Raw genomic sequence first — 65988 nt, 5'->3', positions numbered from 1 at the left:
CTAAACTACCCACTTCTGAATTTAATGCAGCCAAACTGGACAAATAGCAGACTGGAGAAAATGGGGATCTGTGTCTGATTTCTTTTCAGCAGTTATGTGACTTCCACGAGCCTGACACTTGTAAGCAGCTGCAGTTACTTTACAAGATGCTTTGTATATCTGACAAGTTTTAAAGATGCAGATTTTAACCTCACCTCTAGAAAAGGCACGGGTTAGAACACAGAATAGAAGAACCTCTGCTGCATCTGGTCTTTCCAGGGTTGCACTGATCAAGTGAGACCTGCTGTGAAATAACAGATCTTCTCCATGCTCTGACAGTGACCCAGCAGTTGCTGACTTACCTGCAGAGCTTTCCTCTGCTGCCTTCAGCAGAAATACAGTGATGACTGAAGAGGACCCTTTTTGTCTCTGTCTTAGGACAGGACTGTCCAGGACAACCCCCACTGTCTTTCTGCTCAAACTGCAGTCATTTCCCCATGGGATATCGTGGTTGCTCATGTAATGACAGCATTCCACCATGTCTGATTGTCATGTTATCTGGGTTTTTTGCACTGACACGAGATGAGGTAAAGCGGGGACATTGCCTTTTCATGCTGTGTGGGTTGTGCTGCATTTCCCCCTTGGTTTGGGCCAGGCTGAGCTTGATTTCCCAAGATCCTGAAGTGAACACATCTTGCCTGATTGCAGCCCCACCTTTCCAGAAATCATCCTATGGAGTAAACCCTGAACAAAGTATTTCCTATCTCCCCTTTAACCCTTTTCCTTCCACTCAAGTGCTCTATGACCCAAGGCCTGCTCCAGAAGGCACAAATTTGCTGTGATTCCCTCATCCTGCCCACTCAGAGGCTATCAAAAGCCAAAAATGACAGCACTGGAGTGCCAGAAGCCAGGAAGTCACCTGCAATTTCACACCTGCCATCGCTGCTTTCATGGCAGCTGGCGAGGCGAGAAGTTGATGAAGGTCCCACTTGGCCCAGGCTGAAAGTCAAAGCAACTGTTGGGTTTTTCAGGGAATGTCCTTCCCTGAAGTAGGAATGCAGGTAGAAAACCTGCTGGCAGCTGCTTGGGGGCATCTGCTGCTGCCTTGCTTGGGAGGCATTTGTGCTTTTTGCACCCTGTCCTGTTCTTGGCAGCAGCTTTCCTGAGCTGGAAAAAGCACTGGCCATCATCAGCTGTGGAAACAGTTTCTGGGCTGCAGATTTCTTTCTGTGGAGCCACGGCTGAACTGTACTGGCCAAGTCTGCATCCCTTGTAAGTGAGGTATAACAGTGCCAGGTGAGTAGCAAAAACCATCCGGCAGGTTTTGAGTCCACAGGTCCAATCTAACCTGCAATTTTGATAGTTTCTTCCTACAGGTGTGCAGGAGAGAGGCCATAAACCAGGCTAGGGAGCTCCGTGGGACAACAGTGCAAATGCTGTGACAGGCTGGGCTCTGCTACCTGCTTTCCTGCCTTCTACCAAGTTCCTCTTGGCCAGCACCAAACAGGAGCTTGTCCTGCCTGTGGCTGGGCAAGCCCAGGCTGTATTTTCCATTTGATGTGAGTTACGGCTCCCAGGGAGCAGCAAACTTGTGGACTTCTCTGTCCCTGTCACAACAATTTGCTCCTCCAGGTCTGTGGGCTGCAGACCCCTCACCAAACACCCACCACCAGCCACATGCTCAAGCCAAGGGAAAGGAGCCAGCCCCTGAAAGAACCAGAGGAATCCGTACAGCAGCAAGACTCAGGACAGAAACCAGACCCACAGAGGCCTAAGAATGTTGCATTGCACAGACATTGTGTTTTGCAGTCTGGCCTCCTGGCTCTAATATCCTCTGACAGCTCCCAGAGCAGGTTACAGAGATTGGATCACGACACCAAGTCCTGCGGGAGCTGCTGCTCCAGAGTCCCCTCTGCCAGGCATCAGCACAGCACGCAAGGAGCTGCAGGGATGGGCAGCCTCCAGAGGTTGGAGCAGTGACTTATCTTCACAAGAGAAATGCTGGCCAAATGCTGGGTCCAGCCCAGTCCTTAAAAACTGGAGTCTTGGAAGGCAGCTTCAGCCAGGCCCTGGTAAATGGCTGCTTGTTTGGTGACTAATTGCCAATGAAAACAGAAGGCACAAACCCAATCTGTGTCTTACACTGCCCGTATCACCAAAGTCCACGGAAACACCCACCCCAAATCAAACACTGCCAATCTGAGACTTCTAGTGAAATTTCGTTTCTGACTCCCTGTCAGACTGCAGAAGTGAAAAAGCTGAAGCCACCCAGGGTAGCTGGGTTCATCAGGAACATGTTAAGTTATGCCACAAACTCCATCCCCTTGCCAAGAAGCAGACACACGGAGCTGTGAAAGGACGTGCGTGCCTCCCAGTTAATGTCACCTTCACAGCTTCCATAGGTCACAGCACAAGCAGACACTCACACCAAAACAAGATGCCAGGCAGAGCACAGAGCCCATTCTGAACAATGCCCCGGCCCCGGGGAGAGATGAGGGATTTAAGAGAAGTGGAACAACAGGAAATAAGGAAAGTCCCTCCAGCAAAGATCCTGTGGCCCATCAGTGGCTGCTCAGCACTGCGCAGGGGAGGAATGACACAATGGAGTGACTAAAGAACTGCCTGGCAGCCAGCATTCCCATGGCCATTGTTGCCAGCACGGGAACTACACAGATAGCAAACAAGAGCTGTGTTCCCAGGCACTGGCAGAGACACAACCACTACAAATAAAATGACTTCCTGAAGCTCCTCAAGGTCTGGGTGCACCATGCCATCATAACTGGTAAATCATATCCTGAGGCAGGAAAAACTGTGCCAGGAGGGATAAAGAATCAAACAACCTGGATGGGTTTTTGCCTGTGTACTGGACTAACATTAATTATGAGGAGAGATGTATCTTGAGAGTCACTGCAAGGAAGGAGAGTCTTTGTCTGACCTAGGGGATGTATGGGAGTAGAGGATGAATCCCACCCTAATGGGATCTCATTAGAAGAGCGCTGCCTCTAGAAGTCACAAGGCTTGGAGGAAGAGGAAGGATCATTTTATAGTCTCTTTTCTGGCAATGGAGCCCTTGTAAGATCCCAGGGAAAACTGCTAGAAGCACCAGCTCTGGTCGGGAAAGGAGAACTGGACTGCCCTGGGCAACAGGTGGGAAGCATGGCTTTTTAATGTTTTGTAGCTTAGTGTTGTTCATTTCTGTGCTGGGAAGTGCTTTGCCTGTTAAATAAACAGGGGTTTTTTTCTTACTTCTCTCAGAAAAAATATTTCCCTGAACCAGTTAAAAAAAAAACCTACTTGAATCTGTTTCTTAAAAAGACCCCATTCAAACGTTTTCTCCCTAAATTTGCCCTAAACGAAGACACCATGCTGGATAAGCAGCTCTCTCCAGAGGATGCTACACCCAGGCCGTGCATGTAGAGGACAACAGCAAGGGCAGGCCAGGGGATCCATGTGGTGCTTTAGCTCTCAAAACAGCTCCTGCAGGGATTCAGAGCAGGGGCGTTCAGGGCTAATCTCTGCATCCCCTCAGGGAACCTGAGGATTACTGCTCTACATCTGCTCACAGGGTTGGGCCCCACCTTGTCAAGGCAGTGGAAGTGCTGACAGCCACTCTCAGCTCTTTAATCGGTTTGGGACAAGCAGCAGTGGGCTCTGTCCCCTGTGGTGCAGCACCTCTTGAATGACCCTCACTCACTCACAGGCATGACAGCTTCTCGTCAATGAGCCTTGGCTGGGGCAGGAATGCAGAGTTTGTCAGCAAGGGCAGGCTCCTGGCAGCAGCTTCAGAGCTATAGTACAGCTCCTGCTTATCTCTCAGGATATCTCAGGATATCAGGGCTGGCAAAAGGTCCGAGTCTGGCCACCACTGGTACCTCCCCAGCTGCAGCCCAGGCCAGGGTGGGATGGAGGTGCCTAGGCTGCAGCCAGAGCTGTGCTTTCAACTCCAGACCTGTGCTAACTCAGCTTCCCAGCAGAAGGGGCTGCAAAAACCCGGACGGGCTCAGGGGTTGATGCTGTTACTTATGCACCAAGATTACCTGTTTGCTTCTCTTCCTGCTCTTCACTCCCTCCTGCACATGCCTGCCAGAGCCCAAGCAGCTGGGACACACCACTGATCCTTCCTCCTCCCTTTCAGACCTGGGGATGCTGGTTTGGGATCGGCTCTGGCTGTGCCAGTCCCAGGCAGTCAGCCCCATCTGCTGGCTGCTCTGGCCTTGGCTGCTATGGAAATACGGACAGCTCCAAGGGAGATTTAGGATGGAAGTTAGGAAGAAGTTTTTTTATTGAAGGAGTGATAAAGTAGTGGAATCGTCTGCCCTGGGAGGTGGTGGAGTCAGCATCCCTGGATGTGTTTAAAAAAGGGTTGGTTGTGGCACTCAGTGCCATGGTTTAATTGAGGTGGTGTTAGGGCATGGGTTGGACTCAATGATCTTAAAGATCTCTATCAACACGGTGATTCTGTGATTCTCCAGTAAAGGACAGCCTTGCTTTTAGCCAGCCTTCTCCAAACCCTCACATTCTTCTGTTGAAGCCCAAGTCACAGGGCTGACCCAAATAATTTAAATTATTCCCATTTACGACTAGGGGGCATTAACCGAACATATTTTATTAAAAACGTTACAAATAGGACAATACGTATCAGGTTAAATGAGAGATTTTAAATTTATAACTTAAACATAAATTAAGAGAGTCTCTCATATGAAGACTTTTAACAGTTCAAAAAATATCATATTTTTAATACATAAAACACACAAATCTCAGTCTTCCATTTCATTCGTAAACATGCAGGCATGCAATCCTGACAAACACCTCCAATTTATGTTAAAATAAATTCTGATCAATTGCTCAACAGCCACAGACCCACTCAAGAACAAGTATTTTACAATACACGTACAGTTAAGAGCACAGAAATATCCACAGTAAAAGCTGCACAAATAAATATATATGTATATACACATATTACAGTACACAATCCCACAGGGATGAGATAATTTCAGATCTACCTGCTGCATTCAGAATACCTTGTGTAAGCACTATGGTTCCTAGTGCTGCTATAGTTTAATAAAAAGTATCTATGTTTTCTTGTATATGCAGCAGAAACCCAAATAATTGCCCATATCACTGCAGGCATATCTATTGGCTGGGGTATCTCAAAATAAACTGACTTCCACAAACCAGATCAATAGTTTCAAAGCTGTTCAGCGAATATTTTTTTCATCCTGATACTTCTGTTTCTGCAAGCATAACCCCTGTGACTCCACAGGAGACACGTCCAGGAGTGTAGTAAGTGATGTGAAATAATGCATGTCTTCACCTCACCTCGGTACCTTTGAGTGGAGCAGAGGAGGAACCAGCCTCCTCATTAGGCAGCAGAGCACTATTTGCTCAGCATCTGAACAGGAGATGGCAAGCTCCCAGTTTAGGATAACTTCATGGCTGAATGTAGGAAGGATTTGGCCAGAAGGCCAGAGTTTTTTGCTTGTCTTCAATGGAAAGACCAGACAGCTTGAGTTCAAGATTTCTGAATCATACACAAGGTCAATCATCTTGTCAGCAAGAGGTAAAAACATCTGGACAGCTGCTGATTTGCAAGCAGTTTCGTTCTCCAGAAATCTGAGACGTAAGTGAAGGTGGCTGCAATTCCTGCAGAAAGAACAAAATTCCTCCATAAATCAGAAAACTGGCAGAGATCTGTGTTTGCTCTTATCCCAGAGGAATTTTGTATGCAGCAGGTAGCAGAACTGCACGAAAGTGTTCCTAATACCATATGCAGCTGAACAGAATGCTAAGCACAATCATCCTTAAGGAGCTGAACAACCATTTCTATAGCAAGAAATCCATCAGTCTTGTTAGGAGCTTCCGTGCAATGCCAAGATGCATATTAAATATCCCAAAGCACACATTGCTGTGTCACCAATTGTACAGAAATTAGCAGCTCTGACTGATTGCTTGTGTGATTAAAAGGAAGAGAGTTTGTGAGTGAAGCCATCACATGTACTTACCTGAAACACCTGACTTAGACATTCTCGCCAGCGCTTTGGAAGCTACCCTCACTGGCTGTTTCCTGCCAGTTCCTATAAAACAAAAAGTGAAAAGTACTTTAATGACAGCAGGCTTTTATCAAATGGATTTTAGCAAAGTGGTAGCAGTGGTTTTTTTATGTTGCTTTTTGAGACACGACTTACCTGAAAGGAATAAACTTCTTCGCTGCAAGAAGAATAAGAAAGGGCATTAGCATTTCAAGACAAAAGCCTTAATTCTTGTTGTCTAAATATATGGGGTTTACTAATTTTTTCCTTTTTGTTAGATGTTCATCCAAAAGCCAAACCTGGCATACATGGAGGGTTCTTGAAAATAATTTTGGAATTTATCTAAGTATGGGAATTACCACTTTTTCCAACAAGCAAGGTATAGGGCTTTGGAGGTTTTGGGTTTTTTTTTTCCTCCACTGAAAATTTTTCAGGAAGATAAATAAAGCAGTGGAGTCAGACCAAGTGCTCACCTTTTCTCCGGAAGCGCCTTGCAAGCCAAAGGAGGAAGGATGCTGTGGACAGCAGAGAGGCAGAAGTGGCTGCTATGCCCACAGAGATGTAGCTGGCTTGGTCAGAGGCTGAAAGGATGAAAAGGTTTCAGTGAGATCAAGGGGCACGGGTGGTCTTTGGAGCCCTCTCTCCTTCTTCCCTTTCCTCGTGCTCTTCAAGAGGAACCAGAACTAGAGCTTGTAAAACTAAAGTTTTCTCTTGATGAAACAGGACAGTTCCTGTACACAAGGTAAAAAGCTGAATACCAAAAATTACCCCATCCATTGCCAAAGTAATGGCAAGAAGCTCCCTACACCAGGGTCTGTCTCTAACCTTGAGCCTTGCATAGCAATTTGTGCTCCTCTTATTTTTCATGTTGCAGTTCATAGTTTAACTCCCTGTCTATCTTCCTGTTTAAGTAATCCTGATGAGATCAATGAAATTATTCCAGGATCTGAATTCTGTTCAAGCAAATGAAAGCTTAAATGAGCTTTAAGGACCTCAAGCAAAAGCATTCCAGGCAAGTCAGGGGTGTTCCAGCTGAGGGCAGTGACAGAGCTCTTACTGCCTTGAATGAGAAAGAAAGGCTGAGCTTTCTGTCCTTTGAAATTACAGCCTCTGAGAAAAAAGCTCTATGAGGTCTTTTGGCTGAAGAGTTCATCCAAGAAACTATCACACCGAATTAAAAAAACCTGTAAAATTTTCCACTGAGATACAGACTTATGAATGCAGATTTCCCCACAAGGTTCTGTTTCTCTAGAAAAGCTTTTGTCTCTATTCACATGATAAAAAGCTCATAGTGATAAATATTTTGTTTAAAAACCAAACAGAAAGAAATTAAATCCGGTTGCAGGTTTGTTGTTTTGTTTTTTTTTTATAGATAAGAAATCAACATTTTCCCACAAGATCTTTTAGGACTTTTTTTCCCCTCTTCTATTTTCATGCATAATGAGTGATTTTGAATTCATGGATTTCACTACACGTTCTAGCTCACTGGTTGCTATTACCAACACTACCACCCTTCCATACCTCATCTGACTAAAAATCCAGTGCCACAGGCAAAATACCTTCACAAGTGGGCAGGCTGGCACTCCAGTTTCCTGAATGGCTGCACTCAAGAACACGAGAGCCATTGAGATTCCATCCTTCAGGGCAGCTGAAGTGGCAGGAAGTGTTGTAGGTGAAGATCCCAGCCCCGTGGGAGCAATCCATGGAGCCTTTCTCAGGAGAGCTCAGTGGTTCACACTGTATGACTGAAACACAAAAAGATATTGTTAAGAGTCACTAAGGACTTTCCTGTCTTTGGCCCAAATCTTTGCACAGATGTACAATTTATTTTCAAATTAATTTGACTTTGGGATGGGAGCTGCTCAGAGCCATAAGCAGGCATTCCAAGGCACAGCTGAAAACAGGGGAGCACAGAATTTAGTTGGGAGCCGGGACCCCATAGGAATATGGATTTCTGTGTGTTCCCCAGTGGTCAGAAAACTGCAATTTCCAACAGTCTTACCTTTGCATTTGGGCACTGGTTGTGACCACTGTCCCTGTGGCAGGCACTCAGTGCTGGACGAGCCCTCCAGGACATATCCCTCACTGCACTGGAAATGACAACGTGAGCCAGAGGTGAGGCCTGCAGAAGAGTGGTCACAGCTCACAGAGCCTTCTGCTGGCCACGGGACAGCCTCACACTTCACAGCTGCAGCACAAGGAGCACAACAGCAATCAGCACAGGTGCTTCAGGAGAACAGCAGGGCAATGCTGACAGCCCTGAGGGCTCAGGTGAGCAGGGAAAAGGAAATTACCTGCACAGCTTGGCTGCTGCCTGTCCCAGGCCCCAGAAGAGCCACACTGCAGTGTAGCTGGTCCTGTCAAGGTGAATCCTTCCTCACAGGTGAACTCACAGGTGGTTCCCCAGGTGAGCTGCACAGAGGCATGGGAGCAGTTCACAGCCCCATGGACAGGCATTTCCAAGGCAGGACAGGTCACAGCTGAAAGGCACAAGTGACAGCACAGAGCTTAGCTTGGAGCAGATCAGGATAAACACTCTTCTAGGAGCTGGGAAGAAGACATGCCCTGCCTGGAGCTGTGCCCTACAGAGCCAGCATATCTCCCTTCAGACCTAGCAGTGTCTCAGAAACAGAGATTTCATCAGATTGCACAGTGCAGCCAGAACCCTTAACAAGCACCCAAAGCATACAAGTAATCCTGGGAATGGCTCCAGATGATTTTCCACCCTGCACTGCGTAAACTGCACTTGCTCCTGTTTGTGGTTTAATGAATAAAGAATCTCTGCCAGAACACTCCACTCTAAAAGTTGTTATTGTGGATGTTGGGGACGCAGCCCCAGAGTGTTGTTTGTCACCCTGCACTGCTGTTTCCTCACTAGTACACGAGGCCAAATGACCCCACCTTGAGACCTGCTTATGAAAAGTGCTACAGATGTGGTGGGGATAAATGTTACTCTTTGATTATACTTGATTGAGAAAGTCTCTTCAGATTCTTCAAACTTTAATCGATGGTTTCCAACCCAGCAAGTCTTACCTTTGCATTTGGGCACTGGTTGTGACCACTGTCCCTGTGGCAGGCACTCAGTGCTGGACGAGCCCTCCAGGACATATCCCTCACTGCACTGGAAATGACAACGTGAGCCAGAGGTGAGGTCTGCAGAAGAGTGGTCACAGCTCACAGAGCCTTCTGCTGGCCACGGGACAGCCTCACACTTCACAGCTGCAGCACAAGGAGCACAACAGCAATCAGCACAGGTGCTTCAGGAGAACAGCAGGGCAATGCTGACAGCCCTGAGGGCTCAGGTGAGCAGGGAAAAGGAAATTACCTGCACAGCTTGGCTGCTGCCTGTCCCAGGCCCCAGAAGAGCCACACTGCAGTGTAGCTGGTCCTGTCAAGGTGAATCCTTCCTCACAGGTGAACTCACAGGTGGTTCCCCAGGTGAGCTGCACAGAGGCATGGGAGCAGTTCACAGCCCCATGGACAGGCATTTCCAAGGCAGGACAGGTCACAGCTGAAAGGCACAAGAGACAGCACAGAGCTTAGCTTGCACCAAGCCATACTTTAGACAGGGGTCTACTATGCCAGGATCTCAGAAAGCAGACAGAAGGGGAAATATTTTAAAATGGGAAACAGGCTCTTAAGGCAAGACTGTTAATTCATATGTAGGTCATGACAGCAACTATTTACAATCCAAAATTTCTCTATTTTGACTGCTGCTGGGTGATCTTTGATGCTTTTATTTGCTTAGAAAAGTATATCGTTCTAAGCCAAACACCTCAGAAAATTACTCCTACAGCCAGGATAACTGGCCTGTTGAGAACAGTCTCCCAGCTAGGTCATCTCAGTTCCCTGTTCCCACCTAAGAGTTGGAAAAGGAACAAGGCCAGAACATTCATTTCACCTTCTCAGGAACAGAACCTGCGTGCTGAAATAAAACAGCACCCACACCACAGGATGTGTAACAAAGGAATTGGCCAAACTTCCATGTTTACCTACTGCCAGAGCAGCACTGAGGTTTACAGGGCCACATACAATGCAGAAATCTCACCTCTGCATGCTGCAAGGGGGGCAGACCAGACCCCAGAAGAGGTACAGTGAACAGATTCCAGTGCAGTCAGCTCATAGCCCTCCTCACACTGAACTGTGCAGGACGAGTTGTAGCTGAAGTCCCCCAGTGGATGGTGGCACTCAAGGCTCCCATGATCAGGTTTCTTTAGTGGACCACAGCTCTTAACTTCAAAGAAGCACAAGAAGGAACACAGTCAGTCTCTTTGGCTGAGCAGGTAAACCAAGAAGCCAAACTGAACACTAGCTAGCATGAGTTGGTCAAAAAACAGGATGAAATAATCTTACCAAACTCGCATTCAGGCCCATAGAACCCAGGGTTGCAATGACAGGTGTGGTTGTTGATAGTCTCTATGCATTCTCCATGGCCACTGCAGAGAGATGGGTTGCAAGAAGCTGGGGGAAAAAAAATCAAAGCAAATTATGAAAGAACCAACAACAGCCACTAACAAAATCTTGCTAGCTACTTGATTTATCTTTCTGACACTAAACAAGCCCTTTGTACAGCAAAAGAAGATCAGAGGGTTTGGTATTTAGGATTATCCTGTCATTTCACAGAAGAATTTCTGAAATGCACGCCTCTTACAGACTAGCTCACAGTAAAAGGATTCTACTGGCTGGGAACTCCAAGACCACTTGTTCTAAGGTAAATATTAGATGAAGTTAAACAACTTCATCCCAGTCACCACCTCATCTCCCCAGGGTCACACTGGAATGACCTCTATCACACTGTACCTGTGTAGCACAAGGCGACTTTCTTTTTCTCACACTGCTCATCATTCCATTTGCCATCATCCTTCCCTCTTTTGATGTAGATCTCAACGCAGTCCTCATTGTTCCCTTTGCCATTTGGCTCCCCTGAAGCCCAGTTTCTTGCTTCTTCTGTCAGTTCTTTGTTAGTTCCAGTCCAGGTCCACACATCATTAATTTTTCTGATTCCAATCCAGTAGTAACCCGGATTGAAGGGTAAGAAGGCATTGAGATGTTTGATTTCCTCCTTGTTCTGGATGGCAACCAGGTTAGTATACTTTTTTCTGCACCACAGCTCTGCTTCCCTGTAGGTCATGTTTGTGTCTGAATAATGGTATGTCCATCCATTCACTCCCTGCAACACTGTAAGTCCTAGAATGAGAAGATAACCAAAAGTTGGTGTCTGACTTCTCCCCTCCTCTCTCTCTAGAAGAGGACATTTAAGCTCTATAAACACTGCAAACTTGTCAGTATCTGAAAATGCATAAAAACTAGTGGTAATTATTTTATAAACAATCACCTGGCAAGCTTCAAACCAGGCAAGTCAGCTTCAAGTACAGGGACTTCAGCCTGTGAAACTATGTCTGATCACACAAAGCTTTGAGACTATAGGAGCCAATTATGGCTTTGACAGGCAAGCAGGGAAAACGTGCCATTGCATCCAGAGGTTTTACTGTGTGAACACAGCCTCAGGTTAATTATGGCAGGTTCAAAAATTCTGTTTCATGCTGAGCTCAAAGAGAACAGTCACACTAATACTGCCATCCCACTAGTTTTCTACACAGAGAAATACACACTTACCATAGGTAAGAAGAGATAGGAACTGCAAGCAAATCATGCTTCTGAGAGTTTTCTCTGTCTTTTAAGCAGATGGCTATGAGAAATCAAAGAAACACATTTGTAAAAAACAAATACTAAGCTGTCAAAGTTCCATATAAACTACTGACCATGCAATTTTTGCTATGTACTTTTAAACAAGACTTAAGTAGGATTTGTACTTCTTGGAAATTACTCATTTTAAAACAGTTTTTAACATCAAGATACTTTTACATGTAAACAGTTTTTACATGAAGATGAACACAGATTTCCAGCTCTCCAGTTCTCCTTTAGCTGGACAGGAAAACAGAATAGCAGAGTCCATTTCTACTCACAGTTTGCAGCTGCAGTGTCCAGGTGACAGAATTCTTCTGCGCTGCTTCCCAGAGACTGCTTTCTGTGGCTAAGTGGATGAACTCAGCCTTGAAAATCAAGTTCAGCTCCAAGTGTCTGGACCCTGGAATGCTCTGCCTTTTATTCCCTCAACTAGCCTGCCCTCCACGAGACGGGAAATTCCGCGTGGAAAAAGAAGTCTTGGAAAATCCCAGGATCTGGCCCTCGCACACGTCAGGACGGATGTTTCCCCTTGCCAGATGAGCCCTCCCAGAAAGACACGCTGTGCTGACAAAGTGCCAAGTGCCACGTTACAAACTTTTACTGACAGAAACACACAATTCCAGGATATCAAAGAGGAGGATGACAATTAGCTTGAATTAATTGCGTGAATAAGCAGATCCCAGTTTTTCGCCTGGCATAATGTTTTGCAGAAAGGAGGTGTCAGTTCTTTCTTCCTGTTCTCTTAACTCAAAGCTGGTTAAACAAGTTTGGGTAAAAATGGAAACTGCAGCATTGGAAGAGCCCTTCCTTATGGATCTCAGCTGTGCAGAGCTCTCATTTGTGGTCAGGTTTGCCAGCCCCAGCATTGATGGAGCTCTTCACAATTCAGGTTCATCAGTCACTTGTAGAAGCCAAACTTGAAACATGGACCTTGCTTCAAAAAATCCCTTGGACAATATTCTTCAATGTGATGATCTCAATAGAGTTACAGCTCCTCAGCAGATGCATATAATATTTCAGGTGGACAAGACAATACACTAGGAATTCATACTGGTTAATCATACTGCTGCATAAAGCTTCACTGTTATCGATGGGATTTAATGAGGCTGAACATAATTAGAGGTCATACAGGGCATGCTGGAGCTCTGATTTTAGAGCCTCAGCCTGTTCCTACAGAATAAAAATCAGTGGCTTCTGGATTCCAAGCTTATATCAACTAGTATCACCCAATTTTTTCACCAAAAGAAAAAAAATTCCCCAAAAACCCTGTCAAGAAGAAGAAATCATCTCAGAAAAGAGCACAGAATAAAGAGTATATGCTAAAACAGCCTCAGTTACTAACAAATCAGGAGAGTTGACTAGAAATGGCAACAAAGTCTTAGAAAGCAAGTCAGTTCCTGAAGAGAGTGGGGATTATAAACAACCCACTGAATATTTGTAGGTGGAGGAGTACTTTCAAGAAGGTGTGAACTAGCAAAGCTGGAAACACAAATGGACAATCAAGAAACTCTGGAAATCTGAGGTTAGCTTTTGGCTGGCCTAGACAAGCCTTGCTTAGAAGAACCAGACATCCTGAGGCTTCCAGGCAGCATCAGATCTGGACTGCTGTTTATTTAGCCTCAAACTGGGAATAAAAACTCTTCCTGTTTGCCCCCCCTTCTCTGCTGGGAGGCTTTACCACCTGGAGGACACAGACAGAAGCTGGTATTTTAATGCACCTGTACAGCACATTATGCAGCAAGGCCTAATTTCAGAGGAGTTCTGTAAACATTATTCTATGTTAATCAGTCTTGATAGGGCAGGGTTTTGTTGTTTGTTTGTTTGTTTTTGTTTTGGTTTTTTTGTTTTTTTCCTAAAACATTGATCAGCTGTTATAACTGTATGCACAGAAAATTTATAGACAACTTCGGGACAGTTTTTATGCCCCCCAGGCACCAAGAGGCAGAAAATGCTACACCTTTTCCTGGAGATTCCCTTTTCCAAGCCATTTCATGAGCTTCCTACTGGTAAACTCTCATCCTTGTCATGGCAAAAACTCTGAAGAAAGCTCTTAGGAAACTTTATCAGAATTCCTTTGCCAGTGGAATCTCCGGAGGAAGGAAAAGCTTATTTCATAGTTTACAGTAGTCTTCCTTTGCAGGGGCTGTCTGAGACCTCTTGTCTGCAGTAGATAAAGAAAGCCCCACAAAAAATAATAAAACACCAAAGCCTACAAGCAATATGCTTGTAAAAACTCCAGCCTAAAAAAAGACTGCTTCTTTTTGTTGGCTGTATTCCCTTGTGCATCACTGGCATGGGGCTCTTTTTGGTTTTTCCCAGGGAATTCTGCTATCCACTGATTATAGTCTTATTACAAATTCTTATTCCCCTGTAATGCACTGGAAGATGAAGGCAACATTATTTAAGGAAAAAAAAGAAAGCCTGAAAATCATACTCAAAACCCCACAATAGAGGTTAAAACCTCATTATTAAAAGTCAAAGGTATTTAAAAACTTCAGAGGGACTGGGATTCCTCATGATCCTCATGTTGGAGCCTAAACTTCATATATATTTCAGGAAAAATACCTGTAATACAGTTACTTAGGTTGAACTGGAGATAATCAAGCTAAAAATGCCATGCACCCTGACCTTAGCTTCTTTCTGTGTTACTTATTTATTCTCTTCTCAAAGTTATTTCAAATTCCTGCTTTTTTACTCTTTTGCCAATTGATTTGGGAATGTAAGATCCTCATTTCTTGTGCTGCACAGAGCTGGATGAAGTTCTTGCTCTCTTCTTATGCTACATGAGCACAGATATAGTTGCTTAAAATTAATACAGCTCCTCTCTGCCAGAAAAATAGGAGACTCTAAAGAACAATTTTTAGAAATGCTGAACACTTCTTGTTCCTACACACTCCAGACTTTCATTTGCATAAGTAAAAGCCCAGCTTTTTATAAGGAACGCTCCAGATCACCTCTTTTCCCTTACAAACAGAGGTGCATTGACAATAATGCGGCCACAATTAATATCCCAGTTGGAAGGTTCACTTAAGAGGCCACTATGAGACATAAAGGGTAAGAAAGGGATATATAAACATATTAGAAATAAAAACAAAAAAATCCACCCAAATCTGGTATTTAAAGGACAGCAATTGACAGAGGATATGTCAAATGTAATTTCTTTTTATATTAAGGAAATATTCACTGCAATAGTGTCATGCACTGGGAAAAGAGAGCAGGTCAGATTATGGAGTGAAGACTACTTAGGTTGGTCACAACCAATCAAGCTACAGTTTAATAATCCAAACCCTCAGTAACTGGGAATATGAGAAAAAAAAAAAGGTGGACAAAAAGCAAATATTGCCTCTCTGTATCTCAGAAAAGAAGATCAAGGTAATCAGAAGCTGGGCCTTCCACATGAGCACCTAGAAAAGACTCTAGAACATTAAAAAATGTTAAAGAAAACCTTTGAAAAATCAGCAGAAGGCTGCTGAGCTGTCAAGAACAGCTGACATTGATAGGATTGATCTGTTCCTGGCAGATCAGCTTGGCTTGTGCCTCAAGGCTGTGTCAGTAATAAAGAAACAATAGTGCAGTACAGTCTGTTATAATTGAGTTTTTTAATATCGCCCCATGAGACATTCTTATGAGGAAGCAAGTGAAACAATGCTTAGCTAAAATCACCATTAAATGAACACACAAGGGATGGAATAACCACTCAAAGGGCAGTTTTTCAAAGACCCCTATCTGCCCAAGAGAACTGTTTTATTCCCACCCCACTCTAAAAAGGGTGCTGGAGGAAAGAAATCTTTACAATCTTCTAAACCCAAAAGGTGTTTTAGAGAACTTAAGAGGTACATGATCTATAGTGTTTCAAATCCACTCCGTGCATAACAAGTAGTGGTGGATTGATTTTTAGAGACAAATTTTAATTGAAAGTTTTACAAAGAGGCCATAAATTGCTAAAACGGGTTTTCTACAGTCTGCCTTTGTATTGGAAATTTGTAAGTTTTGGTTTGAGAAACATTTTTTTTCAGTATCTCTATCAGTATCTCAAGAAAATTTAATTCAGTGGAAAATTATTTTATCTGAAACGCTGTTGAACTTGAAGAAATCACAAATCCAGGACAAATACAGAATGTGGTGGGATCCCAGGTAAGGAGTATATAGATGCACACTTGTACATCTAGAAAAAGACAGAGATTAATTTCCCATGTCTTTTTTAAAGACTGCTTCTTTGTCTAGAAGATTGCACCTGCATTTATATATCAACAGAAAAAAACAGAGCTTTAAGTGCCTCTGAGAAATCCAGTTCCATCTCTCTCCCAGAATATATTTTTGTCATTCCTAAATTAAAACACTCAGTAAGTATTTATTTCAAAGTGCTTTGTGTAAAGGACATCTACCCTATGGCAAAGAGTCATGGAGCCACTTGAAATTTTGAAATAGTGGAAAAACCTCCAGCTTCACCCACAGTAATAGGAGAGGAAAAGTAAGAGATTTAGCCAGCCTTGAGGGGGGAAAAGGAGTTCTAGTGCCAGTAGTGAAGATGTTTCCTGTTTGGAGAGAACTTGCAACACTTAATTCTTTAGAAATTAAGAGACAAAGGGTTTAAGGCAGAAGTTTTCCCTGAGGTCCAGATGGGAAGAAAAGATAATTTCCGAAAACATACTCATCCCTCAGCCTCTGTGTCTGATTAAGTGTGAATAAGGTAGGCAGTGCAAGTGCTACAAAGACACTGGAATTTCTCAAGGCTGCCTAAGGCAGTCTCCACTCTGTCTGGAGCAGAACCCCAGGAGTCAGAAAATCTTATCTCCACTTCTCATTTCGGGAATTCTGATGTGACTCACAGCGCTCAATTTCCTCCAAAAAGGCAAAAATATATATTGAAGAATGTAACCTGAGCCTGGGGGTCACTTGCACTGGCCAGGTATGATTCAGAGCTTTGAAACATGAAACAGAGCCCAGGAGCAGAGGAAACAACAATGCACAACCTCGAGTTAAGATGAAAGCAGGACTGGCCTTAACACCACACACTGGCTGCCTGCAGTTGCAGTTGGAACTGATCCCATGTAGAATTTGATTATTCCTAGTTCCAATGTTGGAAATCGTGGCAGAGAAGCTCTTGGAGCCTTGTCACCCTCCGTGTAGACATAGAAAGAGTAAGTCTATAATGACTTATTGTTGATTTATTGTTCATTTACTGTCCAGCTCTGCTCCATAGCCACATGGTCTCAGCAGAGGAGATGCCCCAGAAATGACACTGGTAGGGGATGGCAACTGAGAGGAGTGGAGAGCAAGTTTCAGGATTAGGAGATTTAAGGTCTTTGAGACTGTAAAAGTGGTAATCATGAGATATGGTTTTTGTTTTGGAGATTCTTTGTGTAGCTTCTGCCAAGCTCCCTTCCAATAAAATATTGTTTTGACCTATCAGAGAGCAGGTGAGCTTATCAGCAGCACCAGAGTGCTGACATGACCCACCATTCTTCATTTGCTGTGTTGGGAGGAAGAGGCTACAAAAAGGAAGATGATGCAGCAGCTTCACTTCCTTACTAATGCATTTCACCACGAGTTTATGAATTCCAAGCTTCAGGTCTGTTCAGTGCTCAAGCTCAGTTCCAGTTACATCATTTTTATACATCAATGGACACAGTATCAAAGGTGTTTGAGTCCTTAACTACAGCGATATTCAAGAGCAATCATTAAACACAGCATTCATTACAACGAATATAACAATCATGAAAGGTCCATCACAAAAACTACTGGAGTTCTGTGGAATGAGAACTTGCCACTGGGTATCTGAAATCCTCAAGGCAGAAGACCAAAGCACAAGGAACAACTGCACAGCACTGAGAAGTAAAACCAGACCCAAGGACAGCCATCAAAGTGTATCATTCATACCACTCGTGACTTTTCTCAGTCCATAGACCACGAGAGAACAGAAGGTCTTGCATTAAGGACTCTTTCAGGAGCTTTTGTTGCTGCTTTCCATCAGCTGGATAAGTAATTACTTTTTAGGACAGTCGTTTTAAACACAAGATCATTAGTGAGATCTACTTTAATTGCTGCATATAATTGTTGTTTTAAGAACAAAGAACTCGTCACTAACGTTGAAAGCAATTACTTAATTTTATCACTCCCCAGACAAGAAAACCACAACAAACTGGCACCACAAAGCTTTTTTAAGTTCCAGTTAACTGGTACAAAGAAAATTAGGAAACCCTTATTCCCAGGCCTTGAAAACAACACTTTTAACTTTTCCAGCAGATTTTGCACTTAAAACACTTTTCGATTTTTTGACTCATCAGGAAGGATGATCTGTCACTTATCCAGAAATTGTTGCACTTTTATGTTTGAGCCTAAAAAGCGATCCACAAAGTGAGTTTTCTCAAGTGCTGAGAATGTACCCCACCCCACAGACCCTGTTAATAACCCTTTATGTAAAGGGTTGTCAAGCCCAGGGAACTGAGATATTTAGGTGCTTAGGGACATGGTTTAGTGGTGAATTTGGCAGTGTTAGGTTTCTACTTGGATTCTGATCTTACAAGGCTTTTCCAAACAAAAGACTGATTCTGTGATCTTGTATTTATCCTTCCTGGTGCATAGTAGTTGTGGTTTTTTCCTCTCATTTATCAATAGGTATTTACCCATCATTTGTAGTCACATGACTGCAATCAGTAGCAGAGTCTTATTATTTGGCCCACAGAAGTAATATCTCTTTCCTATGTATGAGCAGGAAGAGAATGAATTGCCATTTACCAGCTATAAAATAATACTGGACCTGCATACAACATTCTTACTTCAGGAAGTTAGGAGTTCAGTTAATCTAAATCCCCACAATAGGGGTACATAAATACAGTAGGGAAGCTACCCTAGTCCCAAAATAAAATGAAAAATCTAGATTTATGCCCACCTGAAGATAAGCAAATTAGGAGTGCTGTTGCTCTATACCCTCTAGAGTCAAAGACAAAAATTTATCCAAAGGTTAAGTCAAAGGACATAACTTCAATTTATATCCAGAATTATTCTAGTAAGACTTCATACCATTACACTCCCCATCCATAATCTTCATTCTGATTTTTTCTTAGGAGCTGCAATCCCAATGACAAAGGAAGGGCGTGGCTTCCTGCTGAGTGCCTCCAGCCCTAAATCTACCAGTCAAAAACCCCTCATATCTCTACTCCATTAATGCAAATGTGTGATCTTATCTTGAAGAAAAGCAGCTGAAAGGCCCATCCTGATATTCAGGATGTCACATATCCCACCTAAATGAATTCTGATCAATTAAACAACTCATTCACACTGCTTGTCTCTGCAGACCACAAAGGAACAGCTGGGCCTCGAGAATCATCACCTGCACACTGCTTCCATCATGCTCCCAACATATGGTGCAAGGCACGGACACCAAGAGCAGGGAAGGACAACCAAAGGACAGCAGAGCCCTGGAAACAAACCTAGAGAGCTGTTTCATTGAACAAGGGGAATCTGGGCATGTCCCATGTTCTCTCACTTCAAACATTAACAATCCTGTGACAGGCAGGTGATATTCATGGTCATTCAGAAGGAGAGCCAGAAGAACTAGACCTCCTGGGAGGGAAGTCCAGGCTTTTCAAGGAATGGATACATGCCATGAAGTCCCTTCTAAATAAATAGTTCTCCAGATCCTATTAGAAATTTGTGTTTAAGCCTGGGGAAGAGGAAGCAGCTAGGAAGGCTCAGAAAAGTGAAGAAGATGCTCAGAAGTTTTAACAGCTGGTAAAAAATTCGGTTTTTAATAATAATCTGTTTTCTAATAAACAGATACATCTGGTACAAAAAACCCAAACGGATTAAAAAAACCTTTTGTGAGTAAATGTAGACCAGAAATTAGAGGGGGTTTTTAGCCAGCAGAGCAATGGGTTTATAACTTGCCTTGAGGAGTTTTAGGAGCCAAACAAGATGAGGAGCAGAACATAACTGGGTTTTCCCCAGATCTTGTTGAGTTTCTGAAAGGGATCATTATTTATGAAAGCAAGATATGAGGGGTCCAGAAGAGGCCCTTCACACTTCAGCATGCTGGAGGTTGGCCTGGATTCCTAAACTTCAGCACACAAACCAAGCCTCTGCCTCCTGAACTATAAGCACACAGATGCCAAAGATGTTAATCCCAAAAGAGATAATGTCATTATCCTACATTTGTTCTGACCTCTTTGCTAATCTGAGGAGCTGCTAATCAACAGCTGTAGAAGAAGAATCTTTATTAAATCCTATTAAATTGAATGGGCCAAGCAGCAAAGAAGACCGATGATCTTTGATGTCCATGGCAGAATTTACAACAGTGCATTTCCTTTGCACAAGTGTATTATGCATTCTTCTCATCAGTCCCAGAGGTACTCCCACTCTGGAATAAAAAATATATTTGCAAGTACAGGTAAACATTAGCCTTCATTTTACTTTCTCTGTTGTGTAAGGGTTGCATGCAATGGAAAGCACTTACTTCAAAAGCCTTTCCTTAATATTTTCCTGTGATACAAGCATGGGCTAAATGTATCTTTACATCTTGTGTTCTCTGTCAGAGAACTCAATAAAAGGACAAATTTATACACCTGGAGTTCAAAGTGATTGCTTCCCTTTTCCTGACTCTAGCAGCCTGGATTGATCCAATGGCCTGAAAGAATCTCACGTTGAGTTTCACTGCAGCACAGTGTATGGTTAACAGCTTGGCAAAATAATAATATTACTTTTCTAGTCACTTGCCATTTAGAGTTTAAATTGCTAAATAAATGAAGACATTTTGGCATTAGGATACTCCTGGCTCACAGGATCTGATGATAAGAAGGAGATAAACAGAGAAATTTTAGTCATTTGGACACAGTCCAAATCCTGCAAACCACAATGCAAAACAAGTCCCAAACAATGTTTTTTAGGACTCCACTGCAAAGAGAGGAGATGTCACTCGACCAAATAAATAAAAAAGCCCTTAATTATTTCAAAGAATAATGCCAAGCTGCCTGCCCCAGCTAGCCATGAGGAAGCCCACGACAAAAGGAAAGTCCCTCCGTGCAGTTTTGTTGGGCACAGGCTACGTCTGGTTGAAGACCCCTGTCACCCCATGCCATCCTCTCTGTACCCCTGAGGCCCACAAAGTGACACACCAACAATTCCCACCAACAGCAGGGGATTTTTGTTTGAGCCTAAAAGCTGACAGGAAGCTCCTATACCTGGGCACAGCACAGGAAACCACTCCTGGATAAGATGGGTGCTTGGGAAGGGAAAGGCATTAAAGAAACCAGGAGAGAACTCTGCTGGGACTATTACTAAATCACAAAGTTATCTGCTCAAACTTGTGTTGGGTGAAGCCTGACGCCTGTCCTCCTTGTTGAGAGCAAATTCCTTTCAAGTTCAGCTTCTAAGGTATGCCACAAGTATTTCCTTTGCCATCCTTACCACTATTGTTTGTTGCTAGTTCCTGCCGTGCATCATAACTGAAATGGGGCAATAAAGGTTTTCACAGCCACGCAACAGACTTCTGTGCTTGAGGAAATGAAGGAAACCATTCCAGTGAAAAATAAAAAAACCTGAGTTTGTGCAAACAAACAATTTCCATAACGCTTTGTTAACACAGGATAAATCAGAACATGAGATATTGGGGTAGACTGGTAAACAAAATAACCAAGGAATAAGCTAAATGCACAAAACCCCCCATAACAAAACCACACCATCCTAAATTACTGGAAACAAAACACTAATCCAACAGCCCCTTATTGCTGCACAAAGCAAGCTTAAGCAACCACCCCAATTCCACAAGACTCTAAGCCTGGTTAGCCTAACTAGGCACTTTTATCACAAGTGATTTTATCACTTTCTCTGCCTGCTTTGAAAATCCTGAACAGCTGAGGTACAAAGCTGGGTTTCTACTAAAAACCCTGCACACCTCTTCACCCCTTAAAATTAAGTTAGCAAGGATTCAGCTGTTCAGAGCTCTGGTCCTTTTTTTCCCCCCAGGTTTGTTGTTGTTCTGTGTACCATCAAAGTAACTAAAACTAGTCTCTGGAATAACAAAATGCTTGAATGTTTAAAATTAACATTTATTACAGTTAATAAAGTAACTCAGGAAACAAGCTGTAAAATAACAATTCTCAAAATAGTCTAACTATCCATCAATTTTACGTTTACTTTTGTAGTATCTCTAAATACTATATTTAGATGAGATGTAATTCCTCTGTATTGTCCTCTGTTTTACTGATGTCTTTCATTATATCTTACTTCATATAGCACTTTGTATATTCAGAGGAAGTATTCAAGTACTAGTTTTAGATTTTTAAAGCTATCATTAATGGAGAAATTAATTTCAATAATAGCTTAATTTTTGTATGCATGAAAAGAATCAAATAGGTCAGTCAGAAGTGATCTACCACATAACTTAAAAATGTAGTTATGTTGAAGTGCCAGATGTTTTGAAGTTTGAAAAAAAATTCTAGTCTTTAAAGTGTTAAATTTGATTTTGAAGTAAACTCTTGATACAAGACTATGCTCTTACTTCAGCACTGCTTGAAAACAATTATTTTTGATTTGGTAAATATTATAGGTTTGGTCTTCAGTGAAGAGGTAACAAGGGGGCGGTGGCCTTAAACTGAAAGAAAATAGGTTTAGATGGAATATGGGGAAGAAGTTCTTCACTGTGAGGGCAGTGAGACTCCGGTTGCCCAGAGATGCTGGGTATTGCCCATCCCTGGAAGTGTCCAAGGCCAGGCTGGATGGGGCTTGGAGCAGCCCGGGATGGTGGAAGGTGTCCATGCCCATTGCAGGGGTTAGGAATAAATGATCTTTAAAATCCCTTTCAACCTAAACCATTCAGTGATTCTATGAAATTATTCATTCTACACATCTGTGACTGTACAATCAATTTGTGCGGGGCTTGCCTAAACCATCAGGTGCGCCTATAAAATGAGGCAGAGATGAGTTAGATTTGTATTTCTCACTCAGCTCCAGTAAAAATATAACCTATGGAATACTGGCTATTAGAGCTCCCTGTGACCCTTTTCTCTGGCATAAACACTTTTTGTGGCCTTGGCCCTACAGGTGCCATCTACAAAGCTTGAGGACGAGTGAAGAAGCATCCACAGTTGCAAAGGGAGGGATACAGGACAAGAGTTTTTTGAAGGGCACTTTAGTGTTAAGAGGCAGTGGTTAACCCCTGCTGTTGTAGTCCAGGCAAAACACTGCATTTCTCAGCTTTTGGTGCCTTGATGCTCACACAGGAGCATCAGGTAAAAGCGGAGTTTTATTGCCATGAGGGTTTCTGTCAGGTAGAGACCCTGAGGCTCAGGCAACCTCAGTCCCAAGTCCGAATTTAAAATATTAGTTATGTCGGTTTAACGCTTCTCTTGACTTGGGGATTCGTTGTCAGTCTGTAACAGCACCACCTTGGTGTTTTATGGAAACCAGAGAAACAGTCGCTTACTTCATTTTAAGCAGCTGCTGTTGCTGCTATTTTTAAGGCGGCATGCGGTTACCAAAGCAAGAGCGATCAGGAACAGCACCCCTTCCCTTCCCTTCCCTTCCCTTCCCTTCCCTTCCCTTCCCTTCCCTTCCCTTCCCTTCCCTTCCCTTCCCTTCCCTTCCCTTCCCTTCCCTTCCCTTCCCCAAACGCTGTAACCCAGCCTGTTTCCTACCGCCGGGACCCCTGACGGAGCCGCTCCCCCCCTTCCCCTCACGGCCGCCATGGCGCCCGCCCCGCCCCGCCCCGCCCCGGCAGCGCCATGGCGGCCGTGAGGGACGTGGAGATCGACCCTGAGGGCACCTTCAAGTACATCCTGGTGCGGCTGCAGCGCCCGGGCGGCGGCGAGCAGCGGGACATCGTCCGAGGCACTGGGGCGGCTGAGTTCCACAGTGCGTGGGGGGAGTGGGGATCCCCCCGGCCGGTCTGAGGCGGAGCGGGAGCCGCGGCTTGAGTAGCTCAAAAAAATGCCCTTTCCCCCGCTTTTTGCGTGCCTCGTGTGAGATGGAAACGGGGCCGATATGTGCGATAGGTGTCATTTCAGATCCCAGCTGAAAGGAACGAGGTGGTGTCTTTACGAGCAGGATGTGGGCCCGATGGGGGATAAGGCCAGATAATGGGAGGTGAAAGAAGCAATGGAGGGGGAACTTTAATTTCTGTTGGGATTCCACTAACTGGCACAGATTGTTACTCACTCAAGACTGCCAAATCCCTGGATTTACAGAAGAAGAAAAGAGACGTGGAAAAGGGGGGGGGGGGAGGGGGGGGAAGGCGGGCAGTACACCTTAGAAAAGGCGATTGGGGAAGTCTGTACCTCTCAAATACCTCAGCCAAGGGGTTAAAAAAAGGAAAATTCGGCCGGGAAGTTTGGGTAAAAAGGAGGCTGTGTCCTCTAACAATTTCAGAGACCCCCATGGGAAATGCCCATGACCTCTCCCTTCATTGGAATAAAGTTACACGACTCCTCTCTCTTCTGGATATAAGCCTCTGGTGTTTGTGGATTAATTTTCCACATACAATCAGCCTCATTTTGGAGAACGATATATGCTTACAAAGTAAAAAAAACTAAAGGGGTTTAACTGGAGCTTTTCTGTGCCTCAGAAGAGAAACCTCCTCTCTTGTAAGTGAAAGAAGAAAGTAGTTACAAGTTATTTCTAGACTGTAATGCCTAGTTCCTGTTCTAATGGCTCTCACCATTCTTCTTGTGCAGATCATATATTTGAAAAAGTAAATCCCGAGATGGAAAAGCTGGGATATCAGTGCAAGTGCCTTGGAGGAGGGAAAATCGAACATAATAGCAAAGAAAAGAAAATCAGGGTGTTTGGGCTCTCAACAGTAAGTGCATATCTCATTTTCCTTCAAATGTTTGTGTCTCTGATGTTCTGGGATTTTTGGTTAATTGCACGGTGGCTTTTGGCAATTTACATCACATTTTAAATGTTGACTGGAAAACTTGCCTGGCTTACTTGTGAGATCAGTTAGAAAAACAGTAGTTTTAGGGCAGGAGGCCAAAAAGATAAAGTTAGTTACTCAGCATTAGGTTAAGTTAGAATTAAGACTAAAAATGGAAGTTGGCATCTCTTGACTCAGAATCTTTTAGTCTTGCTGCTGGAGCAGGAAGAGCCCATTAGTAGCTACAGGGGCTGGATCCAGCTATTGTATGATCTTCATCTGCCAATAAAAATGTTGGCTGGTAGTCACCAGCTAAATTGTGAATGTTGTTCTGTGTATGTGTTGGGTGAGAAGAGTAGAGACATTTTAGGGGTGGTAAACTTTTAGTAGGTGAAAATGCAATAATGCATTTTGTGGGAATAAAAGTAGTGTTATTGTTACCTCTTATTCTGTTTAAATTAATTTTCTTTGGGAAAGACTCAGTAAATGGTCAGAATTTCTCTAATATAGGGAATGTGCTGTAGTATTTTTCTGGTATTGCTAAGTGATGAAGTGTAGCTGCTTCTGTAGTAATGACTGAGTAAAGCTTTTAGGCTTCTAAAGGAGACAAGAAGAAAATAGTTCTATTAAGTTCATTTAATTTTATATAAAAAGTGAGGGTTACTTCAAATCTGCTTACCTTTGATGAGCAGGGAAGGTTGAGCCTTGAATGTGTTAAATGTATTTAAATAGAACTACCAATTTTGTTTGTGCTGCTTTTGTTCCAAGATGATTCTGGAATCATAAAAAAAGAAAAAAACTCCTTAGAATTTGTATGAGGTGGGAAGGCAGTGTACAGTTCTTATTGCACTAAATTCTTCTGACGGTTGGTGTTCATCATGATTGCATTTTTAGGTGAAATTTGACACCTGTATTATTAATCTAGCTGCTAAATTAAATGTTAGAGGCAGTAGTCAAGCCTTGCAGTCTGAGAAATATACTTAATTCTCAACTTTTGGTGCCTTGGTGCTCACAGAGGAGCATCAGGTAAAAGCAGAGTTTTATTTATTGCCATGAGGGCTTCTGTCAGGTAGAGACCCTGAGGCTCAGATGACCTCAGCCCCAGGTCAGCAGTCAAAATCTTAGTTATGCTGGTTTAATGCTTCTTTTGACTTGAAGATTTATTGTCAGACTCTTAGAACTAGCTTGGTGTTTTATGGAAACCAGAGAAATAGTAATTAACTTCTTTTGAAGCTGTGCTGCTAATTTTAAGGCTGGACAGGGGCTTCAAAATGGTTGCCAAGGCAAGAGTGAGCCATGGATCTGTTGCTTTCCAACTGGCATAACTATATCATCTGTTATTTTTGAAAAACTTGCATTCTATAATGCATCAACTTTAACCTTTTCAGTTTCAATGTTTGTTTATTTAAGCTTTTCCTCTTTGGGGCTGTCACTGATGAGTAAGAGTATGTTTTGACTGATAATATAAACTTGGGCTCTTTTTTTTTTTTCAGTCTACTAAGTAAACTTTCATGTGAAATATTATGGGAAAAAAATACCTGTAAATCAGATTTCTGTCAGTATACTGCACTGTTGTTATGTGTAGTTCTGAAATAAGAAATCAATATAACTCTGACCATGTAAGACAATAATGGAAAGGCCACTTTGACCACAACAGCCTTAAATTTCAGTGAGAGAGTAACACTGTGACCAGTGACTTTTAAATGAGGGTTAAAAATCACATGGGTCATCTGACCTTACCTTGGAGTTGTAATGGCTGAAGAGCACAGATACTTAAAATTGTGCTATTATCAGCTAAGGCAAGATGGGAAATAAATAAAGCATGAAGACTCTGGTTTCTTTAGTGTCTAGAATTGTGTTTAAATGCTCACACTTGTTTGCTTATTCCCTTTCCCTTCAGCTGAGCCAAATCAGCTGTTTGTATGCTCACACATTAAAATGGATCAATGCAATCTCTGTGGTTTAAAGGAACATCCCATAAATACAATGGCTGATGGGTTGGGAACATTTTAAAACAAGCTTTCTGCTGGAGAAATTGTGTGGGAAATGCTTCTCTGTTTGACACCATCTCATTTATTTTCTAGATCTTGAATTTAGGGGAGCGGGGTGGGGGGAATTGGAGAGGATAATAGAAAAATAAAACATGATACTGCAAGAGTAGCTTTTTTAGAACTTGTATTTGATTTGCATGTGAACAACTTGTGTTGGTAAGAACGGACCAACACGGAATGGTTCTGAAGATTTAATGTCCATGTCCAATTTGTTCTGTCTTGCAGGGCTATGGAAAAGCAGATCACTCAGTGACTGTAGAGATACTGAAGAAAGAGTATACAGATTATGAAATTACATGGTCAGATGACAAGAAATAAACTTGTGCACACAATGAGCAGTTCCAGCCTGGTAACTGTGAGCTGTACTTTGATAAATAAAATTGAATGTTTTCTATGTATGTAACCACAAATCTGGAGTAACTGGACTCTGCCATAGTTTATAATATGGTTGGTAATCCTCAGATAGATCTTATTTTTTAGATCATTCCTTTGTGAAGAATCTGAAGTTCTAACCCTTTTTCCTTTTCTTTTGATGTGCCCTTTAGTTAAACACTCTCACACCATCTTGCCTCTAATTTGTTTTCATCCAGTCCCATTTTACTGGTCTGTTGTAGAATACTTAAGGATTTACCATCAAGCTTCAAACACCACTGGATCGAACCTGTTCACTGGTCTTTTTGACCACCATGTTTTCAATTTACTTTTTCTATTTTTAGGCTTTTCATCTTTCTTACCCATATTTTAAAAAAGTGCTGTGGAGGGTGGGGTTGACTGTTAAAATTCTTCACTAATGATCCAAATCTTTGATTTAATCAATGATTTGAAAATTTAGTATTCTGCAGAAGTAGTGATCAAAATATTTGATTTTTCTGTAAGAACCTTCCCTATAGCAGACTGATGGAAATGTAAAATTCTCCCAATGCTTCTTTCATTCTGATTCCCCTGGACTGCTTTGATTTGAATTTAATAATGCTTTTTTATTTTTTTTTCCCTAGCAATAATTATGTTATAGTAAACTACCTCCTCAGTACACCGAGGCAGCATCTGAATTAGCTAACATTACCTCCCTGTTGTGGCAGGATGTTACCTTTTGTTTCTGGTGAAATTACTTGCTGCAATTTTCACTTTTTGTTTCATGATAGTTTTCATTCATTTGTGGATTTATTGACTTGTTGTCTTGAAGGCTTGCTGACTTCAAGAGGTGGTTGTATATAAATTCCAGTTCTTCCCTTTGCTGTGGTTCCTACTGCACTTATTCAGCAGTATCTGGTGGTATAGGGAAGCTTTTTCTTTTCAGCATGCAAGTGACTCTTACAGTATAAACCAGGAAATCTGAGACACTTTAGGCCAGTTTATATCACCAAAAATCCTGGTTACTCCCTCCTTACAGTTGTGATCCATCTTAAGTCACCTTTCTGTGGTTTGTTTTGCTTGGGCGGAGAGGAATTTTCTCCGTTCTCATCCTCAAACCTTTCAGTCCAGTCCTCATGAGAAGAGTTCCAGGGGTCTCCATCCCAATAATCTCCTCGGAGCAGGATCTCCTGAACCTGCTGCTACAGGTCTCTTGGTTGGCACCAGATTCCCCCCACTTGCAGCCTGGATTTTCCCCTCCAGCACCCTTCCCTGCTCTTGCATCTGCTCTTAGTGCTTCTCTTTGAGTTCCTGTGCAATGGTTGTCTAGCTGCACTTCAAATACCATGGTAATGATTGCAGGATTGATTTTACTTAACAAGATTTTTATTTCAGAGCATGATATAATGCCTGTGAGCCTGATAACCAAGAATAGCTCACATGTCAGTAACCTGCAAATTGGGCACTTCCCAGTTCCATTATCATGGGCTCTTTCCCCCCTAGCTTTAGTAGAATAACTGTAGTTGCCAGTATACAAACCTGAGTTTTAAATAGCTTCATTTCCCAAAACTGGCAAATAGTCTTCAAATGGAAGTCATCAGTTAGGGATAGTTGTGTTAAAACAAACAAGCCTTTCAATTTAGTTTCCTGAGGTATTTAATGAGTGATTTTAATCTTTGTCTCCACAATACTTACAGGAAAGACATAATTGAGACCGGACTTATTATTGTAATGACGTGTTCAAAATGTGAGGTGACTGCATGAGGGGAGAAAAATGGTGATTTGGAGTCAGATGATCAAAACTGAATTACCAGCTGATCTCTACCTTTTATTTCTTCACAGAAGATTTTAAAGTGTCATCAGAAAAAAAAAATACTTTGAGGGACCTCCCAACTCAGTAATTTTTTTTTTTAAGTGCAGTGTCATTTGGGGCAATGTAATTTTCCCTGGTCATTAAGTAATATGGACAAGTGTTACAAAGGAGTGAAAAATTCATTTTTTTCTATTCCAGTTTGTGAAGAGGAGCAGGACACTGGTCACTAGGGTGGTGAGGATTTCTCAGGTAGAGCAAGCATTAATGTAGACGAGGGAAATTAGCATTATTTGGAGCTGAAACATCAACAGCCTACATAACTAAGTGCTGAATTCTGTTTCCTCTCAGCGTGTACCTGCTGGATTCTAAGAACAGAACTCATCTAGAATATGGAAATCCCAATGCTAATTGTGCTGTTTTCACCTGAGAAAAAGCATCCTTTGTTTTCTAATCAGATTCTGAAATGGGAAGCTAATTATACTGTGTGAGGTTACTTGTTTTGCAGGTGCATAGTCACTGTAAGATTGTGGCTCTGCCATTCTTCCCTTGAAATCCTAAAAACCCTGATTCTGTATTTGCACAAAACCAGCTATGTTTGAGCCAAATACTGAGTGAAGGCCCAGTAATTAAACCAAAGATGGTGAGTTTGATAGTGGAATATTACCAAGAGGAAATACTATAGCAGAAGATTTCAAGTACCTTCTTCATTTATTCATCCAAAATCACATGAGATTCTTGTTCCTGATCATATTTTTGTCATAATGGTCAACGTTTCTTACTACTTCAAGTGTGGTTCTCTGGAACTACACTAGACTAGCAGGTATAGAACAACCTATTCAGTGCAAGCCACAATTTATCTTAGGATTGAGTTTGAAAAATGACAAACGGTAATCCATTTATTTCCAGCTTCTCTGTTTTGACAGGGGAAAAAAAAAGGAGCTGTTAACAGTACCTTCTTGATTTGCCAAAGCTAAAACTTTTTTTTGTTCCTCAGTCTGTAGTCAGCAGTTATCATTACATTTCAGAGTCAGTGCAGAAAAACTCCAAAGCACCATGGCAGTCATGGCAAAACTGACTTTTTTCTTCTTTCCTATACCTATGAGATATTCAGTAGTTTTCAAAGCATCCCTTCAAAATAGTTGAAACAGTAGTGAAGGCTCTTCTGTCAAGGACAGGAAATCCTTTACAACACTCTGTGTTAATAGCAGCAGGTTCAAAACAGGAACCTTGGGATTTACTTCAGCATCTTCAGTGATGAGAACTTGTAGTAGATCACTGCTGTACTAAGTTTATTTCCATCCCTCAGACTATTGTTCTTTCTGCTCTACACTGAATATCCTTGCATCCAGTTTACTGCAGTGGTCACTGTCTCCAAGTTTATATTTCTGCAAGGGCACCTGATAAAGCTTTCTAACAGCTTTCTGTCTGGTTTTGGCCAAGGCAAAACATGCAGTGGATTTCCTTTTTTTTGTTTGAATTGCTGGTGACAGTGAGTGTTCAAGACCAGGTTGTGTAGTTCTTCAGGGGGTTTTTTGCATTCTTGGGAAGCAGTTTCTTCAGCAACATCACTATCTTCAGCCTAGGAAAGTGCCTTGCATTGCAGGCTTTTGTGAGTGCTTTCTGTCCTGCCAACTGCTGTGAAAAGATTGAAGAAGTGTGGATGTTCAGTAGTACCCCCAGCAAATTTTGAACACAGGCCAATTCATTTCTGGAAAAATCTTGTTGAAATAATACAGGAATCTATTAAACTGCTGTAATAGCACAGTTTCTCTCCTTTTCCTAAAGCTCAGTTCTGTCATTCTCCAGTACTTCATTTGCAGGCTTACTGGTTGGTAGAAGGAGCTTATCTTGTGTAGAATATTCTTTCAAGTCAGCTTCTAAACCAGCTTGGCTTATTTGAATTCCCTGCTGAAGTTTTCCTAGCCTGTGACAGAATCTGAATGTGAAAATTTACAGACCACAGTAGTTAATATTGTTACACTCTTTAAAAGACTTGAATAAGTAATGCGTGCATTAGACATGGAAATATTACATGGATTTCTGAAATCCTCAGCCGGGTAGAACACAAGTGATAAATACAATCACATCCCCCTCTGCTGGCGAAGCAGCAGAGCTCAGAGGTGTGTGGTCCCTGCCTGAATCTGGCTGCAGTTAGGCTGCCCAACCCTTGAGAAAAGCCTCTTGCACTAAATTTTGGATGCTAAGCTTATCTCATTCAGCCACAATACGGCATGCATGTCATTCCCATGTCATGTATGTCATCCCTGTGATGTAGTTCTGGTGCTGACAGATAATATGAAAGCCTGTCTGGAGACAATGACATGCTTCATCTTTATATATAAACTAATTATCATAAACAGATGCTGTTTTAAGGAGAACTCTATGCAAAGTCAACATCAGAAAAGTCCCTCACTTCTAGTCAGATACCAGAATTTGTCAAATATTTAGACAACCACCATCCTTCATTTGTCAAACCAGAATTACAGAGGAAAAAGCAGAGAGACATGAGAATTACAACATTTTTGAGTTATTTTTGGAGGATTAGTAGTTTAATTTTAACAGGAATTTTTAAAGGCAATTTCCATAATGCATCGCTGCAGACCCTGATCAATTGTTTTAACCATCCTGGTTCTAAACACATTTTTCTCTTCAATGAATTTCTCAAAGAGATAGATACCACCACCAACTCCAAAATAATGCACTTTGCTTGCCAAATACACATGGCCATTTTTATCCAAGAGCTGTGCCAGCGCATCATGAAGAGCACTGTAGTAGTCAGGATTATAGATGGTCTCAGAGGTGAGAATTATATCATACTTTGAACAGGGTTTGTTGCTGTTTAACAGGAGCTGGCTGACTTGAGACCACTCTCCAGAAAAAAATCTGCATCTGTTGAGCATGTCAGGTGAGCCTTCTGCTTTCCTGGGCCTCTTTGAGGGAAGCTTGCTGGCTTTTCTGTCCTTCCCACTGCCCATCCTCCTGCCTATCCTCCTGCCTTCACTGGTACAGTTGGCCACCACATTAGGCAAGGTTATTTCATCAATCACTGTGCTGTTGTAGTCCTGAAAATGCACTCTGGCAGCTTCACCCTGCAAAGCAACAATTCCCAGCAATCCAGCCCCGCAGCCAAGATCCAGTACAGTCTTGTTGGTAAATTCTATTTCAGCCTCGGAAAAGTAGTCCATGAGATCAAAGGTGCATTCCCAGATCTTCAGCCCTCCTTCATAGACTCCTGGGATGAGATCAGAGTGAGAAGAAACACTTTTGGACACGATGCCTTCGCTGTCAGCATCACCCGAACACATCATTTCCACTACAGACAGCTTTACGTAAGACAGGTCCAATACGGTTTCCATGACTTTATTTTCCAATACTTTGTTGAGATCTTCGGGAATGCTGTGCTCCTTGGCAGCTTTCACACAGAGTTTTTTCTTCAAAGCTGCCTCATCCTGGTGCTTTGCAGCAGCCCGCTTTGGGCTGCAGTCTGCTGCAGGATCGGCAGCTTCCCTGCTCTTTTCTCTGGATTCCTGCTTGTCTTTTGGAGAGCATAGCAGTAAGAAATGAGCATCTGCCTCACTGTTCTCATTTTCATCAACAGCAAAATTAAATTGAAAATCCATTTTCAGGAATAACAGTTTTTTAAAAGCTTAATTTATTACAGCCAGCTTTTATGTAGATATCGTTGAAGGACAGAGTATTTCTCTGGTGCAGTATCAAATGTCTTGCCAAGAGCCAGAAAAATTACTGCTGGAAATAAGAGTAAACAGTTTTATGTATCATTAGTATCAGCACAAACCGTCTAATTGTAGCATCCTGCTTTTCATTATCAGGTTCCCCCGGGAAGTCGTGGAGTCTCCCTCTCTGCAAACATTCCAAATCCACCTGGATGCGTCGCTGTGTCACCAGCTCTGGGTGACGCTGCCTTGGCGGGAGGGGTTGGACCGAATGATCTCCAGAGCTCTCCCCCAACCCTAACCATTCAGTAATTTAAAGAACCCGCTCTCCGATCAGTTAAGTTTGTTAAAAGACGGCGTCACCGGTGACCCCATCTCACCTACCACAGCTCCAGGCACGGGAATTAGGACAGCTACCACCTCCGCTAAAACTCGCATTTCAGACTCAGCCTTTCAAGGGCCGCCGCGCAGGCCGGGTGAGGGGCTCCGGGAGCGTTTCCCATCCCGTTTATCCCTGCGCCGTGCCCGCCGGTCCGGACCGTGCCCCGCTTCTCCCACGTGGAGCCGCTTCCGCTTCCTCGGCCGCGGGGCATTGTGGGAGCGCGGGGCGCCTTTCCCGCCGCCGCCGCCGCCATGTCCCAGGCAGACCCCGAGCTGCTCCTGCGGGAGCTGGGCGGCTGGGACGGGGAGCTCTGCCGCCGGGAGCTGCCCGCCGTGCTGCCCCGGCTCCTTATATCCTTCCCAGCAGGGCTCTTGGGTGGCTGCGGGGAAGGCGCAGGAGTGGGGTGGGGGCGGTGTGTGAGTCCTTCGGAGTTGCACGGTTCAGCCGAGTGTGTGTGAGGGAGAGCGCTGGGAGCTCTGTGAGGGGCCGGGAGTTTCGCTGGAGGCGGGTACAGCCTTTGCCCGGCATAAAAGATACATGGAATCCAAAAAATCGCGTGTGGTTCATTTAGCGCTGTAGATAGCTCCCCGACACACCTCTCCCCTGCTCACCCTCTCTCAAAACAAAATAAAAACAACCCCCTAAAAAAACCCCAAACCACACACCACCAAACCCCCCCCCCCCCCCAAAAAAAAAATAAACACCAAAACAAAAAAAAAAAAAAAAATAAAAAACAAAACAAAAAAAAAACCCTCAAGGCTTACTCTCTAATACATTTTGGAAATCCTTCGTTGGTTACTCCGGGCTGTCAGGCTGCGTTGGTTGTGGAGCATCCCCACCACTTTCATACGTACATGAGGCAGTGCTAAAAGTCACTGTGGCTTCTGCAGGTGCTTTAGAGATAACCTTTATAGCAGAACAAGGAACAAGTTTGGTTTTCTTTAACGATTTTACTCAATGTATCAAGAGTCCGAAGACTGGGCTGAGCATATTCGTAAGTAATGCCTAAGAAGTGCCTCTTCTATTGCAAGTGAATTAGAATCACTGCAGTGCTTGAAATACTTCTGCCACGACTTCTCAGAGTCTTCAGCAGTCTTATTGATTCCACTAACTGCATGTTGAATAAGCTTCATAAATGCTCCTATAGAAACTCTGCTGCTTTTTCCTTTCTGCTACTTCTAATCTTTAAATACGTGAAAGAATGGTGTTTTTTATCTGGTGTTTTATTGTCTTTGCGGCTGTAATCTTCCAGGTGATAAAATTGATAGCTAAAAGAAAATGAAGCTCCTATGTAACTGTTTATGAATGTTGCTAAAACTCAGTGTTGCATTGCATGTTGCTTTATAAAATGTGCAACTGTCTGCTCTTCGGAATGTGACAAATACTAGATCTGTAGGCTGGCAGTTGTGCTCAGCCTTCAACTGAGTTTAGTCAGGTGTGCTGCTGTTTCTGATGGGTTTATCCATGTCGGAGCTGTTACTTGATTTTTCAGGTAATATATGTGTGTTTTTATGCATTTCAGATAAGGCAAATGCTCTGCTGCCTCTCTCAAAATCAAGTACTCAGTCTGTTCTGCTTTCTGCAGTTTTTCGTTTCCTCTGGTAGGTTGCTGTATATATTTCTAAGAAATACACATTGTAAATGTTTTTCTTTGCAGGTGTTTTGAGGATCCTGACTGAAATGTTTTTGCCACATATCAGCCTTGAAGATTTGGAACAAACATTTTTCTCAAAAGTATTACCTAAGGTAGGACAGCTTCAGTTTACTGTGGAATTGTCAATCAGTCCAGTGTTAGAAACTGCTTAGATTGCAGTGGTTCTTCTTTTGGAGTTGCACAATATCTATGGGGTACAAAAATTGAAATAGGAATTTTTACCATTTAAGAGTTTTCACAGTGCTGTGTTGAATTCTTTCTGTGATTGTTCCCATTCTTTACAGTAGGGAGAGAATCAAATATACAATGTGCTGCTTTCTGTATTCAGCAATAGACTTGGGTTTTATTTTTTCTAATATTGGGCTTTTTATAAAATGATGAAGGAGGAGAATTTTTAAGTGAGGGAACTTCTCAGGACATGTAAACTGATGAATATAATGAATATATAATATTATGAATATAATGAATAAACGTTGTGAAATTTGTGAATTAATATAGTGAATAAACTTTTAGACCATACTGACCTCACACGTTTTCTTTTTTGATTAAATGATGGAAAATTTTGTGCCATAGTTGTATTAAAAACAGTGCTTGTGTTTTCAGTGAAGTGGTGCCAAATTACTGATTTAAGTTTCAGGCTTCAGCTTGTCCATTTAAAAAGCCAGTAAAAACGGCCACTTGATTTCCTTTTCTCATATTTTATCTCAAGTAACAAGTTTTTGGAGGTTACAAGAAAATTGTTTCATAACAGGCACATCCTGAAAAAGGATCACTGTACTATTGTTTATCCTGCATGTGCCCAGATGCACCTCACTGTCTGCAGGCTCAACAGTAACACTCATCAGATATTCAAAAACCTCAACTAAATTAGAAATAGATGTTGTTTGTACATCACAGACCTATTTTTTTTAGTGTATTCAAAATGTTAATAATCATTCTCAGCAAACATTTTTTTTTCCTGGGACAGAATGAAAATCTTTTTTAAATTATGTGGTTTTAGCCTAAGTAAAAAAAAAATCTTTGGTAGGACGAGGTGTATATATATTTCAAGTAAATTAGCTGTGAAGTTTGTTTTAGCAACAGATTTTATAAGATATAACAGCTAAAATATTTTCTGGCTATAATATATATGTGTATAAATGGTTTTTGCTTCTTGTTATATCATGCTTTATGACTGAAATGCTGGAAAATGTGTTCTGCTTTGAGTTCTCTCTGTGCCTCCATGCCAAGGAAGGCACATGGAGGTACAGAATGGTGTTATTATTTGCATGTGTACCTTTGTAAGTGAAGCATTTCAGTTTTGTTGTGTTCTGCCAGACTCTACAGTTCTTTGATAACTTGATGTGTGAATTATCCAGCAAGGCCAAAGGACTGACCAGCCAGAGTACAGAGTTGTGCAGTACTGTAAGGAATCTGCTGCAGGCAAGTCCCATCACATGAGCTGTCAAAATAATGTTTACATCACTCTCTGCTTTTACCTAAGCTACTAAAAGGTTTTTAGAATGCTTTTGCCAGCTAGTGATGGTTAAAATGTAATTTAATCTTCCTTTGTAGTCGAAGCTCAGTTAACATTTTGTGAATCATTTGATTACATCTAGCATGTGATGCTAATAATTATTTTAAGCATCATCTCAAATTCCGCTTAAATCCCTCCTGCAGATGGAATGTGACTTCCCATATTTAAAGAGTGAACCTGGCACATGTTTATCTTGTCACTTCCTTCTGAGTTTTCACATTTTTGTAAATTAAGAACAATAGTCAAAGAAATAAGGAGTTTTCACAGAGGATATGGTATTGGAGGAAAGCTCTGGAGCTCCATTCATCTTTAACAAATTACTCATTTATGCAAATAGCAGTGAACTTTAAATGCCATAAAAATCCAGGAGTATTTCAGCTAAGAAAAGATGCTTTTGGAGGTATTGCAGGAGTGCCTGATGTTGTTTACTCTTGCTCTCAGGCCGTGGTGCAGCTGCTGGAGATGCTGACGGGCTGTGTGCGTTACGTGTGCTCGCTGCAGGCGTTGTCCCTGCAGAGCATCCACTCCCTCCCTTCCTCCGTCCTCTGGGTGGTAAAGAGCACCTTCACACACTGCAGGGTAGGCACTGCTGGGAGCACAAAATTCCTTGTGCTCATTGGCTTTCAGGAAACACTTTAGAAGATCTTGTTTTGACGTGAGACTGTTGTCCAAGTATTATTCTTTTAATTTTAGTTGTTATGTCGTTTTCGGAATGCATTCAGTGCACAAGTACAAAGATGATTTTTCAGCTGTCTGCCCAGCAAATGTGATCTGCTGGTGAGAGGATGAGACTGGGCTATTTCCATACTTTGCATCAGTGTTACCTGAACATTCTGCTCATGAGCAGAGTGCTCTGAGAGATCTGTGCAGTCCTGATGGCTGTGGTATTTTCAGAGCTACAAATGGCAGGTTCCAGAGTGGACTGAAAGTTGAAATTAGCAGGTTTATGTTGGATACAGTGATCAGTGTGGATCAGTTTCAGATATGGACTGATCTGGATTTTCAGGTGCAGCAGTAATTCCCTCTAAGCATTTAAAATAAAATGATATTATCACAAGGATGCACTAACTTTTGGTTGCCTTTCATTTTCACTTTTAATACTACTTTCTTATGGGAACATTTACATCAGTTTCCCACGTCAGGACTCAAACTCACGTGCTATATCTTTATCTGGTGATTCTAATACAGAAGTATTGGGAAATCTTTGGGATGCTACTTCCTTTGCTGCTGGCATTGTCCTGTTTGGTTCAGAAATACCATCTTAGGTTCATACAAGGAGGCCTGATCCAGAGCCCCCTAAACTCACAAGAGCCAGCCAGAGCTCATTAGTTCCCCACGAGCTGCAGGTGACTGTATTTTATATTGAGTGGTCTGGGGCTGTGTGTTGAGTTAAAGTAGGTACTTCTGTGCCTTGTTCTCTTTTCCAGAGAAGTGTATGGCAAGCTTGTGGTGTTTTCTGTGTGTGAAAAATCAGGCTGTGAGTCCTGAGCTCTGTTACTAAACCTCTTCCTCCCCATTTCAGGACAGTGAATCGGTGTACTGTGGGCACCTGCACCTAATTTCTGACCTCCTACAAGCCATGTTTAAGGAGACTTATTCCCTTCAGAAACAGCTCATGGAACTGGTTGATCTGATTTCCATAGGCTCTGCTTCCACTGAAGATGACATCACATATATGGTGTCAGGTATAAGTGTATTCGATACTTTTTTTTTTAGTCTTGTTCTGTCTTTTTTTTCTATGGAGAGTATTTTTGAAATTTTAAAACAGGTTTCTGAGCATACTCAGGTCCTGCTGTCCTGACCAGCTTTTCAGAAAGCAGCATTTTGAACTCAGAATATTTCTGTTTTTCTCCTGAAGCTTCCTCTGTGGGAATGTTGTGTAGATTTGTAGGAGAGGGGTAGCACCTAAATACTGAGCCATTTTCCCAGTTCATGTCAATGTGTTGGTATTCTCTCATTATTCTCTTGGGATTGCTGTGAGCTCATAAGTCTGATTTAAGTCTGTTGCTGCTGCTGTTTTTTTCCTTAGTAATCCACACCATGCTGGAGATCTGCTCTGTCATTTCCAATATGGACCACGCTCTTCATGCCAATACGTGGAAGTTCATAATCAAGTATGTAGCTAAACTCTTTAGGTTTTATTGTGGTGTAATTTTAAATAATGAATGTTGCAATTGCTTCATGCTCGGAGTTTCTAATAAAATGAGAGAATTCAGTGTAGCTATTTAGTTAGGAAATTTAGAAAAAACTTAGCTAGGAGGTAATATTAAAGCGCTGCCAGTGAAAGTAGGTAGGAATTGGTATGAAAAATAATAGAAACATGACTTTCTGCGTTGGAATGGAGAAGAAAATTTGCAACACTGTTGTCCAAATGATGAACATTAAGAGGTCTGACCAGCAATTTTGTAGATATTTTAATTTTTGGCTTGAGATGGCTGTGTCATACTTCCATCCTGCCACTCCCCTGGATTTCAGTCCTGGCCGTGGAGAGGGTTGTTCTCTTTGAGTTTCTGCTTTCAGTGTTCACAGATACTGCACCAAACACTGCTGTATAAGAGGCTAAATAGAAGTGTTAGTTATTTGGATTTGTAAGAACTCATTGCACTGACAATTATAACTCATTACTTCTGACACTTAAATACCTAATTATATTCCTGTCTTTCAGGCAAAGCCTGAAGCATCATTCCCTGCTGCAGTGCCACCTGAAGCACAGTGACATCCTTGGTGGCCTGTGCAAGGACACTCTTCTTTCTTTTGACTCCTGTTTGCAGCTGGCTGAGCAAATGAAGGTGTCACAGATACAGGTGAGTTAAAAAGCTCCCAAAGCTGCCAGTGAGCTTGAGGAGGAGAAATTCTTTGTGCTGTATTATTACTTGGAGTAATTTGGTTTGGATTTTTACCGTTTTCTTCATTTCGTGTGGTAGACAGAATACCTTTGACACCACATGAAAATGAGGCCCACAGCTTTGTGTAGATTGAGGATGTTTTAGTGAGACACTAAATTTTCACCATGCTATGTGAGAATTTTTTTTTTCCTAAACTGGCATTATCCCAAGGTCAGTCACATCCTTAATCCTCTGAAAATGTTGAAGCATACATACTTAATATTTTTAAAGTTTCCCCCCCTTAGCTTCAGAGTCTGTAGAGAATCAAATGTGAAATAGATTTTGAGCACTGTTAGCAGTCTTAACTTCCTATTTTACTGTATTACTCTATGTTAACTTTCAGAACTGCTTCTTTTGGACAGGAGGGCACTGACTTCAGGCTGTTCCAGAAGACAGTGAAACTGTGCAGGTTCTTTGCTAACTCCCTTGTACACTACACCAAGGTAGGTTTTAATACTTCAATTCTGTGTTGGTATTAAATGTAAGCCTCTGGTCTACAAATGGAATAATTTTGAACTGTGTAATAGCTTAACAATTTACAGCTATCCCTTATGGGCAGTAGAATTAACCTCCATACATAACCTGCTTTGGTTCTTCCACCAGTAAATACTCACAAGCCTGTGCAGGGTTACTGCTGGGATTTTCCAGAAAAATAAACTATGAGAGGTTGTTTCATGCAGTGGCACTGAATAGTTGGTAGATGTCCAGTAATTCATGTAATTAATCATGGCTTTTATTTTAAAATATCACTCAAAATTGATGCCTTTTGCAGGAATTTCTTGCCTCCTTCTCTGATTCCTGTTCTCAGTTACATCAGCTCTTTCTTCAGATATACAGGTATGTGGAGTACAAATAATTGGTTATTGATAGTATCTTAACATTTCCATATTGCATTCTTAAATTACAACTATTTTGAGATGTAAAAATGCAGTTCTCATTCCAGAGTTGTTGGCATCTTTTTTCATGTACAAAAAGCTAAATATTTTAAAATAAGTTAAGTGTCTTAATGTTTTATAGTTACCTTAACCCTGTTCTTGATCAATACTGTGCATCTCCCATAATGACAAACCATTAACTCCATTGCAACTATTTATGGCAAGATTTATTAACAAATTATGTGTAGGCTATGCAGAAAAGCAATTCTACAACTAAATGTGGGTGTCAGCTGTGCCTTTTGACAGATTGTTTCTACTTTAAAACAAAGTTTGGAAAAAATTGTCCTGAAGGAAGAGGGGATCAGAAACAGAGTGTCGTGGAATTTTTTGTAACTTTACTGTTGTGTTAATAATCATGGAATCCCACAGGAGTCTGGTTCTCCTGGAAGCAGATGCTCTTTTAATGCTACACTTATAAATGGGGCTTTATTGCTTTCCTTTCAAAAAGTTTTGTTGCTGCAGTGGTAGGGAAGCATAAGAGAACCCAGACTTTATACTAACAGTTCTTTGTGCTATGAAATCAGATTTCAGCCCTTTGTTGGAATTCAAACCAGGTTCTGTGGCGAGATGTGCACCTGCTGCAAGATTGGGTGGTTATTTTTTTATGAGGCTTTTTTTTTTTTTCTTCTAAGTTTACTAACCTTGTGGGTTTTTCTCAAATGGAAGGTTGTAAACTTTTATTCACTCAGGGAAACTGAGGAGGATTTTTGAGTGGGAAGGTAGCATTTTTACAGTTCACTTTATGAGCTGCAAAAGTAGAAGGTTTTCATTTCATGATCACTTGCTTTATTCTCATATTGGTTCTTTTATTCTTTTATTGCCCAAGGTTTGTTTTTTTCCTCTTCAGAGAAACTGTGATACCCTTTTAGGGTTATGTGTTAAGTTAGTGCTGTGACATTTATGGCTGTCAAATTGTGTATATAGATGTTTTCTTGGCTTTTCCCTTTCACTTGACTCTTTGTGATTTGATGTTCCTGTTGAGAGATGTTACGTATTCTACACATTTTCTGTGAACTTGGTAAGGTTTTCTTTAAATGTCTAGTAAAATATTGGATTGTGATGCTTATCTTAAAGGCTGAATGCAGAGTTGTAACTCTTGGGCTATAACAGATATTCTAAAATGGGGAGCCTTTTCTGTCTTTTATTTCACAGGAACAAGGAAATCATGAATTTGCCTTTTTGTAGCTCTTTTGGAGAAAAGTAGTGTTGCTGAAAATGCTACTGAGAATATTTAACTTTTTTTTTTTTCATTCCCTGTTAGCAAATTTCCTCCCAGTCTTTATGCTCCAGAGATCTTGGAAGTTCATCAAGATGAAATATTCCGTGTTTTTCTTGTGGCTCTGGACCCTCTCATCACCCAGCTCCTTCCCTTTAGTCCTTTCATGGAACAAGTGTTAAGTGAAAATTTAGGTGGGTTGAAAGTACAACTCCCAGTGCTGTCTGAGCTATCAGCATTGACATTTTGTTTTTCTGGACCATAATATTCTGTACTCATTTTCTGGTTCTATTGTAAGTACTGTGATAGAGCTGATTGCCTGTTAACTTGGATGGATTTTGTAACAGATATTTTATGTTATTGCTGAATTCATCTTTTCCAAAGTGCTCATAGCAACTGCACTGTTAATCTGGTTAACATAAATCCTGTCAGTTCTGCTCTTTTGCATAATTTCAATCCACATTTGCCACAAACTTTCAAAGCAAAATGGATTTTTTTCTGCTGTTCTGTTGGTAGGAGAAGACAGCTTTTTTCCCTAAAGTAAATATTTTCTATGAAAAGTAGAATGCCTTCAAAGTGCAAAAATGTCAGCTTTTTGTTTCAACAAGCTCTCCTTGATTTTTGCCCTGACCATAATCTCACAATTCTGAGATAACTCATCAGTTTGCCTTTACACTTGCTTAAAATAAATATATCTGGGCAATTTGCTTCACATTTGAAACACAAACTTCTACAGGTCTCCCTCCTGAGCAGCAGCTGCCCCAGTGTCTCCTCCTGCTCACCATAATGGACAAGCTGTCCTCTCAGCCTGAAGAAGTGCAAACTCTCTGGAACACGGGAAAAAGGTACTAAAAAGGTTTTTGTTGCAGTTCTTCACCACAGCAATTGTTCCATACAGGCAAAAAAAAAAAAAGGGGTTCAGCTGCTGGAGTTTCCTTTGCAGCTGAACTTGTAAAATTGTCTCTATGGATTTCCATCCTCATGCCAAGACAAACAGGATCTGATGTTAATTGCCTCAGGAGTGGAGGATACAAAGACAGAGATGCCTTTGTTTTTTCAGGGAAGGAGTGGTATTTAGAGTATTTGTAGGGTAGGAGTAAGGCAATGGATGTAATTTGTTGATATTCACTAAGTTAAAAATTACACCCTTTTATGCCTGAACCCTCTAACATCACCTGACTTGGTAAAAGTGGAGGGTAGTAAGGAACATAAATCTGGTGTAAAGGCACTGAAGTTATTTGCCATCTTTTCTGGCTGAAGACAAAGATTTTGTAATACCAATGTTGCTTGCAGGATTTGGGACTTATATGTCTGTAACCAAACTGTTCAATTTTTTTGTTTTTGTTTTTCCTTTCCCCCTTGCAGCCTGTCTTTGTTTTCAGCTCTCTTCTTCAGTTTCCAGCAATGTTGTGGGGAGCTTTCTCTCCCTGTCTGTTTACCACAGGTGCTCAGTACTGGACAGCCAGCAGTTCCCATCACCCTCTATCATTATGTCTGTGTCCACCTGTGCTCCTTCATTACTTCCACACTCCCATCACACTTCCCTCAGCTGGTAAGATTGGGTTTTGCTTATCAGTTCTTCAGCTGTTGTGATGCATAGGTGCTACTTAAAATGAAAGCATTCTTTCTAATGATGTGGCATCTCAGAGCTGGTTTTGTAGAAATCAGCTGTGACGTGGTTGCGTGGCTGGAGGTCAGTTACACAGCAAATGTTGCTGACGGGAAAGGGGAAAATAAATTTCTTGAGGATCTCAGTGGTCTTGGCTATTTTTCTTTCAGAGGTCGAGTTGTTATAAAAGTTTAGTGCTTTTTTTTCTGCAGTGTTGAGATTGTGTTAATTTTCCCATTTCTCCTCAGGAACGTGCTCTGCTGGATGCTGTGCTGGGTTCCAGTATGATCACGTCTCTGCTGGCAATGGACTCGTGGTGCTTCCTTGCCCGGTAAGCTGCTCCTGGTACAAGTCAAGCAGGTTTTCCACAGATCCAGTTCCTTCTGTTGTTGTACATAATTTGCAATTGGCTTGAGAGAGATTTTTGTAAGACAGAATTGTCCTAGAATTGGATTATTTTCAGACACAGAATATACTTTGAAAATTGGGAGTAGAAATGGCGTATCTGTTTTTATGTTCTTGCAAACAAGAGGAGCATAGCTTCTCTCTTTAATAATTGATTTTTGAGATGGTTGTCTCAAGTAAATTGTGTCTCTGCAAATCTAGTTTAAATATGTTAGAGAAAATGACAGTTTCTCAGACCAGATTTATATTTAGTCTGAAGAAGAATAGGAAGTACAGATTCACAAGCTGCTGTCTCTCGTGTTTCAGGTATGGAACAGCTGAGCTGTGTGCTCACCACGTTGATGTGATTGCCCACTTGGTAAGAACCACAGTGATGTTTGCAGTTTGGCATCAGTTTTAATCTGAATGCTACTAGCAAAGGTTCAAATGGAGATTGTTTCAGTTCTTCGAATTGGCTTAGTAATTAACAAAAGCAGTACAGCAAAAATACAAACCAATATGCCCTGCTCTATTTTATTTACATTGTTACTGCTGTGGTCCCACATAGCAGCTCTCAGAACATCCTGTATAGAATTTGTTTGCTCAGTGATGATTTTTCCCTCGGTGTAATGAGGTGCATTACTTTTTTTATCCTAATGCAGGTGAAGGCTTGGCCCAGTGACTGCTGCCAGGTCTCTGCCCTGGCTGTGCTGCTGAGGCGAATGTTGTTCCTGATGGCTCCAGAGCATCAGGCAAGTACAGCACCAGCATCTGCTGTAGAAGGGTAGAAGAGATTTGAATCAGTGGCCTGTGTTCAAGTATTCCCTTTCAGTTTCTGGAGAAGTGACAAATTGTTGAGTGCTCACTTGCTGCACTTGTTATTGTACTTGTTATTGCTTAGTCATTAAGTTATTACTTATTGTGGATCTTACTTTGTGCAGATGTGCTCTTTAAAACAAGCAAAAAAGCACATTGACCTTTTTAAGAGTCTTACCTGGGTAGCAATGAAGTCTTTTTTGTTTTTGACAAAGTATGAAAACAACACATCTCCCCAGATTTGCTGAAACTGTGTCCTGTCATTACATCTGTGACTGATGTGAGTGTTCTTGTGACATCAGGTGTCAAGAGGAGTGTCCTGTCCTGTCAGTGCCTCTCTGTGTACCCTGGATGGACTAAAGCACTCTCTTCTATTCACTAGGGCCATTGCTTCTAGCAGCTGAAAGAATAAGTTCCTTAATCATTCTGATGTCCTGTATGTGACAAGGGAGGTGGCAGTTTTCATGCGATTTTCATATAAAAAGATGGATTTTATTGAAATACTTTGCACAGGTTTTTACACGTAATAAATCTGGAACAAACCAGCAGCGCATTTTGGATTCTCATCTTTTGGGCTATCAGATGGTTTTCTGCTCTGTTTAGTTGCTATTACCTTTTATTTCCAGGTAGAATTTGCTCATAAGTTTCCTCCTGAAGAGATGGAGAACTTGGCTGTGTGGCAGCACGTGTCCCTCAGAGCTCTGAATCCTGACCTTAGGGCACAAGTGGCATCTCAGCTGTGCTCAGCAGGGCTCATGCAGTGCCAGCAGTGGCTGAACAGCAGCCGTGCCCTGGGAGGGCTCCCACCTGTGGTAAGGAGATCTGCTTCTCTTTGGAAAAACGAATCAACTCGAATTTTTCAAACTGCAAGGATTCTGTTGCTGTCACCTCAGTTCTGTTATTCAGTCTGTTGCCTAGCTGGCATATGCATAAGCAAGAACTCTATAATGTTTTCTTGCAGCATGCAGCACCTTAGGACCTCTACTCTGCTAGTGGAGGTTCTTTGATTCACTAGTTACTCTAATTGTTGTTTGCTCTCTGGCTGAGCAGATGTATTTTTCTTCAGAATTTCTGATGTATACTGTATCTTAGCATACAGTTCCTCTTCAGTTTTAAAGTCCTGGCTGGTTTTATGCAGCATCAAATCCGAAAGACGCTCACTGGTCTCCTTAATGAGGGCATGTGAAGAGCCAGAGACTTCTCCTGCCAGTGTAGCAAATGACCTGCAGTGTGTGATAAAACTCACAAGAGTAATGGATGCTTTCCCTGCTCTGGAGTCTTTGTTGTCTGTCTCTCCTGCTGGATTAGCTGTTCTGTGCATTGAGCTTCTTGCCACCTTGTATCATTTTAGGTATTTCTTGTGAGCCTGGGATTTTGGTTAGGTTTACATGAAGTGTGTTTTGGTTGGTCTTACCTATTTTTTTCCTCCTAGAACACTGCCCTTTCTGTCCTGCTGGCTGCCTGCAGTTCTGCTGATGCCACTCTGGAGGCAGAACTTAAGACATCTGTTTTGGGAGTGCTCAGTCAGTTCTGGTCTTTTCTCCAGACTAAGCAGGTATGGGAGTTTGCTGCTCCAGTGGTGAAAGCATGTCTTGGAGAGGCTGGTGCTGTTTCCTCATGTTGTTAGTCATTTGCTTTACTTGGATTGGACTGTTTCAGTAAAGCACAGTGCACCAGTGCTGCCCATCTGCTTGCAGCTGGTTTATCTGTGGGGCAGGCAACCCCTGGGAAGCTTGAGTTTGGACTTCCTGAATGTTACAGATATGATTCCTTGTTAATCCATCTTTTACTCAGTGTCACATTCAGACTTGCTCAAGTTGAAGCCTGAAAATACCTGATTTTGCTTGATACCAGTTACAAAATTGGTGTATTTTAAATATTCATTAGAACGTGAACAAAACTCAGGATGATTTGAGTAGAGCACAGCCCAGCACATTGAGACACACAGGGCCAACCACCCTCCTCCCAAGGGGGTCAGGCAGGCATGCATTGTCCTTGTGACCATGTACCTGTTCATGGCTGCAGCTTCATAAAAGGGGGAAAAAAAAAGGATTGTCAGGGTTTTCGTGCTCCAGATTAAAGAAGAAAGCTGAAGAGTGGGAGTGAAGAGCCAACAGTGTGCCCCCTCAGGGGTCTTTTCCAACCTAAGCCATTCTGTGATGGCATTTTGGCAGCTGAAAAGAGAAACAGTTCAGATAACCTTTAGGTGCTTATTTTAATGAGTAGTGGAAGGAGAGGAGGGTTAAGAAATGTTCTTCAAAAGAATCAAAGAAAATGGTCTCATAAAATATGACTACCTGGAAATACTGATATGATTATTTTAATGTTTTCTTTGCTGCTTACAATGCAGTGTTTTGCATATGTGAAGTCAGGCTAACAATTTTGGAATGCTACTATAACGTGACATTCTCTCCTAAGCAGTTATTCCATGAGCTGAAATGCAGTGTTACTGATACCTTGTGCTCTCTTCAAGGTCTCAGATGAGCCATGTCTCCAGAAGACACTGTGTTTGCTACTTCACCTTTTGGAATATTTCATCCAAGCATTAGATGCTCAACTGATGATGCAGGTTAAAAAAAAAAAATCCTAAAACCCCCAACATCACCTGATGAATAATTTACTACATGAAAACCAAGTTCTTTGTGATTTGTTAAAATCTCAAATGAGTTATTTCATGGTCTGGCCTTCTCTTAACAAGAAAATAATCTTCCTTGATTACTTTTGTGGTCTTTAAACCAAGCTCGTGGCATTTTGGTTAGCACTGCTTTTGAGAATCCCTTTCCTCTGTTAGATAACTGAGATATGTGGAAGTGCTATAGAGATAGCACACTCATTTCTTTCGAAAATGGACCCTGCACCTTTATCTTGGCCATTTTTATTGGAGGTGCAGCATGCCTTCTTCAGGTTTCTAAACTCCATGTGTTTGGATTTAAAGCTGAGCCTGCTCAGTTTTCACCTGCAGTCTGTCTGATGGGGCTTTGTGTCTCCTGCAGGTATTTGCACTGCAGTCATCCCTGCTCCAGCTGCATCCCCCCGATCATGTCCGTCTAGCAATGGTGGATTTTCTGTCTTCCATGGGAAAGGTGTTTATTCCACCAGAAGCACAGGTAAATGGAATCGTGGCCTTAATGAAAGTGCCTTGTCTTTTGATAAAAGATTTTTATTTAAATATACAGTTAAAGGGTCTGTTCATTAGCTACACGCAGGAATGCCAGGACAGTTGTCTTGGATTAATGGCCTGCAGCAGGTTTATTTTTTGTCAAGATGTGCTGAGTGCATGCAAGATGCTTGGCGGTACAGATGTCAGTCCTTTCTCACTGGTGAGAAGGAACAAGAGTGAGAATAGAATGTCACCTCCCTGACAGTGTTCTGTAGCCAGATAGGGCAGTAGCACTCTCACATTTCCCAAACCTGTCCTTCAGTCTTAGAGTGATTCTTTAATAATAAATCATGATGGTGAGAGATGCACAGCTAATTCCTGGGACCTGATGGCTGTTTGTTCCCGTTGCAGAGGCAGGTTGTGCCCCAGCTGTCCTGTCTGTTTGCCTCTCTGCTTGCTGACCACACCTGGCTGATTCACCAGCATGCACTGGAGGCATTCACACATTTTGCAGAGGTGAGCAGAGCACAACTCTGGGTGCAGGCATTTGGTTCTGTTAACTTAATGTTGTACACAAATTCTTCTGTCTCAAATGTTTGCTGCTCCTCACTGCACAATCTGGGTATGAGTTACAGCTACTGCACATTCAAATTGCTGAGGGCTGGTGCAGTTGGGAGAGATTTCAGGAGCTGGAAGTGAAGATCAGGCACTGGTTGTTTAGATTGGCTGCAAGAGGGCAGGGACTGTCATAGAAACTTCTACTTTGTTCCCTTGTTAGTATGAATGCACTGAACAACCAGTAACATTTTTGACAGGAAACAAGACATGAAGATGTTGTTCCTCGGTGCCTTAATTCTGAAGAAGCTAAGAACAAAGTTGTTAATTTTCTGGCTAAGGTATGCATATTGTTTAACCATTTTACTGCTATCTTAGTTGACGCTGTACATCTGCAATCAGCAATACACAGCGTGGGTCTACACTTGCATTGTCTGCATGACTGTTAAATAAAAAATAAATTGTCTGGTTGAACTTTTCTGCTTGATCAACAGAATTAGCAATTTTCATTCCTATGCACACTGATCCTCCAGTACTTTCAACTTAAAAGCAAAGCATTTATCATCCTAAAACAAAAATACTTATTAAATTGCACTGTTGTTTTTGAAAGAAGTTGCCTATTAAAAAGACAGGATTTGATAATTTGGTTTGATTTCCTTCCCCAGTTCTCTTGGACCAGTTTCTGAAATCTAAATGAACATGTATGAACGTGTATCAGTGCATCCCAATATCAGAACATCTCAGTGCCTTTGGCATATTAGAAGGAATCCTCTTAGGAGCAGGTAGCTGTTGCTGTGGAACAGCAGAACTGGGAAGGAGGGGGCAGCTGTAACCTGAGGCAAGGTGCTCTGGCTGAGCAGCTTTTTGGCAAGTAGATAATGTACAAAAGAGCTGATAGCTGCCAGTGATACTAACCCAAAGTTGTCGATAACCTCAATCTTTGGTCAGAAGAGTGTGTGAGAAATAATATTCTTTGAACTTCACATTAAAATCCTTCCCTCTCTCCCTTTTGTTCTGGTCTATAAATTGAGCCTATGAAGGTTGGTAATGCTGCCTGGGTTTAGTTACCTCTCCTGGGGCTTTCTCCCTAGACAAGGCAGGTGGAAGAGACAAGAGAAGCACGAACAGAACGCCTGAAGCAAGAAAGGATTACCTGGAGTGCACAGGTTTTGAAAGTGGATGAAGAATTGGAGTCAACAGGAGAGGTATGTGTGCTTCTTTAAACTGTTAATTTCTGTCAGTTCTGGGGAGTCTCTGAAAAGGATGAGCTGCCCTCCATGTTCTAAGAAAAGGTCACATGCACCTCCTGGCCCTTAGTATGATATCCTAATGCTCTCTAGTGCCTACCAGGCAGCAAGAACCCTCACAGGACAAGGGACTCTTGCAGCTCTGTTCCACCTAAGGGGTTTCCCGCATTTGGATGATGACTGATCCCTCAAGTGCAGTACTAAATTTCTGTTTCATGTTTACTTAAATCTGCAGCCTGTGGCCAAAAGAGCCTGTTGCCCCCCCTCTGAGGAGCAGTACAAGGTGGCCGTAGGCACGATGGAGGGAGCAGTGGAGGCTGTGAAGCTGCTGCTGCAGAAAGGGTCTCCCCCAGGCTGGCTTGCAGTGAAGCTGGAGGCTCTGCACACAGCCGTAGCCACCCTCAGGGACAACTTGAGGTAGGTGCTCCACAGGGCTTGGGGACAATGACCCAGCTCAGCTCCCTGCTGGGAGGAAGAGGTGCCTTTGTGCCAGGAGTGCTGCAGATGAAAAAGCTGTGACGTGGGGCAATGCTCTGCAGCGCTGCTGGGTCACGGTTTGTGTGCCAGAATGGACTGAGGGGTGCAGTGCCAGCCTCTCCTGCATAGCCTGATGGACTGGAGTGGACACTATTGGACATCAGAGCTGTGAGTTTGTATAGTGCTTGTTCTTCTACTGTGTGGAGATACAACATCATGAAATGTTTATTCTGACTACTGAGAGGTTTGAGTCTGCTGTAAAAGTAGCACTGATCTTGTTCCTGTCACATGCAGGTGCCCAGGCAGTAGGCGTTTTTATTTTAAAATATACTCAGGAATAACAATTAATGGCTCTTTACTCTTCTCTGAACATACCTCTGCTGCTGGTTCCACTACACACTAGGGTGATCCTCTAAAAATAATCTTTATTGGTCACATTTAAGAGCAGAAAGAACAAGGTGCTTAAGCAGTTTGTGGTCATTCACTTTATGGTTCCTACCACCTCTTGTGCCATCCATTGACAGAGCTATACAAACAGAAATAACTAAGTTGAATAAACTGTACATTCATCTTAAAATAATCTCTTAGCTGGAAAGTTAAAAAGAGACATTTCTAAGGGCTTTATTTTACTGTGAAAGAAAAAAAAACAAAACAAAAACATAAAAGAAAAAGGCACATTAACCAAGAAACTCAGTGTGACTTTCATTTATTGTCAGCAGTTTTTTAGGTCAGAGGTGAGTTCTGGATCAATCTCCTACACCACTCTTGGCCTCCAGTTGCACATGAGCACCATCACCTCCATCATGCTGTCCTGTCTCTGGGAGCAGTGGCAGCACCACACCTGGGCCTATTGCTCTAGTGCAGGCTCACCCCTGCAGCTTTTGGCACAGACTGGGAAGGAGCATTCCTGGCAAGAGCTCAGGCCCCAGGGAATCTCGTGGCTGTGCAGCAAGTGCCTGCCTTGTGGCAAAAGCAGTGCTGAGGTACTTTATCCATTGTACTGGGGAAGCAGCAACTCCTGTTACAGGATCCAACACACCGTGAATTGCCTTGGTCTCATTCAGAACTGTTACCAGTTTGTATCATCTTCCCAGTTCAACTCCTCTTCTTCACCCCAGCCTGTAGCTTCAGCCTAGAATAACAAAATTACCAAGATTAAGATATGTGGAATTCACTGGTGTGTTTAGCACAGCTCCAGGAGCCAGGGAGGAGCCTGTGTGGCTTGGGATAGCAGACCATCCATCCACAATGCCAAAAATCCAAAAAAGAAGTGTCAGTATTTGCACCTTACGGTCCTAAAGAACTTCGAACTACAGGAGCAATCACCTTAAAGACAAAAGCAGACTTAACAAGGAGTCTAACTTTTTTTTACTGTTTGTACCAAACCTACTTTTCCATTTAAAAAGGCTGCCATACAATAGATGATTTTTTTCCCCCATGAAAGAGCTTTTTTCTTAAGTTTGATCTCCCACTGACACAGCACAGACTGCCTCCCCTGAAATGGGATGGCAGTCATGACAGTCCCACTACACTGTGCCACTTTCAAATGTAATAAAAAACTTCAGTTTACAGCCCAGGCTCCTCTCCTCTGCTCCCTGCTATTCCTGGGGTAGCTCTCTTGAGGCTGTATGAGCAAAACAACTTGAAGTCAACACCTGTTTCCTAACGGAGTTACATGTTCAAGTGGGAATGCTGCCTCCCCTCCCAGGAAACAGCAATGGTCTTTGGAGTCTTTGTGGTTGGGCTACAGGGATTTATCTGCTTAAAGAAACCCCAGTTTTATGACCCTCACCTAACTCTCTGAAATAGAGAAATGTTTCAGCTATTCTTTCATGAAAACAACACACCCAAAAAGTTTTACTCTCTAATCCAGAGGTTCACATTTCCTAGACCTTAATTTACAATGCTATTAGTTTCGCTGGAAGAGTCAGGAAAAACACTTCAGTCCTGAGCATTCTCTGTGCCTGAGAGCCCCTTCTGTTTATGCACAGACCATGTCAGTCCAGCCTTGTTTTACCTGTCCGACAAACCAAAACCCTCCTTAATAAATCACAGGATTCCTTCATCCAGGATACAGCAGCACAGAGTAAAAGCTGGAGCTAAATCTTAGTACTTCTAGTAGTGTACAAATGGAGTCCACTCCCTGTTCCCCAACAGAGCTTTCTTTGCTGCATGCTGCAGTACCTGGTTCCTGCTAAGATGCTGTGTGCTGGGGAGTGTCTCAGGGCTGCAGCCACCTAAACCTCGAGCCTCTTACCTCAATCACATCAGCAGCTGCAAATTTGGATGAAAACAGCACAGTCTGGGAGGGACCTTCTCTGCTGGACACCCCACCCAAGTGAGTGGGAACCACTGCTTCTGTCCTTGCCTCAGGTAAAATCAAGAGGGCAGAAGAAGGTTTAATGTCTGGGATCATGTCAGCAAACCAGTCCAGCTCAGGGTCTTGCACAGGTTTCTTCTTCACTTTGATTGTGAATTCTTCTCCCAGGCCAGACTCTGATGAAGACTTCAGCCTTTCCTGAAAGGATTTTGGCAACACAGTTTCTCCCAGTTGTTCCTCATGGTCCCACTTGTCTTTGCTCCAGCTGTTCCCACGGCAAGACTTTGTGGGGGGACTAAGTCTGAGGCTTTTGAATTCTTTGCTCAGTTGATGGGTACCTGGCACAGGCCTCGGCCTTTCAGCTGCATCAGCCTGTGTCACAGTGGGGCAGTTTCCTGAGGACAGTTTAGGACTGGGGCTCCTGGGTTCAAAGTCATCCCAAGGCTTCTCATCTACACCATGATCTGCAACATAAGGTCCCGCGCTGCTCCACAGCTCCCGGGGCTGAATTTGAATGTTCACAGTTTTCTCAGTGTCCATCTCCTCTGGCTCACTCCAGTCTGGCCACTCTTCTGCTGGCTTTTCCGAGGTAGTCTTAGAGCTCCTGCTGTTCCCCAGTGTATTAATGCTTCCAGGAATTCTGTTCAGGGGGGGTTGAGTGCCATGTTCACCTGTGGAAGACAAAGGTGTTACATACCCATTTAAAGAGAGCAGGTGCAGGCAGAGATGGAGTTGTGTCTAAAACTTCTTGACGTTACAGGCACCACCTGGCCTGGGAACAAGCCAGTAACTGATTGGAAAGAAAGCTCCTCTTGGATTAGAAAGCAGGGACACCTTCTTGCTCGCAAAGGAGGGAATTCACCTCAGAGCCCTGGGGCAACACAAGCTGATTGCTGATGAGCAACAGGTGACTGAGAAAAGGCCATGAAGGAAACAGAATCAGCTTTGACTGTCAGAATGAGCTGACCTGTAAATCCAGAGTATCTGCTGAGTTGGGAGAGGGGTGAAAGCACAGCACAGAATCGGCCATAAGAAAACAAATTCAAGTCCAGGCTCCCAGTCTGTGTATGTCAGCTTCTCAAAGAGCTGGTCCCTAGAATGTTAAGGATCACACTCCCTTTCCTTCACTGTTGCCTTCCTTGGGTGCAATGAATCTTTCAGATCAGCACATGGGGGGAAAAGGCAGGTATTTTCAAGCATCACTGCACTGGTGAACACTTGATTTCTGAAAGGAAGCACTAGGGTACGTTTTACCTGTCTTTGAAGGCAGGGGATTGTCCTGTTGCAGAGGAAGCTTCTTGCCAGGTGCATTTGCAGAGTTGGGGAATGAGCTGGGACTGCTCTTCGGGGGCCAAGAGGTTTGGTTTCTCTGATTGCTCACACTGTGACTGGGGGAACCTGCCAGGATAAAGGGAAAGAAAGGACACAAGTCCACAAGGTGTACTGTCAGTTTGAGCTGAACTGCCTGCAGCACTGGAATGTTCTTTCTGAACAACACTAAAGTTTGGCACAGCAATCCAACAGCTGCACCTCCTGATCCATATATAACACAACACTCCTCTGTTCCTGCTGTCTGCAGCTCTTGCCAGTACAAAGTTATGGCAACTGTACATGGTCAGCTTTTGCTGACATGTTCTTTCAAGAAACACACAATTAATAAACTGATTAGGATCAGAGCAGATGCTTTAAAAATGCTGTTTGCTGCCTGGCTGGATCCAAAATCCCAACTGCATCACAAATCCCCTGGTACCTGCCTTATACAAAAGCACTGCACTCACAACAATTCCAAGCATAAGCAAACTCATGACACTATGCAAACTCCTTTCTGTGCCTGGGCATGGGCACAGCAGCTTCCTGGAATGAGAGTCTCTACTCTGAAGGCTGACTGCCAGCTGCCCTCACATCCCAGCCTGAGGTGAGGTGGGTGGTGGGCAGTCAAGGTGAGGTGGGTGGACTGGTGGGCAGTCAAGGCCGTGCTTTGGAGCTGCCCAAGGCAGGTGCATTCCCCCAGCCCAATGATGACAGCTTGGCAAGCACCAAATGAACTTGGTTGCAGTTCATATTTGGGAGCTGCAGGGTATGATCGGTACTGGTGATGGTTTGCCAACATCAGCCTCAGCTGTTTGGGACCCTGTTGCCACCACTTCAGTGGCACAATGTGGGCCAGTGCTGCACTTCCTCCCACATGGCTCACGTGTGTTCCCAGCCAGCTGTGCCTGCCTGGGCTGGGGACCACACGTGTCCCACAGGAAAGGACTGCAAGGGACACACAGAACCCACCACCTCCCCCAGCACCCTTCACAAAGGGCACATCCTTTGACGGGCTGGAGCAAACAGTTTGTTAAGCCTCACGTGCTCAGCCTCTTGTGTTGCTTTTTGCAGACTGTCACTCACTGTTGAGGACAAAGGTGGGGTTTGTGTTGTTTATCAGTAGTTAAATCAGATCTAATTTAAAGCATATTCTGAAAAAATAAACCTGGTTTCAGCCTTCAACCCAAAGTGATTTATTTACTACAGTCTATTAAAATAAACAGTGTAAAGAAACTAATGCAGTTATTGCATCCACAGATTTTAATGGAGGGTGGTAGCTGCCAGTACACACATAAAAAGGAAGCAAGCACTTAAACTGATCTCTGTCATGTATTTCATTTGACATCTCTATGTCTAAAGTTGCACAGATGCTGACTTTTCCCTCATTATAAACATTCTTAGTTTCAATATCCAGAGAAGCCTTCCCTTAGCACACTTGGTTCCAAGTTATCTAGCAGGTGCAGGGGCTACTGTCTTCACTTGCATTAGCTGGAAAGCCTCCAGAGAGCTGATAAAATAGGGAAGTTCGTATTCCTTTTCCAATCTATGAATAGAAATTGGGGGAAGAACATGAGATTTACTGGTTTTAAGAACAGGAAGGACAGAGGGAATATTAAATAACTGCCTATATAAATCCTTTAGAAAGGCAATATATTCCACAAAAGACACACACACACACATCTCCTTTACTTCCAGGGATTCTTAAATGAAGAAGAGGTTTCACTTTTTCCCAATGTTTGGTACATTTAAAATACTTGTATATAACTCTTCGTCTGATATCAATTCTGTATCTGCAAATAGCACCTAACTTAAAATCCAAGTTTGGCTGCACATTAACTTTTTTTTTTTTCAATTAACCTGTCACCAGGAACAGATTAATAATGCAAAGAATTCTGCCTAGGCTGCTTGGACAGAACAGGCAAGCATCCCAAGAACACTTATCTTTTACCTTCTGGGGAGAGATCAGCAGTTTTCATGAAACTTGGTGCAGAGCTTTTGAAGATCTTTGTTCTTTCTCCACCTACAACCACCTCAGGCCCAAGCAGGGAGACAAGGACAGCCAGGCTGTGCAGGGTTATTGCCACGATGGAGTCACTGGTATCCCGCAGGCCCAGCAACACCTGCACCCACAACACATTGATGTTAGCACAGCAGAAAACTGCTTCTGCACTGCTTTCCTTTTCAGGTGTTACTTTTGCAGCACGTCTCATTTCTAATCCCCTACAGCTCTCAGCAGAGACTGGATGTTGTTTCATAGCATAAAATCAGCCTTCTCCTTTGTGCTGCCAGTTAAATAGGGTGGCTGATCCCAGAGGGTGAATGGGGCTCTGAGCAACCTGCTCTAGTGGAAGTTGTCCCTGCCCGTGGCAGGGGGCTAGATAGATTAGATGGTCCTTCAAGTCCCTTCCAACCCAAACCATTTAGTGATTCTGTGAAATCCCATATTCCAGGATATACCAGCACTGCTCTGCTGTCCTTCACCTGTGGCAGGATGATGTTCTTCAGCTCCTCCCGGGAGAACAGCTCCGCGTAGGCGTGGATGTGAGACAGCAGCACCATCCGCACGTGCTCCTCGTGCACCTCAAACAGCTTCAGCAGCACAGGGATCACGTGGGCCTGGAACAGGGCTGGCGACAGCAGGCAGCTGGTCTGGCTCTCCCCACTTGGCTCTAGGGGAACAGAGGTGAGGATAGGAAAAGGCCGCTTCACCCATGAGAGACAGCTCACCCAGAAGCTACGGAGTGGTGACACCAGGATCATTCCTAACTCCCCTTCCAGCATCAGCAGAGCAGTGCAAAGGAGGAAGCACAGATACCTGTCCTTTCCATTTGTGTCTGTTACAACATTTGTTCTGCTTAGGGAAACAGCACTATTCCCTTGATTCAGTGAAACAACGGCTCTGAGCTCATTCCAAACCTGTCAGGAATAATTGTGATGAGGAAGTATTTAAAGGTCACCTTTCTTTGGGCCCAGCAGATGAGGAAGAAAACTCTTGACAGCTACAGGTTCTGCGAACACGAGCTGATTGAGTAGGAGAGGCACCAGCCGTGATGCTATCAGCTCCTCTGACAAGCCAGCCACCCTGTCCAGCAGGAATCTGCATTCCAGGAGACAGCAATTAGTATCAAGGCAGCCTTCCATGCATTTATGCCTGTCTCCCTTAACATAATTTTCCCCTTTTTGTGTCTGACTCTTCCAGAGCCAATGTCCCATTGCAGCCTCTCTGTCTGCATTCTGCCCTACAGAGAGAAGCCTCTGCTCCCGCTGCCTGAGGCAAAGACAGCACAAACCAGGAGCCAGAACCACATCCTGTAAAACCCCACACCCAGATCATGGGCTGGCACAAGCAGCTGGCACAGGAAGCTGCTGGTGCATCAAACTGCCTCAGAGGTGGCATCTCCCATGAAGAGCTACAGTCAAAACTGCAGCAGAGAGTTTTCCTCTCACTCCACACCCCGTGTTGTCCATCACAACAATTCTGCTGCTTTGGAAAAGGCTGTTCTACCTACCACACAAGGGAAGTTAGCCTTGCACAAAGGGAATCCGATTTTGAAACCGCTTCCATCTAATGAGGCCATCAGAGTACTGACTGAGTTTATCAGAGTTTAATTTTGTGCAACTGCTCTTGTGGGTCAGATTTTAATTTTTAAAATATTAATTATCAGTTACTGCTTTTTCTCTATGCTTGGAGGAGCTCAACAGAAGGGTGCACATGCTGTGAAAACCCCTCTTCCTGATAAAAGGCACTCCTCTGTCTTTAAGCAAAATGTTCATCCCCTCCCTCACTAAATGCTGCTGACACAGAGATAGTGGGAACCACTTTGAATGTTCCTGCTAAGGGTCCCCATTCTCCTCTTACTTCCTCCACTTACGCCTCAAACTAATAAAAAATAACTGATGTATAAAATAGGCAGAAATACAGGTCTGTGAGAACACCAAGGCTCTTTCACATGGAAAAATTAAGCTTCTCCCCTTTTCAGGCCTAGATAATGCCATAATTATACAGAAGATTCCCTGACAGAAAAGTTCTTGGGGACCACAACAGTGGGATTTTCTGCCAGATGTTCCCCTACTGCAGCCAAGATATCCATTACAGGAAGCACCTTTACTCTTGGCACCACAGGATTCGTCCACCCAGCACACCTTATTGCAGACTGATTGGCAGCTGCATCACTCTGGAGGCTGGGGAGCATCAGGATGATACAGAGTCCAGCAGGGACTGCTTCTTCCAAACACCAAACCAGCCACAAGGCATTGGGAAACAAGAGGTGAAGAGTTTCCTCTTCTGATAGGACTCTGGCTGGAGTACCCAAAGTGTTACAGAGTGAACAGTGTTCTGCAAAAGCCACCAAATCTGCCGCCTGAGGAAATACCTCTGGCCAGGAGCCTTCCCAGGTCCCCCCACAATCCATTTGCAGAATGCTTTATCATTCTGAAATAAGAAGCTTCCACATTACAGTTCCTACACTTACTTGAAAAATTCAGTTTTCTCCTCCTCAGACTTTAGTGTTAAGGTCTTCAGAAAATTCACAACTTCCAGAAAATCATTCCTAAGCACAAAACGAAAAGCTATCAACTGCAATCCTTATTAATGCTTAAACCACCCACAGTGAAGAGTCTGCAACCTCCCACCACTCCTTGAGACAGAGGGGCCCAAGTCAAATGCTGGTGGATCAAGAGTGCCAGCAAGGAGGTGACACCTGAAGGCTGCTGCTCAGCACCTCTTTGGGAGGGCTGGTAACTCCTTAATTTAAGGAGCCTCTTTGTCAAAGATCCCTGCAAGATGCAGGAATTAAGTCTGCACTCTCATCCCACTTTCACGAAACCAATGCTGTGCAAGACAGAAATAAGCAGTATCAAGACCAAGAGAGGCCTGATACTCCTGTCCTTACCTGAAGAACTCGTGAGACAGTAAGCTGGACAGTGGTGGGCGACACTTTGGGTCTGGATTCAGCAGTGTACAGTGCAAGGTTTGCTGAAAGCTGGAGAGAATATCTGCTGAAACTGAAATCCAGAGCACCTACAGTTAGATTTCTCTCTCTGCACTGAACAAGATACATTCAGAAGTCCTCCACCCCCCACAAAAATTACTTTTAGCTCTAACTGATAGCAAAAGTACAAAAGGAAGGGTAAAATAGCATTTCCATTTCTCTTCCTAACCTGCCTGGCTACTGGGCCTCTAAGGAATGCTACTGTTCTCCCAAGAAACTTCCTGCTGCCTTTCTGCTGGAAGTGACAGCCCCCGCCCAAGACCCACGTGCCACATCCACAACCCTTAGTAGGACCAGAGCAGGTTTGGGAGTGCTCGTGTCACACGGGCTGGTGACCTCCAGCCACATCTGGAAAAGGGGAACACAGGAGAAGCCAAGGTCTGCAAACAAGGAAAAACACTGGCCACTGAGCCCACAGCACTCCTGCCAGCCACAGCGAAAGGTGAAATGCTCAACCACACGAGGAATGAACCACAGGGCCTGTCACCAGCAAAACAAACCAGTGTCATTCTCACCCTGATCATTGAGGACTGTCAGGAGATTCTCAACTGTCGTCCCAAATGCGTAGGCGTCCCTCGCATGCCCGTAGCTGCTGGGCAGGATTTTGAAGTCTGCAGACTGAAAACAACAACAAAAAAACCCAAAAAAACAGCAAAGCAGGAGCTTATTAAATACATGGTGTTTTCTGAAAGTCTTTATTCCCACTCCCCACCACATACACTCTCCAGTTCTTTTTATAGCACCAAAGCTCCACTGTGTACTCCACAAGTAGAATATTATGCTAAAAAAGCCTCCACCAGGGAATTTATAACCCAAAGGAGTGACTCCGTGATGATGCAACAACTCCCCAATGAATGCAGGCAGTCAACAGCTTTCAGCATTTCTATGGAAACAGGCAATAATTAGAGAGCAGAAGCGTGCTCCTTCAGCACAAGCAGCTCCAAGGATTCTAAGCAGCTAGGAAGTGACTAACAGGTACAGAAAAGGCTGTGGTGGGAGTTACACAACCATGGGACCACAGTGATCTGGGCAATCTCAGCAACAACCCTGTGGTTTTTGCAAAACTTTGGTGATTTAGAAGCAACACAAAGTGTTTGAAAAACAGTATTACCTGTGGCCAACATCATTCCCAAACCAGGGATGGGACAGAGGAGGGACAAAAGGAACAGAGGAAACCTCAGATATTATCCAAGAGCCACTTCCATGCCATTTAGGCACGAGGAAATAAATACAACATGAACACAGAAATATTTCCTGCCCATGACGTTTTTTCTTGGCTGCCAGCAGGAATCTCCCTGAGCTGTCACTCACCATCTCCTCGCAGGGGATGCACGACTGGTCTCGCACCGACTTCACGTGCCAGAGGAACTGCAAGGACAAGAGGGGGCCATCAGCTGCCTCGATGTGCCCCCAGTGCCAAGCAGCAGAGCAGGCTGTGCCCATGGGCCAGGGCTGGGGGATGGCAGCAACCGTGCCCCTGCCCCTTCTGCTGGCACCCAGGACAGGCTGTGCCTGCTGCTGCAATAACTCTGCACAGCAGGCAGCAGAAATCAAAACAGGAATTGTTCTTTCTGCTGCCAAGCAGTGAAAATGCCACCAGCACAAGCTAAGAAGGCATTTAAATTCTTTTCCTTAATGACTCGTTTCAACCTGAATCTTCCTGCTCTTTTTAAAGTTTTTGTAGCAGTCCAGAAGGGCAAAGATTTCTCATTCTCCAGCCAGCAGTGTTCCTTAGCAAAGTAGCTGCATTTTGGCTAATGGAAAATTAATTTGTGTGGACATTTTAGTTTATAGTTATGGTGTCCTTAGAGCAAAGATTCCAGACAGAGCTGGAAGTGAGCCAACACATTTAATAGAAAATCCAGCTAAGTGGAAGGACTTAGGCCTTCACATCCATAGATGGCCAGATTCCACAGGCCAGGAACCCTCCCCTGGGCATCTAGGGTACACTTGGCATGTTGGCTCTTACCTCTGGGGTGGCTTCACTGAATTTACAGACTGTTTCCATTCCTCCCAGCTTCCAGTGCCCATCATCACTCACAAACACGGATGACAAACAGACATTGTTATGCGTTAGGTTTCCCTAAAACATAAAAACCAGAAGAAGGGCAACTGACTTGGGGGGTGGATGAAGATGTAAAATCTTAATCAGCACTAATTAGGTGCTGCAGGGGGCTGAGGGAAAACTGCCAAAAAAGCACACAGTTCCTCTGGGATTTTGTAGGTGACCAGCAGGTGCCAGGCAGAAGGGCCAGGGTTTTAGAGCAGACAAAGCCTTAATTGTCACAGCCCCTGCAATGCAACTGTAAATCCAGGAAAGTTCTCCAGCTGTGAACACAAAACCCCAGAGCTACAGTCTGAGCTGGGATTTACTTGCAGTCCTGGGCAAACACACAGTGCCCAGACAGGGCAGCAGTGACACCAATCTCTGGCATGGGGCAACAGCTGTAAACAAACACCAAGGCCGAGCAATCCCATTTCCCTAAAGCAAGAAGTACTACAAGCAGATTTATGAACTGCAAACTGCTTGTTCCCTCATTTCCACAACATTTTCAATTACCCTTCCTCCTCCAAAGCAGATGAGTTTAGCAGTTTCAGTCAAGTACAAGAACTGTGCGGCACACATCTGTATTTTTGGGAGCAGTCAGCAATGAGTCACCCAGACAGGCCCAGGTACAACACTCTCCTGTCACATTTCCTCCATCTCCCACCAGAGCCTGATGATGCTGCAGGGGTACCTACCCTGTCATGCAGGAAGATGAGTGCCAGCAACACATCGTAGATCCCTGCACAGATTTCTGCAGCAGAGAGCGTCTCCAGGACGATCTCCAAGGGCTTCACCCTCTCTGTAACCAGGTGGATCCCGTTTGCTTCCACAGTGCAGGAGAGGAAGCGCAGAAGGCAAGGGTGGCGCAAGGTTTTCAGGTGCTTCCAGAAACAAAGATGTTTGTTAGACCTCCTCTGAGGCATCTCCTCCAGAGCAGAGCTTAGTCCTGCCTCCTTAGCCATGTCTTCTCATGGAATTCAGACAGCACATCCCTGCTCCTCACCAAGCACCCAGCAAACTTCCTCACTCAGACTGCAGAACTCTTTATAATACATTGAAACAGAACCATAAAACGGTCTGGGTTGGAAGGACCTTAAAGACCATCTTGTTCCATCACCCTCCCATGGGCAGGGACACCTTCCACTATGCCAGGTTGCTCCAAGCCCTGCTCAGCCTTTCCTTGACACTTCCAGGGATCCAGGGGCTGCCACAGCTTCTCTGGGCAACCTGTGCCAGAGAAGATCAGAAGACCACCATCACAGAGAAGAATTTCTTCCCAATATCCAATCTAAACCTACTCTTCCTCAGTTTGAAGCCATTTCCTCTTGTTCTTTCACTGCATGTTCTTGTCTCTCCATCTGTCCTGTAATCTCCCTGCTGGCACTGGATGGAGAAAATCTTGCACAGAATAGAGTCTTACTCATAATAAATATGGTATTTTGGGTGGGATTCACCCAAGAAAGACCCTGACTTGCACTTTCAGGAGGAGGCAGGCACTGCAGCACGCAACGGACTCTGCAGCTGCCAACCCCCTTCTGCCCCGTGGCCAGACTGGCTTCCACCTTTTCTCCTGCCCTCACTCCCAAGGGTTTGGCCCCTGTTAACTGATTCTCATCCTGCCAACAAAAGGAGGGACAGCTGCGGAGGGTGTTGCAGGCACAGTGCAGTACCTTGGCAGCTTTATTGACCTTCTCCTCGTTCTCCCGCTTGTACACGAACACAGAGGCGAGTTTGCCATCCTGGAGCACAGCCGGGTAGAGGGTGTGGCCGGTGGGCAGCGTGAAGGGCGCCTCCTCCAGGGTGTAGCTCTTCAAAGCACTGCTCTCCGAGCCCATCCCTTGCAGAGGTCCCCTTCTCACCACAAACAGGCTCTGGCTGAAGGAGGATTTTCTTTGGAGAGATTTAATTCCAGCACGTGCTGTCCAGCTCACGTTCAGAGCATTTTCTGCAAAGCACAGAACAGCCATGAAGAATCTCCTCCTGTCAGTATCCTTTCCTTGAGTTTAAGGACAAGAATAAAATCCCCAAAGTTTACTTTGGAAACCCAGCGTCCACAAAAGGGTTTGGATCAGCAGCTCTCATGGTGGAGCTTGGACTACACTGGCACCTGTGTCAGCATCAGCACCAGCTCTGCCTCAGTGCAGCACCCACAGCTGATCCCTGACCCGGCTGCCAAGCTGAGACCAACCCAAAGCAGGATCCACCAACACCCCCAGCCACACAGACACCTACTCCAAGGGTCTGACTGACATTAAGAACAGACAGCAGTTAGGAAGTGTGACTGCCACTCCACAAGGAGCCTCTGGCCTTCTTAAAAACACCTCAATTCTCCAAGCCAGGAAAGAATTCAGTGAAGGAGGAAGGATTACAGATGGATTTCAGGAGGTTACCTACAGCCAGGTACCCTCCTCCAGCAGCATGTTTTCCCCCCTGATTACCTTCTCTCCATGTGACAAATATTCTTTCTGCCTGCCAGTCCTTCCTTCCTCCCACAGCCTGTCGGGAAGAGGCTGACACCGATTTTTGTGCTGTTTCCTCACACACAAAACCAGTAAAACAAACACACTGATTGCAGAGGCTCTTTTGGAAAACACTGACCCAGCACATGCTCTGTCATCAGGCTTGTGATCACAGGCCCCGGGCGAGACCTGAACCTGTCTGCACACAGAAGTCAGCAAACCTTCATCAGGAATCAGAGGGAGAGAGCAAACCCTCAGTTTTCAGGAAAAGTGGGGGGAAATTGCCCGCCCCCAAGCTTTTTTTAATTTTTTTTGGCAACTGGAAAACTCTGGTTGTTTCCAGCCACGACCTGAGGCTTCAGGAACACAACAACACAGGAGTCTCCCAGCTCCCCAGCAGAGCTATTCCACCAAAGCTGCTGCTCTGGGCCCTCACCTGTGTCTCCAGTTAGGTCTCCACAAGGCCGGAGGTCAGGAGTGCTCAGGGCCTTTGGAAAGAGAGCTGGTCTGTTACAGTTTCCTGTCTCCTTTAACCCTCCAGAGGGTACAACAATCTCTGCACCCTGAGATGGGGGCGGGTGGGGGAAGATGGAATTTTACTTGAGCTTCTGTATCCTGATCCACCTAAAATCTAAACTGAGCTAACTACTGAACTTGCAGCTTCCTCATTCTCTCCCCTCTGGTGTCAGGCATGGATCTGCACCTTTTCAGCACTGATTCCTCTAAGGGGACCTTTAAGACATAAAGGGAAAGTTACGGAAATCTGAACTGCAGCTTCCCAGCACTACACAGAGGGGGCTGAGAGGTGAAAAGGAAACAATGCAGCAACAGCACACTGGATTTTTTTTTTGTAGCCTCCCTGGCACAAAAGCATTCATGCTGCCCTCAGACAGAATATTCTCCTCTCCAGCCAGAACCTGGGAGCTCTGCCTTGGCTGCCCCAGGTTATCCCTCCTCACCTGTGTACAAGGCACCAGCTGCTGCTCCTGGGCATAGCCGGTGCATATCTCTGCATTCTGCTCTTCCCAGCTGTGCCTCATTCAGTTGTTCTACCTCGATGATTTCTCACTGAGGACACCTGAAAGTATCTGGGCTGACCTGATGTCCCAGTTTCCTCCAAAGAGACATGGACATGTTTGGCTTCAGAGACACACACAGTTCAGGAACAGAATCATAGAATGGTCTGCGCTGGAAGGAACTTTTAAAGCTCATCTCATTCCACTCTCCTGCCATGGGCAGGGACACCTTCCACTATCCCAGGCTGCTCCAAGCCTTGTCCAACCTGGCCCTGAACACTTCCAGGGATCCAGGGGCAGCCACAGCTCCTATGGACACCCTGTGCCAAGGTCTCACCACCCTCACAGGGAAGAATTCCTTCCACACACCTCACCTAATTTTCCCCAGGTTCAATTTGCAGCCACTCCCCCCTTGTCCTGTCACATTTCCTGCTGAAGAGTCCCTCTCCAGCTTCCCCATAGCCCCTTTCAGACACTGGAAGGCTGCTATGAGATTTCCATTCAACTTTCTCCAGGCAGAACAACCCCAACTCTACCAGCCACAGGGAGATGCCCCAGTCCCCCTTATCAACCTCATGTCCTCCTCTGGACTTGCTCCAACAGTTCCACATCCTTCTCGTGCCGAATATTGTAACACCAGAGTAATCCTCATGCCTGTGATCCACCTGAGATCCGCTGTACTGTACAACAGCACCCTCCCTCTCCAGGGAGCCTCCTCTCAAGATCACACGCAGAGCAGCCTGTGGCAACCGAGCTTTCCAGATTTTTTTATGGCTATTGAAACTCCAGCTGGCAAAAGCATCTGCAAAGGTCTATGCCCAGGTGAGGCTCTCCAGAGCCAAAACAAACCCCTACTCACGCAGCTATGAGTTAAGAGCATTAACCCTTTTTTATCTTTTTTTCAACACATTGTAAACATGAACGTCAGACGTAACACACACAACACCCAGGGATAGAGAGGAGCCCGGCAGGGAAAGCCAGAGGGATTGGCAGGTAAGGACAACGTAGATTTGCTTCCAGAAAGAGATGGAATTTCCACGCATTTTCCTTGCGGAGTGCCTGACGGCCGCACACAGGGCATTCATTCACCTGGAACACGCCGAGCCCCGGCGCTCCACAGCTCAGGGAGAGGCAGCTCCCGGCTTTCCAGGCGCCCTGGCCGCCACCTCCCGCCCAGCAGAGCCTGCTGGAAGTGCTCTCAGCGGTGCCGGGGGCTTTGCTCCCCAAGGCAGAGCTCTCCCAGCGTGACAGCTCCCGGAGCCCGCCCGGCAGGTGCGCGATCCGCAGCCTCCGTGGGAAGGCCGCTCCGACCCTGGGCACCGGGCAGAGCGCGATTTTAACACCCAGGCTCCCCGGGAACAGCGGGTAACGCGGGCACAGCACGGCCAGAGCCGCCCCTCGGGCGCTTTGCCCAGGAGCTGCAGCCCCGCTACCCGCGGGTCACACCCGGCCGGGGGGCGGCAGCGGCACGGCGTCCCCAGCGGGGCTGCCAGGGCCCGGCCCCGGCCCGCCTGTCCCCGTCCCCGTCCCCGTTCACCTGTCCCCGCTGGGCCCCGCCGGCCGCTCCGTCTGTCTGTCCGTCCATCTGTCCGTCCGTCCGTCTGTCCTTCCGCCCGCCCGGCTCGCCTCGCGCGCCCCCTGTCGCCCGGCGGCCGCAGCGCCCTCAGCCGCGAAGCGCCCGCCGCCATTTTGGGTGAGGGCGGGTTTGGCCCCCGGCCCCCCTCAGGGTCAGGGGCTGCTGGAATCGGCGGGGCTGGAAGCGAACTCCAGGATCATCCAGGCCGGCCGTGCGCCCAGCAGCGCCACTGCTCCAGCCGCCTCCCAAACACCTCCGGGGATGGTGTCTCCAACACCTGTCCCAATGCCTGACCGCCCTGATTTTTTTTTTCTTTTTTTAACATCTGATCTGCATCTCCCCTGTCTCAGCTGGGCCGTTTCCCCTTGTTCTGTCACTGCAGGCCCCGCAGAAGAGACCAACCCCTCCTGCCCCAGCCTCCTCCGGGCTCATCGCCTGCAGCTCCACCAGCCGCTCCTCACGGGGTGTTTTGTAGACCCTTCACGAGCTTTGTTGCCCTTCTTTGCGCACGCTGCCGCCCCACGATGGCCTTTTTAAAAGGCCTTTTTAAATATCCTCGCCTTCCCCGTGCCTCGTTCAGCCCGCAGCCCTGGAGCGAGGCAGGTGGTCTGACAGTCCCGTGTGAGGGGATCCATTTAATGCCATTAAAAGTAATTGCTCTCCGTGCTGAGGCCTAAAGCGACTCCCGGGAGAGATTCCACGGGAGTGTTTTGGACGGCGGAGCGAAGGTTGAAAGGAACGGCTCCAGAGTGGTGGGAGGTCTGGGCTTTTCACACGCTCTTCTCATGTCGCCCGTGTTATTCCAGCTTCCTGCAGCGCCAGGCCGTGAGGATGTGGTTTGAACGGCAGCACGGCCCAGCTCCGCGGCCCCGTCTAGACGCAGGTTTAATGGCCAGGGCAGAGTGTTTAACACAGGTGGTCTGAGCTGTGCGAGTGCCTTGGCTTTCTTTAGTAACTCAGTTCCACGAGTTTAACCTGCTGAGTCTGGTGCTGTCAAATCCAGCAAGAACGGTGTAGAGCGTGTTCTTTAGCTTTGCACCCTCCATTTCTAGGGAAG

The 65988-nt window shown here is 44.1% G+C and overlaps 5 protein-coding genes across 5 annotated transcripts; 2 read left to right on the top strand and 3 right to left on the bottom strand.

Annotated features, from left to right (window-relative positions):
* Positions 1 to 4643: 4643 nt before the first annotated feature.
* SELE (selectin E) lies at positions 4644 to 12480 on the bottom strand. The gene is made up of 14 exons (XM_062497106.1): positions 11975 to 12480; positions 11625 to 11697; positions 10809 to 11195; positions 10362 to 10469; positions 10057 to 10242; positions 9334 to 9519; positions 9042 to 9227; positions 8303 to 8488; positions 8011 to 8196; positions 7568 to 7753; positions 6482 to 6589; positions 6165 to 6186; positions 5982 to 6053; positions 4644 to 5622 (listed from the first exon to the last, which is right to left on the bottom strand). The coding sequence occupies exons 2-13, from the start codon at positions 11659 to 11661 to the stop codon at positions 5996 to 5998; spliced, it is 1836 nt and encodes a 611-aa protein (XP_062353090.1). The 5' UTR covers positions 11662 to 11697; positions 11975 to 12480; the 3' UTR covers positions 4644 to 5622; positions 5982 to 5995.
* A 10936-nt stretch (positions 12481 to 23416) lies between these two features.
* On the top strand, positions 23417 to 27001 carry LOC134046873 (14 kDa phosphohistidine phosphatase-like). Its single transcript, XM_062497694.1, has 3 exons — positions 23417 to 23546; positions 24365 to 24489; positions 26823 to 27001. The coding sequence occupies exons 1-3, from the start codon at positions 23417 to 23419 to the stop codon at positions 26913 to 26915; spliced, it is 348 nt and encodes a 115-aa protein (XP_062353678.1). The 3' UTR covers positions 26916 to 27001.
* Positions 27002 to 31316: 4315 nt separating this feature from the next.
* Positions 31317 to 32381, bottom strand: METTL18 (methyltransferase 18, RPL3 N3(tau)-histidine). The gene has a single exon (XM_062496989.1). The coding sequence runs from the start codon at positions 32379 to 32381 to the stop codon at positions 31317 to 31319; it is 1065 nt and encodes a 354-aa protein (XP_062352973.1).
* A 2093-nt stretch (positions 32382 to 34474) lies between these two features.
* FIRRM (FIGNL1 interacting regulator of recombination and mitosis) lies at positions 34475 to 55375 on the top strand. The gene is made up of 23 exons (XM_062496988.1): positions 34475 to 34563; positions 35789 to 35893; positions 36429 to 36566; positions 37510 to 37672; positions 38017 to 38101; positions 38653 to 38791; positions 39235 to 39315; positions 39645 to 39709; positions 41069 to 41217; positions 41760 to 41868; positions 42389 to 42575; positions 42881 to 42963; positions 43344 to 43395; positions 43679 to 43768; positions 44459 to 44644; positions 45265 to 45387; positions 46306 to 46401; positions 46826 to 46939; positions 47344 to 47448; positions 47748 to 47828; positions 48579 to 48692; positions 48970 to 49151; positions 55348 to 55375. The coding sequence occupies exons 1-23, from the start codon at positions 34498 to 34500 to the stop codon at positions 55373 to 55375; spliced, it is 2541 nt and encodes an 846-aa protein (XP_062352972.1). The 5' UTR covers positions 34475 to 34497.
* SCYL3 (SCY1 like pseudokinase 3) lies at positions 49170 to 65400 on the bottom strand. The gene is made up of 14 exons (XM_062496987.1): positions 64893 to 65400; positions 61551 to 61825; positions 60576 to 60761; positions 59803 to 59916; positions 59145 to 59201; positions 58349 to 58451; positions 57735 to 57846; positions 57315 to 57392; positions 55800 to 55939; positions 55324 to 55511; positions 54791 to 54962; positions 52786 to 52929; positions 51469 to 52202; positions 49170 to 50343 (listed from the first exon to the last, which is right to left on the bottom strand). The coding sequence occupies exons 1-14, from the start codon at positions 65041 to 65043 to the stop codon at positions 50281 to 50283; spliced, it is 2517 nt and encodes an 838-aa protein (XP_062352971.1). The 5' UTR covers positions 65044 to 65400; the 3' UTR covers positions 49170 to 50280.
* Between the last annotated feature and the right edge of the window lie 588 nt (positions 65401 to 65988).

The sequence above is a fragment of the Cinclus cinclus genome, chromosome 8 (genome assembly GCF_963662255.1).
Source record: "Cinclus cinclus chromosome 8, bCinCin1.1, whole genome shotgun sequence".
Lineage (NCBI taxonomy): Eukaryota > Metazoa > Chordata > Aves > Passeriformes > Cinclidae > Cinclus > Cinclus cinclus.
This window is presented reverse-complemented; position numbering and strand designations above follow the sequence as displayed.

What these genes read in the sequence shown, in the direction of transcription:
- LOC134046873 (XM_062497694.1), top strand. Translation starts at nt 23,417, where the DNA reads ATGGCGGCCGTGAGGGACGTGGAGATCGACCCTGAGGGCACCTTCAAG. An exon ending in TGGGGCGGCTGAGTTCCACA is followed by an intron (nt 23,547 to 24,364) that starts GTGCGTGGGGGG and finishes CTTCTTGTGCAG; the next exon opens with ATCATATATTTGAAAAAGTA. An exon ending in GGGTGTTTGGGCTCTCAACA is followed by an intron (nt 24,490 to 26,822) that starts GTAAGTGCATAT and finishes TCTGTCTTGCAG; the next exon opens with GGCTATGGAAAAGCAGATCA.
- SCYL3 (XM_062496987.1), bottom strand. Translation starts at nt 65,043, where the DNA reads ATGGCGGCGGGCGCTTCGCGGCTGAGGGCGCTGCGGCCGCCGGGCGAC. An exon ending in TCAGTGAAGCCACCCCAGAG is followed by an intron (nt 59,202 to 59,802) that starts GTAAGAGCCAAC and finishes TTGTCCTTGCAG; the next exon opens with TTCCTCTGGCACGTGAAGTC. An exon ending in TCCCCTGCCTTCAAAGACAG is followed by an intron (nt 52,203 to 52,785) that starts GTAAAACGTACC and finishes TGTCTTCCACAG; the next exon opens with GTGAACATGGCACTCAACCC.
- SELE (XM_062497106.1), bottom strand. Translation starts at nt 11,661, where the DNA reads ATGATTTGCTTGCAGTTCCTATCTCTTCTTACCTATG. An exon ending in GCAGCAGCCAAGCTGTGCAG is followed by an intron (nt 9,228 to 9,333) that starts GTAATTTCCTTT and finishes CTTGTGCTGCAG; the next exon opens with CTGTGAAGTGTGAGGCTGTC. An exon ending in AAGGCGCTTCCGGAGAAAAG is followed by an intron (nt 6,187 to 6,481) that starts GTGAGCACTTGG and finishes TTCTTCTTGCAG; the next exon opens with CGAAGAAGTTTATTCCTTTC.
- FIRRM (XM_062496988.1), top strand. Translation starts at nt 34,498, where the DNA reads ATGTTTTTGCCACATATCAGCCTTGAAGATTTGGAACAAACATTTTTC. An exon ending in ACGTGGAAGTTCATAATCAA is followed by an intron (nt 38,102 to 38,652) that starts GTATGTAGCTAA and finishes CCTGTCTTTCAG; the next exon opens with GCAAAGCCTGAAGCATCATT. An exon ending in TTGTTAATTTTCTGGCTAAG is followed by an intron (nt 47,829 to 48,578) that starts GTATGCATATTG and finishes CTTTCTCCCTAG; the next exon opens with ACAAGGCAGGTGGAAGAGAC.
- METTL18 (XM_062496989.1), bottom strand. Translation starts at nt 32,381, where the DNA reads ATGGATTTTCAATTTAATTTTGCTGTTGATGAAAATGAGAACAGTGAG.